Below are 66,609 nucleotides of genomic sequence, written 5' to 3'. Positions count from 1 at the left end.
CCAAGAGCGGACCTGCGAGGGAGCGGGAGCAGAGACCGGCAGATTAAAGGAGCAGAGCCCAAGAGGCCCGAGAGCGGACCTGCGAGGGAGCGGGAGCAGAGCCCGGCAGTTTAAAAGAGCGAAGCCCAAGAGGCCCAAGAGCGGAACTGCGAGGGAGCGGGAGCAGAGCCCAGCAGTTTAAAAGAGCGAAGCCCAAGAGGCCCGAGAGCGGAACTGCGAGGGAGCGGGAGCAGAGCCCGGCAGTTTAAAAGTGCGAAGCCTGAGAGGCCCAAGAGCGGAACTGCGAGGGAGCGGGAGCAGAGCCCAGCAGTTTAAAAGTGCGAAGCCTGAGAGGCCCGAGAGCGGACCTGCGAGGGAGCGGGAGCAGAGCCCAGCAGTTTAAAAGAGCGAAGCCCGAGAGCGGACCTGCGAGGGAGCGGGAGCAGAACCCGGCAGATTAAAGGAGCAGAGCCCGAGAGCGGACCTGCAAGGGAATGGGAGCAGAGCCCGAGAGCGGACCTGCGAGGGAGCAGGAGCAGAGCCTGGCAGATTAAAAGAGCAGAGCCCGAGAGGCCTGAGAGCGGACCTGTGAGGGAGCGGGAGCAGAGCACGGCAGATGAAAGGAGCAGAGCCCGAGAGGCCCGAGAGCGGACCTGCGAGGGAGCGGGAGCAGAGCCCGAGAGCGGACCTGCGAGGGAGCAGGAGCAGAGCCCGAGAGCGGACCTGCGAGGGAGCGGGAGCAGAGCCCGAGAGCGGACCTGCGAGGGAGCGGGAGCAGAGCCCGAGAGCGGACCTGCGAGGGAGCGGGAGCAGAGCCCGAGAGCGGACCTGCGAGGGAGCGGGAGCAGAGCCCGAGAGCGGACCTGCGAGGGAGCGGGAGCAGAGCCCGAGAGCGGACCTGCGAGGGAGCGGGAGCAGAGCCCGAGAGCGGACCTGCGAGGGAGCGGAAGCAGAGCCCGAGAGCGGACCTGCGAGGGAGCGGGAGCAGAGCCCGAGAGCGGACCTGCGAGGGAGCGGGAGCAGAGCCCGAGAGCGGACCTGCGAGGGAGCGGGAGCAGAGCCCGAGAGCGGACCTGCGAGGGAGCGGGAGCAGAGCCCGAGAGCGGACCTGCGAGGGAGCGGGAGCAGAGCCCGAGAGCGGACCTGCGAGGGAGCGGGAGCAGAGCCCGAGAGCGGACCTGCGAGGGAGCGGGAGCAGAGCCCGAGAGCGGACCTGCGAGGGAGCTGGGGCAGAGCCCGAGAGCGGACCTGCGAGGGAGCGGGAGCAGAGCCCGAGAGCGGACCTGCGAGGGAGCAGGAGCAGAGCCCGAGAGCGGACCTGCGAGGGAGCTGGAGCAGAGCCCGAGAGCGGACCTGCGAGGGAGCGGGAGCAGAGCCCGAGAGCGGACCTGCGAGGGAGCGGGAGCAGAGCCCGAGAGCGGACCTGCGAGGGAGCGGGAGCAGAGCCCGAGAGCGGACCTGCGAGGGAGCAGAGCCCGAGAGCGGACCTGCAAGGGAGCAGGAGCAGAGCCCGAGAGCGGACCTGCGAGGGAGCCGGAGCAGAGCCCGAGAGCGGACCTGCGAGGGAGCAGGAGCAGAGCCCGAGAGCGGACCTGCGAGGGAGCAGGAGCAGAGCCCGAGAGCGGACCTGCGAGGGAGCGGGAGAAGAGCCCGAGAGCGGACCTGCGAGGGAGCGGGAGCAGAGCCCGAGAGCGGACCTGCGAGGGAGCGGGAGCAGAGCCCGAGAGCGGACCTGCGAGGGAGCGGGAGCAGAGCCCGAGAGCGGACCTGCGAGGGAGCGGGAGCAGAGGCCGAGAGCGGACCTGCGAGGGAGCTGGGGCAGAGCCCGAGAGCGGACCTGCGAGGGAGCGGGAGCAGAGCCCGAGAGCGGACCTGCGAGGGAGCGGGAGCAGAGCCCGAGAGCGGACCTGCGAGGGAGCGGGAGCAGAGCCCGAGAGCGGACCTGCGAGGGAGCTGGGGCAGAGCCCGAGAGCGGACCTGCGAGGGAGCGGGAGCAGAGCCCGAGAGCGGGCCTGCGAGGGAGCGGGAGCAGAGCCCGAGAGCGGACCTGCGAGGGAGCGGGAGCAGAGCACGAGAGCGGACCTGCGAGGGAGCGGGAGCAGAGCCCGAGAGCGGACCTGCGAGGGAGCGGGAGCAGAGCCCGAGAGCGGACCTGCGAGGGAGCGGGAGCAGAGCCCGAGAGCGGACCTGCGAGGGAGCGGGAGCAGAGCCCGAGAGCGGACCTGCGAGGGAGCGGGAGCAGAGCCCGAGAGCGGACCTGCGAGGGAGCGGGAGCAGAGCCCGAGAGCGGACCTGCGAGGGAGCGGGAGCAGAGCCCGAGAGCGGACCTGCGAGGGAGCGGGAGCAGAGCCCGAGAGCGGACCTGCGAGGGAGCGGGAGCAGAGCCCGAGAGCGGACCTGCGAGAGAGCGGGAGCAGAGCCCGAGAGCGGACCTGCGAGGGAGCGGGAGCAGAGCCCGAGAGCGGACCTGCGAGGGAGCGGGAGCAGAGCCCGAGAGCGGACCTGCGAGGGAGCGGGAGCAGAACCCGAGAGCGGACCTGCGAGGGAGCTGGGGCAGAGCCCGAGAGCGGACCTGCGAGGGAGCGGGAGCAGAGCCCGAGAGCGGACCTGCGAGGGAGCGGGAGCAGAGCCCGAGAGCGGACCTGCGAGGGAGCGGGAGCAGAGCCCGAGAGCGGACCTGCGAGGGAGCGGGAGCAGAGCCCGAGAGCGGACCTGCGAGGGAGCGGGAGCAGAGCCCGAGAGCGGACCTGCGAGGGAGCGGGAGCAGAGCCCGAGAGCGGACCTGCGAGGGAGCGGGAGCAGAGCCCGAGAGCGGACCTGCGAGGGAGCGGGAGCAGAGCCCGAGAGCGGACCTGCGAGGGAGCGGGAGCAGAGCCCGAGAGCGGACCTGCGAGGGAGCGGGAGCAGAGCCCGAGAACGGACCTGCGAGGGAGCTGGAGCAGAGCCCGAGAGCGGACCTGCGAGGGAGCTGGAGCAGAGCCCGAGAGCGGACCTGCGAGGGAGCAGGAGCAGAGCCCGGCAGATTAACCAGTCCAAGAGCAGAGGAGAGAAGTAAAAAGTAACCGAAGTGTGATTTCACCAGAAGGCAGGTACGTGATTGGTTGGTGAGTATTTCTCTCATTCTCCTTTTTTACAAGCTTAAATTCTGTGTTTTATAGTTTCTAGGGTCTCTGTGGTGTAGCGGGGATAGTAGGTAAAAAAGCGCCATTGAGTATATCATTTAATTGATGGTTTTGATTTAATTTAAATTAATTAAAGGGTATGTCATGTCAGGACAGCCCAGCCCCATAGTTTGCTCCTCCTGCACTATGTGGGAACTCAGGGACACTTCCTGTGTCCCTGATGACCATGTGTGCGGGAAGTGTATCCAGCTGCAGCTACTGGCAGACCGCATTGTGGCATTGGAGCTGTGGATGGATAAATACTGGAGCATTCGCGAGGCTGAGGACGTCGTGGATAGCACACTTAGCCAGTTGGTCACACCGCAGGTGAAGGTTGCACAGGCAGAAAGGGAATGGGTGACCACCAGGCAGAGTAGTAGGCGCAGGCAGGTAGTGCAGGAGTCCCCTGGGGTCATCCCCCTCTCAAACAGATATACTGCTTTGGATACTTTTGGGGGGGATGGCTTATCAGAGGAAGGCAGCAGCAGCCAACTTCCTGGCACCAGGGGTCGTTCTGCTGCGCAAGACGGAAGGAAAAAGAGGGGTAGAGCTATAGTGATAGGGGATTCTATTGTAAGGGGAATAGATAGGCATTTCTGCGGCCGCAAACGAGACTCCAGGATGGTGTGTTGCCTCCCTGGTGCAAGGGTCAAGGATGTCTAGGAAAGGCTGCAGAGCATTCTGGAGGGGGAGGGTGAGCAGCCAGTTGTCGTGGTGCATATAGGTACCAACGATATAGGAAAAAACGGGATGAGGTCCTAAAAGCTGAATATAGGGAGTTAGGAGGTAAATTAAAAAATAGGACCTCAAAGGTAGTAATCTCAGGATTGCTACCAGTGTCATGTGATAGTCAGAGTAGAAATAGAAGGATATTTCATATGAATACGTGGCTAGAGGAATGGTGCAAGGGGGAGGGATTCAAATTCCTGGGACATTGGAACCAGTTCTGGGGGAGGGGTGACCAGTACAAACCGAACGGTCTGCACCTGGGCAGGACCGGGACCAATGTCCTTGGCGGAGTGTTTGCTGGTGCTGTTGGGGAGGATTTAAACTAAAATGGCAGGGGTTTGGGAACCTGAGCAGGGAGACAGAGGAAAGGGAAACAAGGATAGAAGCAAAAGACAAGAAGGAGAAAAACAAAGTGGGCAGACAGAGAAATCAAGTGTTTAAACAAAACATGGCCACAGTAAATAATTCTAAAAGGTCTAAGAGCATTAAAAAGCAAGCCTGAAGGTTTTGTGTCTTAATGCGAGGAGCATTCGAAATAAGGTGGATGAATTAGCTGCGGAAATAGAGGTAAATGAATATGATATAATTGGGATTATGGAAACATGGCTCCAGGGTGACCAGGGCTGGGAACTCAACATCCAGGGGTATTCAATATTCAGGAAAGATAGGCAAAAAGGAAAAGGAGGTGGGGTAGCATTGCTGGTTAAAGAGGGGATTAACACATTTGTAAGGAAGGATATTAGCTCTGATGACGTGCAATCTGTATGGGTAGAAATGAGAAATACCATGGGGCAGATAACGTTAGTGGGAGTGGTGTATAGACCCCCAAACAGTAATGTGGAGGTTGGGGATGGCATTAATGGGAAATTAGAGACGCGTGCAATAAGGGCACAGCAGTTATCATGGGTGACTTTAATCTACATATAGATTGGGCTAACCAAATTAGTAACAATACTGTGGAGGAGGAATTCCTGGAGTATATACGGGATGGTTTCCTGAACCAATATGTCGAGGAGCCAACTAGGGATCAGGCCATTTTAGACTGGGTATTATATAATGAGAAAGGATTAATTAGCAATCTTGCTGTGCGAGGCCCCTTGGGTCGGAGCGATCATAACATGATAGAATTCTTCATTAAGATGGAGAGTGAAGTAGTTGACTCAGAGGCTAGGGCCCTGAATTTAAATAAAGGAAACTACGATGGTATGAGGTGTGAGTTGGGTAGGATTAATTGGGGAATGTCACTCAAAGGGTTGACGGTGGATAGGCAATGGCAAACATTCAAAGATCGCATGGATGAACTACAGAATTTGTTCATCCCAGTTTGGCATAAAAATAAAACAAAAAAGGTGTCTCAACCGTGGCTAACAAGGGAAATTAGGGATAACATAAGATCCAAAGAGAAGACATATAAATTTGCCAAAAAAAGCAAGAAAACTGAGGATTGGGAGCAGTTTAAGATTCAGCAAAGGAGGACAAAGGGATTGATTAAGAGGGGGAAAATAGAGTATGAGAGTAAGCTTGCACGGAACATAAAAACTGACTGTAAAAGCTTTTATAGATATGTGAAGAGAAAAAGATTGGTGAAGTCAAGCGTAGGTCCCTTGCAGTCAGAATCAGGGGAATTTATAATGGGGAACAAAGAAATGGCAGACCAATTAAATACATATTTTGGTTCTGTCTTCACAAAGGAGGACACAAATAACCTCCCAGAGATGTCGGGGAACATAGAGTATAATGAGAGGGAGGAGCTGAAAGAAATCAGTATTTGTAGGGAAATGGTGTTGGGGAAATTGACGGGATTAAAGGCCGATTAATCCCCAGGGCCTGATAATCTACATCCGAGGGTACTTAAGGAAGTGGCCCAAGAGATAGTAGATGCATTACTGGTCATCTTCTAGAATTTGCTAGACTCTGGAACGGTATCCATGGATTGGAGGGTAGCTAATGTTACCCCACTATTCAAAAAAGGTGGTAGAGAAAAAATGGGGAATTATAGACCGGTGAGCCTGACATCGGTAGTGGGGAAAATGCGAAAGTCCATTATAAAGGATGTAATAGCAGAACACTTGGAGAACAGTGACAGGATCGGACAAAGTCAACATGGATTTACGAAAGGTAAATTGTGCTTGACTAATCTATGGGAATTTTTTTAGGATGTAACTGGTAAAATAGGTAAGGGAGAACGAGTGGATGTGGTGTATTTGGACTTTCAGAAAGCTTTCGATAAGGTCCCGCATAAGAGACTAGCATGCAAAATTAAGGCACATGGGATTAGAGGAAAGGTATTGACTTGGATAGAGAACTGGTTGGCAGACAGAAAGCAAAGAGTCAGAATTAACGGGTCGTTCTCCGAGTGGCAGGCAGTGACTAGTGGGGTACCGCAGGGATCGCTCCTAGGACCCCAGCTATTCACAATATATATTAATGATCTAGACGAGGGAATTGGATGTAATATCTCAAAATTTGCAGACAACACAAAGCTGGGTGGGAGAGTGTGCTGTGAGGAGGATGCCCTGAAAATCCAGTATGATCTGGACAGGTTGGGTGATTGGGCGGAAGCATGGCAGATGCAATATAATGTGGATAAATGCGAGGTTATCCACTTTGGTGGTAAAAACAGGAAGGCAGATTATTATCTGAATGGCAATAGATTGGGTGAAGGGGAAGTGCAACGAGACCTGGGTGTCCTTGTGCACCAGTCGCTGAAGGTAAGCATACAGGTGCAGCAGGCGGTGAAGAATGCAAATGGTATGTTGGCCTTCATAGCGAGAGGGTTCGAGTACAGGAACAAGGATGTCTTGCTGCAGTTGTAAAAGGCCTTGGTGAGACCACACCTTGAGTATTGTGTGCAGTTTTGGTCGCCCTATCTGAGGAAGGATGTTCTTGCCATGGAGGGGGTGCAGTGAAGATTCACCAGGCTGATACCTGGGATGGCAGGAATGACGTACGAGGAGAGATTGGGTCAATTGGGCGTGTACTCGCTGGAGTTTAGAAGAATGAGAGGGGATCTCATTGAAACTTATAAAATTCTGTCAGGACTGGACAGATTAGATGCAGGAAGGATGTTCCCGATGGTCGGGGAGTCCAGAACCAGGGGTCACAGCCTAAGGATAAGGGGTAAGCCATTTAGGACTGAGATGAGGAGGAATTTCTTCACCCAGAGAGTGGTGAACATGTGGAATTCTCTACCACAGAGGGCAGTGGAGGCCAGTTGGTTAAATATATTCAAGAAGGAGTTGGATATATTTCTTAAGGCTAAAGGGATCAAGGGATATGGCGAGAAGGCAGGGACAGGGTAATGAATTTGGATGACCAGCCATGATCTCGTTGAATGGCGGAGCAGTCTCGAGGGGCCGAATAGCCTAATCCTGCTCCTATCTTCTATGTTTCTATGTTCATTTCCATTCACAACTCCTCAGATAATGAACCAGTCCGAGCCCGCATGCAGCAAGGCCTGGACGACATTCGAGCTTGGACTGTTGTGAGAAGTCACACAACACCAGGTTATAGTGCAACAGCTTTATTTGAAATCACAAGCTTTCGGAGCACTGCTCCTTCATCAGGTGAAGTGAAGAGATGCATATAGGCACAGCATATATAGTCAGAGAACACTGCCAGATGATTACAGGTAATCTTTCTAACTGCCCTTTATCGCACCTCGAAAGAGTGATAATCACAGCAATCAAAGGTGTGGATGGTGTCCAAACAGGTCAGTCAGGAAAACATTACATCAAAGAACAATGAGGTGGGGTCACAAGGGGTCAAATGTTGCAGATGCTGGGGTCTGTATGAAAAACAAAAAACAAACAAAAAACAATTTAAAAAAAAAAATTTTTTGCTGGAAATTGCTGCATCTGTGTAGAGAGAACAAGCCAACGACGACTCGAGTCTGGATGACTCTACGTCAGGTGGGGTTACATGTAGCGTGACATGAACCCAAGATCCCGGTTGAGGCCGTCCTCATGAGTGCGGAACTTGGCTATCAGTTTCTGCTTGACGACTTTACTTTGTCGTGTGTCTCGAAGGCCGCCTTAGAGAATGCTTACCCAAAGTTCGGAGGCTGAATATCCTTGACTGCTGAAGTGTTCCCCGACTGGGAGGGAACACTCCTGCCTGGCGATTGTTGTGCGGTGTCCGTTCATCCGTTGTCACAGTGTCTGCATGGTCTCGCCAATGTACCATGCTCCGGGGCATCCTTTCCTGCAACGTATGAGGTAGACAACGTTGGCCGAGTCACATGAGTATGTACCATGTACCTGGTGGGTGGTGTCATCATGTGTGATGATGGTATCTGTGTTGATGATCTGGCATGTCTTGCAGAGGTTGCCGTGGCAGGGTTGTGTGGTGTCGTGGCCGCTGTTCTCCTGAAAGCTGGGTAATTTGCTGCGAATGATGGTCTGTTTGAGGTTAGGTGGCTGTTTGAAGGCGAGTAGTGGAGGCGTGGGAATGGCCTTAGCGAGGTGTTCGTCGTCGTCGATGACATGTTGAAGGCTGCGAAGAACATGGCGTAGTTTCTCTGCTCCGGGGAAGTACTGGACAACGAAGGGTATTCTGTTGGTTGTGTCCCGTGTTTGTCTTCGGAGGAGGGCTATGCGATTTTTCGCTGTGGCCCGTCGGAACTGTCGACCGACGAGTCAAGCATCATATCCCGTTCTTACGAGGGCATCTTTCAGCATCTGTAGGCGTCCATTGCATTCCTCCTCGTCTGAGCAGATCCTGTGTATTCGCAGGGCTTGTCCATAGGGGATGGCTTCTTTAACGTGGTTAGGGTGGAAGCTGGAGAAGTGGAGCATCATGAGGTTGTGCGTGGGCTTGCGGTAGAGTGAAGTGCTGAGGTGTCCATCTTTGATGGAGATTTGTGTGTCCAAGAATGAAACCGATTCTGAGGAGTAGTCCATGGTGAGTTTGATGGTTGGATGGAACTTGCTGATGTTATCGTGTAGTCTTTTCAGTGATTCTTCGCCGTGGGTCCATAGGAAGAAAATGTCATAGATGTACCTGGTGTATAGCATTGGTTGGAGGTCCTGTGCAGTGAAGAAGTCTTGCTTGAACTTGTGCATGAAGATGTTGGCATATTGGGGTGTGAATTTGGTCCCCATGGCTGTTCAATGTGTTTGGGTAAAGAACTGGTTGTCAAAGGTGAAGACATTGTGGTCCAGGATGAAGCGAATGAGTTGTAGGATGGCATCTGGAGATTGGCTGTTGTTGGTGTTGAGTACTGAGGCTGTCACAGCGATGCCGTCATCGTGGGGGATACTGGTGTAGAGTGCCGAGACGTCCATCGTGGCGAGGAGTGTTCCTGGTTCAACTGATCCGTGGGTGCTGAGTTTCTGTAAGAAGTCTGTAGTGTCTTGAGAGAAGCTGGGGGTTCCCTGTACGGTGGGTTTCAGGATGCCCTCAACGTATCCAGAGAGGTTCTCACACAGGGTTCCATTGCCTGATACGATAGGACATCCGGGTGTGTTGGATTTGTGTATCTTTGGGAGGCAGTAGAAGTCTCCCACGTGGGGAGTACATGGGATGAGAGCACGTAGGGTGCTTTGAAGGTCTGGATCGAAGGTCTTGATCAGTCTGTTGAGTTGGCGGGTGTGTTCTTTGGTCGGATCTGTGGGTAACTGTCTGTAGTGTTCCTGGTTGTCCAGTTGTTGGTATGCTTCTTTGCAATAGTCCATTCTGTTCTGTATGACGATGGCTCCTCCTTTGTCAGCTGGTTTGATGACGATGTTGCGGTTGGTCTTGAGAGCGTGGATAGCGTTGCGTTGTGCTCGGGTGACATTCTGGACTGTCTTGTGAGTGCGGCTGATGAATCTGGCGTTGATGCATCTCCTGACAGCTTGAGCATACATGTCAAGCTTAGGGCAGCGACCCTCCCGGAGGCCAACGTTGTCTACCTCATACGTTGCAGGAAAGGATGCCCCGGAGCATGGTACATCGGTGAGACCATGCAGACACTGCGACAACAGATGAACGGACACCGCGCAACAATCACCAGGCAGGAGTGTTCCCTCCCAGTCGGGGAACACTTGAGCAGTCAAGGACATTCAGCCTCCGATCTTCGGGTAAGCATTCTCCAAGGCGGCCTTCGAGACACACGACAACGCGAAATCGTCGAGCAGAAACTGATAGCCAAGTTCCGCACCATAAGGACAGCCTCAACCGGGATCTTGGGTTCATGTCACGCTACATGTAACCCCACCTGACGTAGAGTCATCCAGACTCGAGTCGTCATTGGCTTGTTCTCTCTACACAGATGTGGCCGGACCTGCTGTGATTTCCAGCAAATTTTTTTTTTAATTGTTTTTTGTTTGTTTTTTGTTTTTCATACAGACCCCAGCATCTGCAACATTTGACCCCTTGTGACCCCACCTCATTGTTCTTTGATGTAATGTTTTCCTGACTGACCTGTTTGGACAGCATCCACACCTTTGATTGCTGTGATTATCTCTCTGCCGAGGTGCGATAAAGGGCAGTTAGAAAGATTACCTGTAATCATCTGGCAGTACTCTCTGACTATATATGCTGTGCCTATATGCATCTCTTCACTTCATCTGATGAAGGAGCAGCACTCCGAAAGCTTGTGAATTCAAATAAAGCTGTTGGACTATAACCTAGTGTTGTGTGAGTTCTCAGAATTGTCCACCCCAGTCCAACACCGGCATCTCCACATCAGGGCTTGGACTGATAAGTGGCAGGTAACATTCGCCTCACACCAGTGCCAGGCAATGACCATCACCAACAAGAGAGAGTCTAACCACTGCCCCTTGACATTCAACGGCCTTACCATCATCAAATCCCTCACCATCAGTATCTTGGGGATCACCATTGACCAGAACTTTAGCTGGACCAGCCACATAAATACTGTGGCTACAAGAGCAGGCAGAGGCTGGGTACTCTGCAGTGTGTGTCTCACCTCCTGACTCCCCAAAGCCTTTCCACCATCGATGAGGCACAAGTCAGGTGTGTGATGGAATACTCTCCACTTGCCTGGATGAGTGCAGCTCTAATAACACTCAAGAAGCTCGACACCATCCAGGACAAAGAAGCTCACTTGATTGGCACCCCATCCACCACCTTAACCGTTCATTCCCTCCACCACCGGCATACCGGGTCTGCAGTGTGTAACATCTGCAAGATGCACTGCAGCAACTTGCCAAGTCTTCTTCGGCAGCACCTCCCAAACCTGAGAAATCTACCACCTAGAAGGACAATGACAGCAGGCACATGGGAACACCACCACCTCCAAGTCACACACCATCCTGACTTGGAAATATATCACTGATCCTTCATCGTCGCTGGGTCAAAATCCTGGAACTCCCTACCTAACAGCACGGACTGCAACGGTTCAAGAAGGCGGTTCACCACCACCTTCTCGAGGGCAATGAGGAATGGGCAATAAATGCTGGCCTTGCCAGCAATGCCCATATCCCAGGAATGAATAAAAAACAAACATTGTGTATTCTACAAAGTTCACATTCTGCATTTAATTGCTTATTTATTGGTTTAGATCTGAGCTAGATTAATCAATTTGTATATACAAAGCCCAGTCATAAATCAGAAGAATCCAAGGGGATGGATGGGAGGAATCATTGGAAGAACAAAGGTCCTACTAGGGTGATTTCTTAATGGACTGATCTGTTGTCCACCTATTGTCTAGTCTCTGTTCAGGTGGACAAATGTAGGAAGTTACACAACACCAGGTTATAGTCCAACAGCTTTATTTGAAATCACAAGCTTTCGGAGCGCTGCTCCTTCTTCAGGTGAAGTGGAGAAATGCATAAAGACACAGCTTATATAGTCAGAGAATCATGTCAGATGTTTACAGGTAACCTTTCCAACTGCCATTTATCACACCTCGGCAGAGAGATAATCACAGCAGTCAAAGGTGTGAATGGTGTCCAAACAGGTCAGTCAGGGAAACATTACATCAAAGAACAATGAGGTGGGGTCACAGGGGGTCAAATATTACAGATGCTGGGGTCTGTATGAAAAACAAAAAAACAGACAAGAAACATTTTTTTTGGCTGGAAATCACAGCAGGTCCGGCCGCATCTGTGTAGAGAGAACAAGCCAATGTCGACTCGAGTCTGGATGACCCTGCATCAGGTGGGGTTACATGTAGCGTGACATGAACCCAAGATCTCGGTTGAGGCCGTCCTCATGGGTGCGGAACTTGGCTATCAGTTTCTGCTCGACGATTTTGCGTTGTCGTGTGTCTCGAAGGCCACCTTGGAGAATGCTTACCCAAAGATCGGAGGCTGAATGTCCTTGACTGCTGAAGTGTTCCCCGACTGGGAGGGAACAGTCCTGCCTGGTGATTGTTGCACGGTGTCCGTTCATCCGTTGTCGCAGTGTCTGCATGGTCTCGCCGATGTACCATGCTCCGGGGCATCCTTTCCTGCAACGTATGAGGTAGACAACGTTGGCCGAGTCACATGAGTATGTACCATGTACCTGGTGGGTGGTGTCATCACGTGTGATGATGGTATCTGTGTTGATGATCTGGCATGTCTTGCAGAGGTTGCTGTGGCAGGGTTGTGTGGTGTCGTGGAAAGTTGGAAAGGTTACCTGTAAACATCTGACATGATTCTCTGACTATATAAGCTGTGTCTTTATGCATTTCTCCACTTCACCTGAAGAAGGAGAAGCGCTCCGAAAGCTTGTGATTTCAAATAAAGCTGTTGGACTATAACCTGGTGTTGTGTAACTTCCTACATTTGTCCACCCCAGTCCAACTCCGGCATCTCCACACCCTGTTCAGGCGAACACCCCCTCCCACATTAGCTACAGCCATGAGGCGATATAGGGGCAAAGGGAGTTGGGGGCCTTATTTCACAAATCATAGTAGAAAGTCTTTCTTTTTCTTGGTTAGACCACAGTAGGTGTAAGATGCGCAGTTCTGGTCATGATTACATAAAGGATATAGAGGCACTGGAGAAGGTGCAAAAGATTTACAAGGATGCCAGAACTGAGCGTTTATAACTATCCAGGAAATAGGCTGGGACTCTTTTCTCTAGAATAGAAAAGGCTGAGGCTGAATTTCTGGAGGTCTTATGAAGGGGTTCAATGGGGTAGACAGATGTTTCCACTTGTGGGGAAAGAACTGGGAGTTTGTGTAGTTTAGCTGTGACCTCTGTGATGCGCTATCAATAACTCAAAAGACTGAGATTAAGCGAGTAATTAACAGGCTTTTATTAATAAGAGAATGAAGGTGTGCCTCGAGTGGTCGACCGTTCCAGAATACAAAGGGGCTGTGGAGCAGTCACCATTATACCTGGATTCGTGGGAGGAGTCAGCCGAGGCATGTACAGGCATGTACACAGTGGAATACAAACAGTGGTTTACCACATTCACCCCTTGTTTAAAATTGAGTCCGGCGGGGTGAAGTGTATTAAAAGTTAGTGTATTGGAGTCTCTCCAGAGGTCTTGTCTGCCGCTGTGATCGACGTGGCGACGGCAGGGGTAGTGAAGCTTCCGGCGTCGAGTCCCGCGTAGGCTGGGGCACTGGTATTCGTCGCTAATAAACGATGAGCCCCGGTCGCTATGGATATAGCTGGGGAAGCCGAACAGGGTGAAGAGGTCGTTCAGACATTTAATGACCGTGGCACTGGTCATGTCCGGGCAGGGGATGGCGAACGGGAAATGGGAGTACTCATCAATAATATTGAGGAAGTACACATTGCGGTCGGAGGAGGGGAGCGTCCCTTTAAAATCAACGCTCAGGCGCTCGAAGGGGCGAGTGGCTTTTATCAGGTGAGCCCTGTCTGGTCTATAAAAGTGCGGTTTGCACTCAGCGCAGACTTGGCAGTTCCTGGTCATGGTCCTGACCTCCTCAATGGAGTAAGGCAGGTTGCGGGCCTTGATGAAGTGGAAGAACCTGGTGACCCCCGGGTGGCAGAGGTCATTGTGGAGGGCCCGCAGTCTATCGATCTGTGCGCTGGCGCAGGTGCCACGCGATAGAGCATCCGGGGGTTCATTGAGCTTCCCGGGCCGGTACAAGATCTCGTAATTGTAGGTGGAAAGTTCGATTCTCCACCTCAAGATCTTGTCATTTTTGATTTTGCCCCTCTGCTTGTTGTTAAACATGAAAGCATCTGAACGCTGGTCAGTGAGCAGGGTAAATCGTTTTCCGGCCAGGTAGTGCCTCCAATGACGCACAGCCTCCACAATAGCCTGGGCCTCCTTCTCAACAGCGGAGTGTCTGGTCTCCGGGCCCTGGAGGGTCCGTGAAAAGAAGGCCACGGGTCTCCCCGCCTGATTGAGGGTAGCGGCCAGGGCAAAGTCAGACTCATCGCTTTCCACCTGGAAGGGGATGGATTCATCCACTGCGTGCATGGTGGCTTTGGCAATGTCTTCCTTGATACGGTGGAAGGCTAAGCGGGCCTCTGCCGTCACGGGAAAAGAGGTGGACTTGATCAGTGGACGGGCCTTGTCCGCATAGTAGGGGACCCACTGGGCGTAATAAGAGAAAAACCCTAGGCACCTCTTCAGGGCCTTGAGGCAGTGGGGCAGTGGGAGTTCCATAAGGGGACGCATCCGGTCGGGGTCGGGGCCGATGACTCCGTGTTCCACAACACAGCCAAGGATGGCGAGGCGGGTTGTGCGGAATATGCACTTCTCCTTGTTATACGTCAGGTTGAGGAGTTTGGCGGTGCAGAGGAATTTTTCAAGGTTTGCGTCATGGTCCTGCAAGTCATGGCCGCAGATGGTCACATTGTCCAGATATGAGAAAGTGGCCTGCAACGCATTTTGATCGACCATCCGGTCCATCTCCCTTTGGAAGACGGAGACCCCGTTGGTGAAGCCAAAGGGAACCCTAAGGAAGTGATAGAGGCGGCCGTTTGCCTCAAAGGCAGTATACTGGCAGTCCACAAGGCGGATAGGGAGCTGGTGGTACGCTGATTTCAGGTCAATGGTCGAGAAGACGCGGTACTGCACGATCTGGTTGACCATATCAGCTATGCGGGGGAGTGGGTAAGCGTCCAGCAGGGTGTAGCGATTTATTGTCTGGCTGTAGTCGATGACCAGGCGCTGCTTCTCGCCGGTCTTAACGACCACAACCTGGGCTCGCCAGGGGCTGGTGCTGCCCTCAATAATCCCTTCCTTCAGGAGCCGCTCCACTTCGGTTTTAATGAAAACCCTGTCCCCGGCACTGTATCGTATCGCCTGCTCTTTGTGGTGATGGGCTTACAGTCGGGGGTGAGGTTAGCAAACAGTGGGGGGGGGGTGACTCTGAGTGTGGAGAGGTTGCACCTGGTGTGCAGCGGGCAATTTGGAAGCTGCTGGCTGCGGACTGTGAGTGGGGGGAGGGGTCCACCATACGCCATCGTAACACTTTTAAGGTGGCACTGAAAATCTAACCCCAGTAGAACGGCAGCGCAGAGGTCGGGCAGGACCAGAAGTTTAAAATTATCGTACACAGCCCCGTTTACTATGAGTGTCACCACGCAGTAGCCACCAATGTCCGCCGACTGGGACTCGGAGGCCATAGAAATCCGCTGGTGCGCAGGCAGGACTGGGAGAGAGCAATGCCGCACCGTGTCGGGGTGGATGAAGCTCTCCGTGCTCCCAGAGTCAAAAAGGCAGATTGTTTCGTGCCCATTTACCTTAATGTCCATTGTGGAACTGGCCAGCTGGTGCGGTCTTGCTTGGTCCAGTGTAATGGAGGCCAGCGTAGGGGTCGGTGTGTCGCTGCGGGTATCAGATGAGGCGGTGTTGGGGGCCTGCTGTGTCCCGGCTGTCGTCCAAGATGGCGGCATCCATGATCCCCATGTGGCTGGAGGTGTCCAAAATGGCTGCTGTTCCGGTGGTTCACACATGGCTGGGGAGGCCCAAAAGATGGTGGCCCGCACGGCCCACACGCTGCGCTGCTGGGGTTTGGGGTGGCTTTGGCCCTGCAGACGCTGGCGTAGTGTCCCCTCTTCCCACAGCCCGAGCAGATCGCATTTTTCGCCGGGCAGCGCGCTCTGGGGTGTTTGGCCTGGCCACAGAAGTAGCATTTCTGGCCTTGGGGCACTGCTGTCTGGCCTTGGGACACTGTTGCGGTAGTTGGGCCGTTGCTGGGATGTGGCTGGGGTGGCACGGCGCTATGAGACGGTCCTACCGTGTCCCAGGCTGTCGTTCCCCACGGCGTCCACGGTGCAGAGGAGTAGGCATCCATGCCCCGGTAGGCTGCATCCAATGAAAGTGCGAGTTCAGAGGCCTTGTTGAGGTCGAGGTCACTCTGCTCCAACAGTCGCTGTCGGGTGTAGTTGGACCTGTGGCCCACTACAAAAGCGTCCCGGATAAGTTCCTCTGTGTACACGGCGGCCTTTACATCCTTACAACCGCAGGCCCGGCCAAGCACAGACAGTGCCTGAAGGTATTCCTCGGTCGATTCCCCAGGTTGTTGTTTACGACTCCCCAGGAGGTGCCTGGTGTACACTTCGTTCACTGGGTGCGTGTACTGGCCCTTGAGGAGCTTGATAGCATCCGGGTACGAGGTCGCGTCTTGGATGACCGAGTACACTCGGTGGTTCACTTTGGAGGTCAGGACATCCAGTTTGTCCTCGTCCGATTTGACCGTTTCAGCGGAGGCGATCAGGAATTTTTCAAAGCACCTCAGCCAGTGAGTAAACTTGGTGGATGCGTCCGCCTCCCGATGGTCTAAGTCTAGGCATGCTGGTGTGAGGATCTTCTCCATTATAAAATCTTGTTAATAAAATTGATGCGCTATCAATAACTCAAAAGATTGAGATTAAGCGAGTAATTAACAGGCTTTTATTAACAAGAGAATGAAGGTGTGCCTCGAGTGGTCGACCGGTCCAGAATACAAAGGGGCTGTGGAGCAGTCACCTTTATACCTGGATTTGTGGGAGGAGTCAGCCGAGGCATGTACAGGCATGTACACAGTGGAATACAAACAGTGGTTTACCATACTCTGCAAATAATTGCTGTTTATAAAAGGCAATTTTGGTGTCAAGAATGGTTCAAGGTAAGTTTAGGGATTTTTTTGGAGGGGAGGTTAAGGAAGAGTTCAAGAAGTAGAAATATGATTAATTACTATCTATTTCATGTCTTTCATTCCATTTTAATGAACCAGTAACTTCTGATGTATCCCAAATATCTATCAATCCAAGTTATATAGCAAAGTTAAAGGACACATTGATCACCGTCAATAACCTGCATTTATATAGCAGCTTTAACAGAGGAAAATGGCCCAAGGTGCTTCACAGGTGCATTTACAGAATTTGACACCGAACCCCAAAAGGAGATATTAGGACAGGTGAACAAATTCTTGAGAGGTTGGTTTTAAGGAATAGAGAGGGATCAAGATCAAGCATGAAAGATCGAGAAAGAGAGAAAGAGAGAGAAGAGTGAGAGAGACATAACATGGACTGAAATGAAGTGACTGGAGTCTGATATCGATGATGATAGGGACCTCGGGAGGAGGCCAAGTAGGATCATCCATTTGCCACTTTTGACTGAAGACATTTGCAAACATCTCAGCCTTGTCTCCATCATTCACTGCTGGGCTCCACCATGGCTGAGGATGGCAATGTTTTGAGAGGCTTCTCCTCTTGTTGCTTGGTTGTCCACATAGCTGTGTCCACACCTTGCTGCTTTAGGTGTTCAGCAGGCAGGTATTTTTATATATATGTAATATATGCATAGATTTTACATATCTGGATGAGTTAGGACATTCAATATTCCTACATTACAACAGCGACTACACTTCAAAACTACTTCATTGGCTGTAAAGTGCTTTGGGACATCCTGAGATCATGAAAGGCACCGTAGAATGATAGCTTCACTAGGCTGGTACCTCATTCTCCGGTATTCCCGTTGCTGCTCCTGGCTCACTCTTCTACACTTGCATTGAAGCAGGGTTATTCTCCTGGCTTGTTGGTGATCAAGCAGTGAGGGCCACCAGGTTACATATTGTGTTGGGATACAATTCTGCTGCTGCTGATGGTCTGCAGCACCTCATGATGTTTGGACTACTAGACCTGCCCTTAGTCTGTCTCCCTTAGCCTGGTGGTAGTGCCACGCTACACGATGGAGAGTGGTGCAGCCATTATATATCAGCCTACATTAGACGATCAAATCCTGCAGGGAGATTCCAGGCCACAACTTCTGACACTAGAGCAGAGAAAGTGAGTGCAATGGGCCCGAAGGTCAGTTGCTAAGATGTTATTTGGAGCAGGAATGGAAGACTGACCCTTGGGAACCAGCGGAGACAGGCTGACAAATAACCCAATTGCCTGCCTCTCTTGCTATGTTCGCGCCCGGGTGGCGCTGCAGATGGAGCACGCGATGTCCGCCGGCACACTTGAGGCCTTCCGCGACTGCTGGGCACCGCTGGGACTGGAGTGCATCATCACCCCAGCCAACGCAATTTTAATTTAATTTGTTAAGTTTTATTTAAAGTTTTATTAATTTACCATCAACTTGTTTAATCAAAAAGTGTGACAGGCTGACAGATACAGCTTATCAAAAATGCAAACTACCTCCCCGAGTAACCCGTGGGACCAGGAACCCGCCACACTGGGATTGGCTCCAATTCCTGCCGCACTCGGAGCCCGGCCATAAAGTGGCTTTGTGTGGGAGGAGATTATTATTCTACTTGCAATAACCGAGATGTGGTATTGGGCGGTTGCTCTCTCTGCCGGGCTCTCCTGACTCCGAGCCCAGCCACTGCTTCTCGGAGATGATGTTTGTCCAACAGACCCAGGCTAGAGATTTGAGTGCGGCCACCCAGAGATTAACAGCACCGACTGCATCAGCCAGGGTTGTTGCTTTGACCCGTGGGGCTCGAATGTCCATCCCTGCTTCTACAGTCTGAGAATAGCCCAGGTAACAAAGCGCTCCTCGACCCGATTCTAGAGGGAATACTTGTGGGGATGGGGGAGGAATCCAACTTGTAGACCAGGACATGATCGACGGACTTGTTGCTGTCTCATTCTGTGTAATGGGGCAGGGTGGACATGTCTGTTGACCGAACTCATCCCGTGGAGTCCTGAGCAAAGCTGCTTCCGCTTGGTGTATAGTATTGTAATTAACTAAATAGAACATCAAGGTGTATTGCTGTTCCTCCATCATATTGAAGCCAGGTGTCAATAGCTGAGGTTCGGTGTATTGGAAGGAATTAGATCGGTTTGTGAATACTTGCTGGAATGAGGAAATGGTGTCCAGTTTGATTCAGTTGAGGTAAAGTAACCTGCTGCTGAAATTCCACAATGAGTGACCCTATTGCTATGCGAAGGTGTTGATCCCATTGATCAGGTGGTTATTGGGCATTACTAATGGTACATTTATGATCTACAATGTCAGTAAATCTCAAACCTGAGCTTCACCATCTAATGTTGGTAGGGTGGAGCAAGTTTGGTCTTGAAGGTTGATGCACCAGGTGAAGGAATATTAGCGGTAAAGTGAGCCTTTCAGTAGAATTGGGAATGTGCTGTGTTGAGTCTGCAGTACTTCAGGGCAATGTAGTTTGACTGGTCAGCTGTGTTCCTGGATCAGGATGAGTAGTTATTGAGAACATGGCGCCTACTCTATCAGTTACAAAATATTTACTTTTTATTTTTTAATGAGTTGAATAATGAGCCAAAAGTTAATGTTGCTCTTGCAGGGGGAAGTTGTGTTAATGGTTTTTTTGATAGTAAAACTCTGCCCCCCCCCCCACACTCCCCAGTGTTAGGGGTGAGGGAGGGAGTTTCAAATCATTGGTGGCCTATACTACAGTTCTTTGGATTCCACTGTTTGCGGTTCTTGTGGTTTTGTTGTGGGGGTGGTGTGGCAGTGGGCAGAAATGGTGCCTATCCATTTGGAGAGAATGGAAGATCTGCTAGAATAAGTAAACTTGAGACCCTCTGAGCAGTTGGGGGGTAATGTCCAACTTACAGCTTTGGAATGACAGTTTCTTTAATTATACTTCTTGCCTAAATTCTCATGTTGCCTTAAGAGAGGGCAATTGTAGCACTGTCTTTCTGGGGGAAGGCAATATCACTTTTATTGCCTAATTCTAAATAGGCATCACTTAGATTTTGATTTGCATACAGTAGATTTCAATTTGCATACAGTAGATTTCAATTGCAAGATCAAAACTGCTTTCAAGGTCCTCGAGAGCTCCTTGGAAGAGCAAATGTATCAAACCCTCATGAGGAGGCCCATACCCATTGGACCCTGGCATCCTGGAATATACCTAGTTAAGGGGAGATTTTTAGATTTTTGAAGGGAATTGACGTGGTTGATTGGGAATTTTTTTTTGCTACTGAGCGAGTCTAGAACAAGCACATAAATCAGAGCCAGGCCATTCAGGAGAAAGGTTAGGAAACAGTTCTTCACGCAAAGGGTGCTGGAAGTGTGGAACTCTGCTGTAAAAAGCCTTAGATGCTAGCTTAATTTTATTTTAAATCTGAGGTCTGTAAGATTCGTAAAATTTCTACATTTCCCCAAAGGTTATTAATAAGAAAAGGGACCCTGCATGGACATTTTAATGAAAAAGGGTACGCAAAATGGCATCCGTGCCTCATGGCAGAAAGCCTGTGAGATTTTTTAAAACTTGGACTCTGCGGAACAGGCGGCTCGTGGAGAAATCGAAACCAAAGCGGCAGCTTCTGTGAAGAGAGACTTTGCATTTTTAAAACCAAACAGGACTTTGAATTATGTGTTAGACCAAATCGGAGACAGATCAAACCCAGTTAGGCCTATAGTTAGGGCCATCAAGCAGTTTGCATAAATAATCAGGAACAGCTTAAGGAAGCCATCGAGGCTGGACAGGCCCATTAAGAGGTATTAATAACAAAACAAGTCAATTATCAGGCCAGTAGATATGATTACCGGCCATCTAAAAACAGTTAGAGTGGATTGCTACCGTTATTTAAAATAACCCGCCAAGATTGGGACAAAGAACTAACCTGATTTGGCGCACAGATAAGGGTTTTCGAAAGGAGTATAATTGAAGGCCCCGGGTAGCAATCTCTGCTCTCTTCTCTTCTCCCTGGCCTCTCCTTGCTCCTCGCCCTCGTGGCTGTTGCTCTTTCCCCGTCCCGCGCTTACCCCCTGGCCTTTGCCCGTGCCTTTCCCCACTCCATCTGGAATTCGCCCAGGCACTGCATCGGGCGGACACGGACAATTCAGGCCAGGTGAGGCGGGATGCGACGAGGCGAGGAGGCAAGACGAACTGAGGAAGACAACTGAGGAGACGAACGGAGGAGATGAACTGAGGAAACCGAATGAAGACAGGCTTCGAATCATGGGGCCTTCAGTCTCAGCTGACCTGCGACTATCTTCATATAAACTCAAACTGTCGGCCGAGGAAGAGGAATCGTCATCCCTGCAAGGTAACGTACCCAAGCAGAGACTTTAACTTTGGGGTACTTGTACCTGGACAATGCCCTTGCAGCACCCGGAGACCACATGATGACGGCAGGCTCCAGAGAGCACCAAGAGTGAACCCCGAACCCCAAACCCCAGGGCTGTTTTGAGTTCAGCAGACCCCTTTTGATTGGTGAGCATAAATTCTGGCCCCTCATAGCTTAATCTAGTTAGGTATAGGGGGTGGGATAAGGATAAGGGGATTGTTAAGATAGTTGTTTTCCCTCGATGTGCCGTGTGTTCCCCATTCCCTGTATAAGTATAGTTATTTTTATTTTCCCTGTAAAAGTGTATACTAGTAACTTTTTCATAAGATTGTGTTAATTTCCTCTTCAATAAAAATCTTGGTTTTTGCTTACATCCAATCACCTGTCTACTCGAGTCTTTTCTGTATCGCCGCCTTGTACCTAAGTCCGGTGTCTAGAACCCAGGGGCGTGGGAGCGATTCGAACTGCTCATAAACAGTCAGAGGCATAACTGACTGGGCGCACGTGCCACCCCACACCACCCCCTACAGGTCGTTAGACTTTTGCTAGCCGTGGAGTAAAGGCGATCGAGTTTATATACAGACCAGCCATGATCTCATTGAATGGTGGAACCAGCCCGAGGGGCTGTCTAGCCTAGCCTTGTTCCCAGATATTATATAAATGCATCCTTGCTAATCAGACTAAATGGTTGTGCTTCCACTTGGATTCTAGACATGTTCCTTCAGTAAGCTGGTCGCTGGCTTTTGCGACTCAGTCCCTCAAGTCTCTGGTCTGAGACCTCTGATTTCTCCACTAATGAGAAGCCCCTGACCATCAATTGGAGCAATGGAATTGAATTGTAATTCTCTTGCAGTGTGCTCAGCGGATGGTCAGTTCATCATAGTGATCTCCAAGACCCTGACCCTTCCTGCCCTCAACCTGTTGTCTCTGTATGTGAAAGATGGATAGGAAGAGGAGTGCAGGCCTAAACTAACCACTGCCCAGCTTGTGACCTTCCGCTTCCCAATTACATCTTATGGCTCGTCCAAGTGGGTGAGTATTGATGGGCCTGCATTGTCCACATGAATGAACCAGCTCCCTATTAACCAGTGTTCTCACTGCAGGAGGAGAATGGAAGCTTGGTGTATGAAACGGATGTGTTGGGTAAGAGGATGATTCTGACTGGGAAACTGTGCTCAGTAACCCGGGACAGCATCTTCAGGTAGGAGGATGGTGGGGAGATGTTGGGGTTGGAGGGATGTGTTGCTGGATGAAGCTCCACCTGCTATTGTCTCTCTGCAGCCTGCATGTCCAGTGCAAGTAAAAGGGGAGGAAAGAGACTGGCTTACAAATCAATGTCACGGTTTACACGGCTCCTCCACCACCTCCAGCTTCTGATGATGGGATTCTGAAACTGGAACTGAGAATTGCAAAAGGTACAACGGCCCTGGGTAATGGTGACAGAAGCACTGGGAATGTATCAATGCAGGGAGTTACTGATTCTTCTGTCTGCCTTTCAGGTGGTAACTACAGATCCTGGTATGTGGATAGTGACTACCCCATTCAGAGTATCCTTCAGGACCCAGTGTTTGTGGAGGTTCGTGTCCCGGACCGCATGGACCCAATGATTGTCCTGAGGTTGCATGACTGCTGGGCGACTCCTGTCCCAGCCCCAAACTTCGAGGTGCAATGGAGTCCACTGGTGGATGGGTAAGGAAAGGCTGAATGGAAGGGCTAATGGTTTTAAAAATTCATAGAAAATGATGGGCAGGGAAAGACCAGCTGTTCCATCAAACCTGCCCCACACTCGGACTGTAGCATTGTGACTAGACAGTTCCTACTCCTCTCGTCCCAAAACCATGTAATCTCCTTGGAGAGACAGAAAACCCAGGGCCAATAAGGAGGGGGGTGGGGAATACTCTGATTCCTCTGATTGCATCCAGTCCTGGAGATCACATAGGCCACACTCTGTCAAATGTTAATTGTGAAGACATTTGCCTTCTATATGTGATCTGATCTCTGCTTCTGGCCAAGGACCAGTCCAGCTCTCCCCTGGAAGGTGTGCAGTGAATTGGCACCCACCCCATGTCAATGTATTCTAGTCACTCGCTACTCTCTAGTTTGTGGCGGGGGGGGGGGGGTGCGGTAGGAAGGAGTACCACCCAACATCAGTCTATTCCTAATCTTGCCCGGTTTAAACTCTCCATGTCCTCGTGTCAAACTGTAATAATCTCAGCAAGGATGCTACACAGCCCTTTATAGATCTCTATCAGGCCACCTCTAATTCTACACTGGTCAGGAATAAATACACAGCTTAATGTGCCTGAGTAGCTAAGCTTCTTATAGCTAGGAATCATTCTCGTAGTTCCTCAGTCCCTTCTCCCGTGTAGACAGGAAGCAGAGGGTAATGGTTGATGGGTGTTTTTGTGACTGGAAGGCTGCCCCCGGAAGACCAGGTGCTCACTCTGTCGACCTCCGACGTAAGGGGTGTTCTACGCGGAGTGAACACACGAAAGGCTGCTGGACCGGATAGCATCCCTGGACGGGTACTCAAGGAATGTGCTGATCAGCTGGCTGATGTCTCCACCGCCACCTTCAATCTGTCATTGGCCCAGGCAGTAGTCCCTACATGCTTCAAGACCGCTACCATTATTCCTGTGCCAAAACAAACGACTGTGACATGCCTGAATGACTATCAACCTGTCGCACTCACACCCATCTTAATGAAGTGTTTCGAGAGACTGGTCCTGACTCACATCAAAGCCAGTGTTCCCGCCTCTCTTGACCAATAACAGTTTGCCTATCGTGCAAACAGATCAACGGAGGATGCAATCACAACTACTCTACACTCGGCACTGAATCACTTAGATGGTAAAGAGACCTACATCAGACTGCTGTTCATAGACTACAGCTCAGCATTCAACACTATCGTTCCCAACAAGCTGGCCACCAAACTCCAAACTCTTGGCCTGAACACCTCCCTCTGTAACTGGACCCTGGACTTCCTAACAAACAGACCCCAGTCTGTCAAATTAGGTAACCACACCTCCCCCCCCCGACCCTGAACATGGGGGCCCCACAAGGAAGTGTGCTGAGCCCCCTCCTCTACTCCCTCTTCACCCACGACTGTGTGGCTGTTCATGGTTCCAACACCATCATCAAGTTTGCGGATGATACCACGGTAGTAGGCCAGATCACCAACAACGATGAGTCATAGAGTCATAGAGTAATACAGCACGGATAGAGGCCCTTCGGCCCATCGTGTCCATGCCGGCCATCAAGCCCTGTCTAATCTAATCCCATATTCCAGCATTTGGCCCGTAGCCTTGTATGCTATGGCATTTCAAATGCTCATCCAAATGCTTCTTAAATGTTGTGAGGGTTTCTGCCTCCACAACCCTTTCAGGCAGTGAGTTCCAGACTCCAACCACCCTCTGGGTGAAAAAGTTCTTTCTCAAATCCCCTCTAAACCTCCCGCCCTTTACCTTGAATCTATGCCCCCTAGTTATTGACCCCTCTACTAAGGGGAAAAGCTCCTCAGCATCCATCCTATCTATGCCCCTCACAATTTTGTACACCTCAATCATGTCCCCCCTCAGCCTCCTCTGCTCCAAGGAAAACAAACCCAATCTGCCCAGTCTCTCTTCATAGCTGAAGCGCTCCAGCCCTGGTAACATCCTGGTGAACCTCCTCTGCACCCTCTCTAACGCGATCACATCTTTCCTGTAGTGTGGCGACCAGAACTGCACACAGTATTCCAGCTGTGGCCTAACCAGTGTTTTATACAGCTCCATCATAACCTCCTTGCTCTTATATTCAATGCCTCGGCTAATGAAGGCAAGTATCCCATATGCCTTTTTTACCACCTTATCCACCTGTTCCGCCGCCTTCAGGGATCTGTGTACCTGCACACCCAGATCCCTCTGACCCTCCGTCTTGCCTAGGGTCTTTCCCTTCATTGTGTATTCCCTTGCCTTGTTAGACCCCCCAAAGTGCATCACCTCGCACTTTTCCGGGTTAAATTCCATTTGCCACTGTTCCGCCCATCTGACCAACCCATCTATATCGTTCTGCAGACTGAGGCTACCCTCCTCGCTATTTACCACCCTACCAATTTTAGTATCATCCGCGAATTTACTGATCATACCCTTTACATTCATATCCAAGTCATTAATGTAGACCACAAACAGCAAGGGACCCAGCACCGATCCCTGTGGTACCCCACTGGCCACAGGTTTCCAGTCACAAAAACAACCTTCGACCATCACCCTCTGCCTTCTGCCACTAAGCCAGTTTTGTATCCAATGTGCCAAGGCACCCTGGATTCCATGGGCTCTTACCTTCTTGACCAGTCTCCTGTGCGGGACTTTATCGAAGGCCTTACTGAAATCCATGTATACCACATCCACTGCGTTACCCTCATCCACACACCTAGTCACCCCCTCAAAAAATTCAATCAAATTAGTCAGACATGATCTTCCCTTGACAAAGCCATGTTGACTATCCCTGATTAATCCTTGCCTCTCCAAGTGGAGACAAATTTTGTCCCTCAGGATTTTTTCCAGTAATTTTCCTACCACTGATGTTAGGCTCACTGGCCTGTAGTTCCCCGGTTTTTCCCTACTACCCTTCTTGAATAATGGTACTACATTAGCGGTTCTCCAGTCCTCTGGCACATCCCCTGTGGCCAGAGAGGTCCTGAATATATGTGTTAGAGCCCCCGCAATCTCCTCCTTTGCCTCACACAGCAGCCTGGGGTACATTTCATCCGGGCCTGGGGATTTATCCATTTTTAGGCCAGCTAAAACCGCCAATACCTCCTCCCTCTCGATGTTAATATGTTCGAGCATATCACAGTCCCCCCGCTCTATTTCTATGTCTACATCGTCCTTCTCCATAGTGAAAACAGATGCAAAAAATTCATTTAGAACCCCTCCTACATCTTCCGGCTCCACACACAGATTGCCACTTTTGTCCCTAATGGGCCCTATTTTTTCCCTAGTTATCCTTTTACCCTTAATATACTTATAAAACATCTTCGGATTTTCCTTTATTTTGCTCGCCAGTGTTATTTCATGGCCCCTCCTTGATCTCCTAATTTCTTTTTTAAGTATCCCCCTGCACTTTTTGTACTCCTCTAGGGCTTCCTCCGTCTTTAGCCTTTTGTATCTACCAAAAGCCCTCCTTTTTTTCCTAATCCATTCCCGTATATCCCCTGACATCCACGGTTCCCTGTGGTTTTTGGAACCACTCTTGACATTTATGGGAACATGTTGCCCTTGTATGATCTCAATCTCCCTTCTGAAAGCCTCCCATTGCTCCGATGCGGATTTTCCTACAAGTAGCTGATCCCAGTCCATTTTGGCCAGATCCTGCCTTATCCTATTAAAATCGGCCTTCCCCCAATTTAGAACCTTTATTTCCGGCCCATCCCTGTCCTTTTCCATGACCACCTTAAATCTTACCATATTATGGTCACTATCACCAAAGTGCTCACCTACTAGCACTTTTTCCACTTGGCCGGCCACATTCCCTAGAATTAGGTCCAGTACCGCCCCCTCTCTTGTAGGACTTTCTACATGCTGGCTCAAAAAGCTCTCCTGGATGCACTTTAAGAATTCTACACCCTCTGAGCCTTTCACACTTTGACTATCCCAGTTAATATTGGGGAAGTTGAAATCCCCCATTATTATTACCCTATTATTTGCACATTTCTCTGAGATTTGCCTACATATCTGTTCCTCTATTTCCCCCTGACTGTTTGGAGGCCTATAGTACACTCCCAGCAAAGTGCTTGCCCCCTTTTTGTTTTTAAGCTCCACCCATATGGCCTCATTAGAGGACCCTGCTAATATATCATCCCTCCTTACTGCAGTAATTGACTCCTTAATTAATATTGCGACACCCCCTCCTCTTATACCTCCCCCTCTGTCTCGCCTGAAGATTCTGTACCCCGGAATATTGAGCTGCCAGTCTTGCCCCTCCCTCAACCATGTCTCCGTGATAGCAACAATATCATACTCCCATGTGTTTATCAACACCTTCAGTTCATCCACCTTATTTGCAAGACTCCTTGCATTAAAATAGATGCCATCCAGCCTTGCCCTTATATATTTGCCCTGTCTACCAAGCTGACTTGTTTTTTCCTCCATAATTGGCAGCACATCCCCCCCTATTTCAGCTTCCCTCTGTATCCCATCCCCCTGCCAAGTTAGTTTAAACCCCCCCCGACAGTGCTAGCAAACCTCCCCGCAAGGATATTTGTCCCGCTCTGGTTCAGGTGCAACCCGTCCTACAGGGAGGAGGTCCAGCATCTCGTGAAGTGGTGCGCCGATAACAACCTGGCCCTTAACATCAAGAAAACCAAAGAAATCATTGTGGACTTCAGGAAATCTAAAGGCGGAAGTCACACCCCCATCCACATCAATGGGGCTGTGGTGGAAAGGGTGGACAGCTTTAAGTTCCTCGGAGTCCACATCACGGAAGACCTCTCCTGGTCCCTCAATACCTCCTCTCTGGTGAAGAAGGCCCAGCAGCGCTTATATTTCCTAAGGAGGCTGAAGGGATGTAACCTGTCACCCCTGATCCTATCTAACTTTTACCGCTGCACAATAGAGAGCATCCTGATGAACTGTATCACAGTATGGTATGGCAGCTGTAGCTACTATGGCCGGAAAGCCCTGCAGCGGGTAGTCAAAACTGCCCAACGCATTACCGGCACCCGGCTACCGACCATAGAGCACATATACCAGAAACGCTGTTTACGGAGGTCACGGTCCATCATCAAAGACCCTACCCACCCCAGCCACAGTCTGTTCACCCTCCTGCCATCTGGGAGACACTAAAGATGCATTCGCACCCGTACGACCAGATTTAGGAACAGCTTCTTTCCCAGGGCTGTCATCCTACTGAACTCCACAAATAAACTCTAAAGCCTGCACATCTGCCAATGCACTTTATTATGGTTATGTTTATGTTAATGTATTACAAGCCAAATGTATGTTGAATGTTTAAATGTCTTAATCTAAATGTACACTCTCGGGAGCCGCAAGCCTACATTTCGTTGTAGTGCACTTGTGCACTAACAATGACAATAAAAGTTGATTTGATTTGATTTGATTTGATGTTGATAGTGGTGGATTCAGTGATGGTAATGCCATTGAATGTCAAGGGGAGATGGTTAGAGCCTCGCTTGTTGGAGGTGGTCATTGCCTGGCACTTGTGTGGTGCGAATATTACTTGCCACTTGTCAGCCCAAGTCTGAATGTTGTCCAGGTCTTGCTACATATGGACACGGACTGCGTCAGTATCTGACGAGTCTCGAATGGTGCTGAACAGTGTGCAATCATCAGTGAACATCCCCACTTCTGGCCTTATGATGGAGGGAAGGTCATTGATGAAACAGCTGAAGATGGTTAGGCCTAGGACACTGCCCTGAGGAACTCCTGCATCCTACGAAGGGCCCATCAAGGCACTCATCATTGCCGCCTTATGAGCAGCAACCCCAACTATCCCATCCTACTCTCTCGCCGACATTCCAACCCAGCGCACCCACTGGGAACAAATCTTGTCCATCTCCTCCCCATCCAACTCATCCCCCCCAGCACTGATCCTGTGGATGCTGGCAATGGGGCAGCCATCACCGACCCTCTCCGCATCTCCCTCCAGAATATCCGTTCACTTGCAAACAAGACCCTTACCATCCATGAGCTTATTGTGGATGATTGCAGTGATATCATGGCCCTGATGGAAACTTGGTTGAGGGGTGATGACACCTTACCCTGAAATTAAGTCTTGCTATACCTTCCACCACTTGCCCCTCTCTGATCCCCGTGGTCGTGGTGTGACTCTCATCACCAAACACACCTTGGTCTGTCCCCCTACTACTCTGGCACTTTCTCCTCCTTTGAGCATCTCACCTTACTCCACCCTGAAGGGATAATTACAGTGCTAGCCCTTTTGGGCTATCCCAGATCAGGTGTATTCCCCAGACATTCGCCTTCAACTTAAGTTAAAGCTAGCCGAATTCCATAAGACACTTTAATGGGTCTAAAGGTTCAGGCTATCTCCCCCTAAAGGAAAGGAATGACTAAAGATGTTACCATCCTCTGGATAGTACTTTTAATAAGTTGAACTAGACTGTAACCTTCCGGATATTATGAGGGTCTGGAATACCCCCCAGAATTCTGCAACTCCTTACAAAAGAGTGTACAGAATTTGTGGGTTCGCGAGCTTAAACAGAATTACTCTTTGAGACAATTCTAAAAATATATAGTTTTATTTAAGAGCCAACTTTCAGTTAACATCTGTTGAATCAGTCATAATGTTAACAATTCAAAATACAATTAGCTTACATTTCTTATTTCTCAGAGATCCTTATTTTCAAATCTTTACTTCGTTACAGTTCTTATTTCTTACTTATTTCTAAATGCAGAACATCCGCCAAAATCAATACCTTGATTTACCCGAGACTCAAAGTTAAAAACTTACAGCTGGTGCCTGTAAAGTTGAGAAACGCTTGGCCTGTTCAGCGAATTCTGACTTTCTGTTCAAAAAGGTTTTATTTTTATAGCCTTTTGGCAGTGGTCTCTTCTTTGATATTCTCTGCTGATGTCAGCTAATTGTCTTTATTGATACCTCTTTCGAATGCTTTCTATTCTTTCTATCAATTCAACTATTGCATGCATAATTATTTCTCTATCTTTAAGTGTTCCAAAAACCAAAATAAAACCAATGACAGCAATGGTTTCTGTTTGATATCATTCTTACCGAAGATTCTTCATTCAATTCTTAATATTGGCTTTACTGGCTTTTAGCAGACATTTTGACTCGATGGTGATTCAAGTTTAATACAAACACAATGCAATTGCTTGGTGTCTCTATTGAAGTTATATCTTCAAAGTCTTTTTGTTGATATGGTTTTTACTATGTATATATTAAAGACACTTTGACCAGGGTGGTTCATGCATTTCTAGCTATCTCAATTGGTTGCATATTTAATCTTATGGCTCCTGTTTTCCAAGTTTAACAGAAAACTGTTTGACCAGCAGTTGTTTCTTTTACTTGATGTCATGTTTTCAAAGGCACATGCCTCTTTTAATGTTTGTGTTTCTGTTCCAACGTGTTAGCACTTAGCACTTCACTTCGGTCTTCCATTGTGTTACATCCAAACTCTAGACCTTTCGGAAGCAAGTCTTTGCTTTTCAATAGGGTCTTAGTTTTTTGGTCAATATCCCTTTCTCATTTCAAAGCCTGTTTACAACTTTGTTATCAACTGATCTTTATCTCAGAAGCCTGTATTTCTGTTTACAGCCTTGACTGCTGAGACTTGTGTCTTTTAAACACAGTATGTCTTTTATTAATAATATTAGAAATCTGTTCATGGTATCGTGTATTTCTCTGAATCATGACTATTCCTTCACAACCCCTCTCACCTCTCATTTAAAATCCTTGTTCTCTACCGCCCACCCAAGTACTATAAAAATGTTATTACTGAGATATCTTCACTGTTCTGCTCCCTCAGCCTCTGCACCGAACGACTTCTCATCCTCGGTGATTTCAACCTCCACATCAATTCATCTCTCTCCTCTGAGTTCACTAACCTCCCATCCTCCCTTAATCTCTCCCTCCACGTAAACTCCCCAACCCATATTCACGGCCACCCCCTCGACTTTGCCATCTCTTGTGGCCTCGCTACTCCCATCATGTCAATTGCAGATAAGGCCATCTCTGAGCATTTCCTCGTATCGTTCTCCATCCACATCCCACTTCCACCCACTTCCACCCACACCCCCAGGCCCACCCACCCAACCCTACTTCCTTCTGTGTCCGCCCCTGGAATAAACTCTCTCCCAACTCTCTTACTGTTGTGTATGTACCTTTAAGAGAATAACTGGTCTCAGACTGCAGTACCGGCAGTGACCACCCCTGTATAAAAGGCGCTAGAAAGCCTCGGTTGTTTAGTTTCGTTATGGACTTCCACCAGTAAACATCTGTTTGTTTTCACTCCTGCTAGTCCGTGTCTAAATCATTCACGGACTTAACACTGGCGACGAGTAAAGAAACGAACTTACCTGCAACTCAGCAGCAGCTCCGACGACGTTGTTGAAGGTCGGAGCCAGAAGAAAGAAAAAAAAATAGAGGCCATTGAAACTCAAGAAACGGGCGTCGACCATCAATCATCGGGTTCAAGGCTTTGCAGGAGTGACTTTCCAGAGCCAGGCTGGGTTCCTCGGTCCGTGGTTTCCCAGCTAATCGGGCTGGTGGCAGGTAGTGCTCTGATCCTTCCTGGGCTGCAGCAGGCTGAGGCTTGATCGGGTGGCCTTTCAACGGGGCCGGGCAGCGAGTCGGGAAGCAAAGAGAGAGAGAGAGGGTGGAGCACACAGGGCGCGGCCAGTGTTTCGAAGCCGGGCAGCGTTCGGACCGCAGAAGAGGGAGGGAAGTGTCCCAGAGGGTCTGCTCCACAACGGGAAAATAATAAAAGAAAAAGAATACGCGCAAGAAACCGTGGAAAGCAGCGCTAACAACAGCGGGGAAGAAGACAAAGCGCGGGAGGCGCCATTTTGTTAAATCGGAGAAGAAGGCAAAGCGCGGGAGGTGCCATTTTAGATTTGCAAGATGCCGAAGACTGGCTGTATCACTGCTTTTGATAATACATTAGAGGACTGGACCACGTATGTGGAAAGAGTAGAGGTATATTTCGAGGCAAACGATATAGCGGAGGGGAAAAAGGCATTGATATTGTTAAACTTAATGGGCGCTAGAACGTACGGCCTATTGCGGGATCTGATTACTCCAGCCAAACCGAAGGCGAAGAGTTTTAACGAAATTGTTGCCGTTCTACAGGAGCACTTAAACCCTGCACCGCTGTTGATAGCAGAAAGATTTAAATTCCACAGGAGAACTCAGCACAAAGATGAGAGCAATGCTGAGTATCTTACGGAACTACGCAAGCTATCAAAGCGCTGCCAGTTTGGAGCAGGACTGGCAGATACCCTACGGGACAAATTTGTCTGTGGACTCCTGAGTGAAGGAACACAGAAGAAGTTACTCACAGAAAAAGAGCTGACGCTAGATAAGGCTTTCAGCGTGGCAGTATCGTATGAAGCAGCAGCCGGGGGAGCTGCAGAAATTCAACAAAAACCACAGGAATACGGCACCCACGAAATGACACGGGGATTTGCAAAATGTTATCGCTGCGGCAGAACTAACCATGACCAGAAGGACTGCTGCTCCAAAGACAAAATATGCAGACAATGCGGGAAGATTGGACACATTGCACGAGTTTGTAGGTCTGGGAAGAAGACCAGCGACAACAAAAAGGCTACTAAGGAACCGTACAAGAAAGTACAAAAGATGACGGACAGTAGTTCCAAAGGCCAGATGAGCGATAGTGAATCCGGAAACAGGAGACTAAGCTGTCTCAAACTTCCAATGTAATCACAAAAGAGGATCACCGAACCATTTGGGTCACTCTCACGATAGCAGGGTCCCAAGTTAAAATGGAATTGGATACAGGATCAGCGCTAACCGTCATGAATCGACGAGACTACGAGCAGCTATTTTCACACATACCCTTGAGAGAGACATTCATCGTCTTGACGACGTATACGGGGCAAAAAGAATACCCCAGAGGAAAAATAAGGGTGCCTGTCGAGTACAATGGCAAGAAAATACGGAAATTGTATCTCTACATACAGCCAAATGTTGGACCACCATTATTGGGATGGGAATGGATCAGGAAGATAAACTTAGATTGGCATTCCATTCATGCAATGACGGTGGACGGTAAAAAAGATGAAGACGTCACTCCTGGACGATTGTCAACAATCTTAGCTAACGCCAGAGAGGTATTTCAACAAGAACTGGGCACGCTTAAAGGCGTAACCACCTCGTTAAAAATAGAAGAGAATGCAGTTCCCAAGTTTTTCAAAGCGAGACCGGTACCATATGCAATTCGCCCAGCCGTCGAGGCAGAGCTGGAGAATCTGGAGAAGGAGAAGTGTTGTCTAAGGTCGACTGGAGCGAATGGGCGACACCCATCGTTCCTGTCATGAAGAAAACGTTAAGCAATAAGTCCGGAGAGCCAAGGAAGATTCGCATCTGTGGGGATTTCAAGGTGACGGTGAACCCTGTCCTTCACACAGTACAATATCCTCTTCCAAGGATAGAAGACATCTTCGCCTCACTGTCTGGAGGGAAGCGTTTTACAAAAATTGACCTAGCACAAGCATATTTGCAGATGGAGGTTGAAGAGTCCTCTAGGAAGTATCTCACGATAAACACTCACAAAGGTCTTTACCAGTATCATCGATTGGTATTCGGAGTAGCATCGGCTCCGGCGATATGCCAAAGAGCGATGGAACAAGTCCTGCAAGGGATTCCGGGGACTCAGTGTTACTTGGACGACATCCTTGTAACAGGTGAAGATGACAGTGAACACCTTAACAACCTAGAACAGGTGCTCACTAGACTACGGGATCATGGGCTGCGAGCCAACCGCCCCAAGTGTGAATTTTTTAAGAAACAGATATCGTATTGTGGCCACGTGATTGATGAAGAGGGGTTACATAAGTCCCCTGACAAAATTGAAGCGGTTGTTAAGGCCCCAGCGCCTGAAAATGTGTCGCAACTGAGGTCATTCCTCGGGTTGGTGAATTACTATCATAAGTTTTTGCCGAATTTGTCGACAATTCTGCACCCACTGAACGCTCTGCTACGAACGGGGGTAGCATGGAAATGGAGCGATGATTGTAAACGTGCTTTTCAGAAGAGTAAGGACTTAATCACTTCGAAGGAAGTATTGGCTCACTACAACCCAGCACTGCCAATCAGGCTGGCGTGTGATGCGTCTCCCTACGGCATTGGGGCGGTACTGTCACATAAATTCCTTGATGGTTTGGAGAGGCCGATAGCTTTTGCGTCACGCTCGTTAATTCTGCAGAGCGTAACTACGCCCAGATTGACAGAGAGGCCCTCAGCCTAGTGTGGGGGGTGAAGAAGTTCAATCACTATCTGCACGGTCAAAAATTTACTCTACTAACCGATCATTAACCTCTTGTCTCCATTTTCAACCCTCAGAAGGGCGTACCGATAATGACAGCACAACGGCTGCAGAGATGGTCCCTTTTCCTAGGGGCACACCAATATGACATCGAGTACAAAGGAACTAAACAGCATGGAAATGCTGATGGATTGTCACGTCTACCATTGCCGACGGTGGAAGAAGAAGACCTTGCAGTGGATCCAATGGAGTTATTCCACTCGACCATAGTCGAATGTCTCCCTGTGACGAATGCAAACATAGAAAAGGAAACACGGAATGACCCGACACTATCATGGGTCTATGATTTAACGGTGAAGGGATGGCCAGCACATGGCGAACCACTGCTGCCAGCATTCTCGCCGAGAAGAGAACAGCTGTCAGTGTGCAGAGGGACCTTGATGTGTGGATCCAGAGTAGTAATTCCACCTAAGTTGACGGATAGAGTGCTCAATGAGCTTCATGAGGGTCATCTGGGTGGGGTAAAAATGAAGAGCTTAGCCAGAGCGTATGTGTGGTGGCCGGGAATCGATAGAGAAATCGAAGAGATGACCAAGAGCTGTGCAGGATGCCAGAAGGTCCAAAACGCCCCACCACAAGCTCCTCTGCATCCATGGGAGTGGCCCTCATCTCCATGGCAAAGGTTGCACATTGATTTTGCTGGTCCCTTCATGGACTCGATGTTTTTAATTGCGGTGGATGCACATTCAAAGCAGAGGTATTAAAAATGTCCTCAACCACCACGGAAAAAACTAACACAGTTTTATGGACCATATTCGCCAGGAATGGGCTGCCTGAACAGATTTGCTCTGACAATGGACCACAGTTTGTGTCTGAAGAGTTCCGGAGGTTCTTAAAGAACAATGGTGTTAAGCATTACACATCTGCCCCATATCATCCAGCCACTAATGGATTGGCCGAGAGGTTTGTCCAAACATTCAAGAAGGCTATCAAGGCAATGTGTAATGAAGATATACCCCTACAACATAAGGTGGACAACTTCTTGTTTGCCTACCGGAATGCGACACATGCGGTTACCAACCAAACTCCAGCCATGATGTTCTTCAATCGAAGACTACGATGCCACTTGGATTTGGTTAAGCCAAACGTCAGAAGAGATGTGGAGAACAGGCAGTTTCAGAATATGAATGAAAGGCCGACCAGGAGTTTTAAGATAGGTCAACCAGTTTTGGCCCGGGACTACCGCACTGAGAAATGGCAGCCAGGAACGATTTGTACATGACAAGGACCTCTCATGTATACCGTGGATGTTGGGGAGAGCATTGTAAGATGTCATGCTGACCAGATTCTAGAGTCACTGGAAAACGTCAACTCCACACCACTATCTGATACACCTGGTACTGAAATCGACGTTCCAATTGCAGCTACCGCAGAACCGATAATATTGGAAGCAGATGAACCAAACAATGACATTGATTCCGACTCAACATTGCCAGAAGAACCTGTTACCCCAAAGAGGCGTTATCCAGACAGAATCAGGAAGCCTCCTCAAAGACTGAACTTATAATTGCTTAAACTTAACCACTGTATCTAATAACAGTAATTGTAATTGTAATTCGTTATCATTTAGTTGTTAAATGAATTTTATGTACTGTTTATCTAAAAGGGGAGGAATTGTTGTGTATGTACCTTTAAGAGAATAACTGGTCTCAGACTGCAGTACCGGCAGTGACCACCCCTGTATAAAAGGCGCTAGAGAACCTTGGTTGTTTAGTTTCGTTATGGACTTCCACCAGTAAACATCTGTTTGTTTTCACTCCTGCTAGTCCGTGTCTAAATCATTCACGGACTTAACACTTACAACTGCACTTATGAAATCCCAACTGTCCAGCCTCTGGCCCTCCATTCACCATAAGTTTTCTGCAGCTACTGATCTGCTCAACCACATCCTCACCACTATCTTTCATGCCCTAGTCCCTACTAAAACAATTACCCTCTCTCACCCTGGCTGTTCCCCCTGGTACGGCTCTCATCTTCGCTCCCTTAAGTCCAAGGGATGCAGACTTGAATGAATATGGCAGACAACTGGTTTAGCCATTCACCGCCAGATCTGGCTGGACCATATAAAGCATTATTGGGTCCTGCTCTCGTCTGCCAAAATTGCTCACTATTCCAGAATCATTCTGGAATGCAAAGGTAAACCCCGGCTCCTATTCTCTACTGCTAATCGTCTTCTTAAACCCCTCTCCCTGTCTCCTCCACCCTCACCTTCGATAACAAATGTGAGGAGCTCATGGACTTCTTTGTCTCTAAGATTGAGACCATCCATTCAGCTGCCTGTGCCACTTCCCTTCTTTCCCCTAGCCCACTGGGCCAAACTTCCTCTAAGGTTCCCCCTGCCCTAGCCCTGAACTCACATCTTTCTCCAGTTTCTCTCCGATCTCCCCTCATGACCTCTCTGTGCTCATCTTGTCTATGAGACCCACCTCCTGCTCCCTCGACCCTACCCCCACCAAACTGCTGGCCACCCAACTTCCTTTTCTGGCTCCCATGTTAGCTGATATTGTTAACGGTTCTCCCTCCTCAGGCACTGTCCCCCTCTCCCTCAAATCTGCCATCATCACCCCCTCCTCAAAAAAACAAACCTTGATCCCTCCAACCTTGCAAACTACCGCCCCATCTCCAACCTCCCTTTCCTCTCCAAAATCCTTAAACATGTTGTTGCCTCCCAAATCCATGCCCATCTTTCCCGCAATTCCATGTTGGAAACCCTCCAATCAGGTTTCCAGCCCTGCCACAGTACTGAAACGGCTCTCATCAAAGTCACAAATGACATCCTTTGTGACAGTGACAAAGGTAAACTATCCCTCCTAGTCCTTCTTGACTTGTCCACAGCCTTTGACATGGTTGACCACTCCATCCTTCTCCAACGCCTCTCCACCGTTGTCCAACTGGGTGGGACTGCACTCGCCTGGTTCCATTATTATCTCTCTAATCGTAACCAGAGAATCACCTGCAACGGCTTCTCTTCCCACTCCAGCATCGTTACCTCTGGTGTCACACAAGGATCGATACTTGGCCCCCTCCTATTTCTCATCTACATGTTGCCCCTTTGGTGACATCATCCAAAAACACAGCGTCAGTTTCCACATGTACGCTGACAACACCCAACTCTACCTCACTTCTTCTTCTCTCGACCCCTCCATGGTGTTTAAATTGTCAGACCGCTTGTCTGACATACAGTTCTGGATGAGCAGAAATTTTCACCAATTAAATATTGGGAAAACCAAAGCCATTGTTTTTGGTCCCAGCCACAAACTCTGTTCCCTAGCCACTGACTCAATCCCTCTCCCTAACATCTGTCTGAGGCTGAACCACACTTTTCACAACCTTAGTGTCATATTTGACCCTGAAATGAGCTTCCAACCACATATCCGCAGCATAACAAAGACCACCTACTTCCAACTCCGTAACATCGCCCGTCTCCGCCCTTGCCTCAGCTCATCCGCTGCCTAAACCCTCATCCATGCCTTTGTCACCTCTAGACTTGACTATTCCAATGCACTCCTGGCTGGCTTCCGATATTCCAGCCTACATAAACTTGAGGTCATCCAAACCTCGGCTGCCCGTGTCCTAACTCGCACCAAGTCCCGTTCACCCATAACCCCTGTGCTTGCTGACCTACATTGGCTCACGGTTAAGCAGCGCCTCGATTTCAAAATTCTCATCCTTGTTTTCAAATCCCTCCATGGCCTCGCCCCTTCCAATCTCTGTAACCTCCTTCAGCCCCACAACCCCCCGAGATATCTGTGCTCCTCTAATTCTGCCCTTGTGAGGATCCCTGATTTTAATCACTCAATCTTCGGTGGCCGTGCCTTCTGTTGCCTAGGCCCTAAGCTCTGGAATTCCCTGCCTAAACCTCTCCGCCTCGCTACCTCTTGTTCCTCCTTTAAGAAGCTCCTTAAAACCTACCTCTTTGATCAAGCTTTTGATCACCTGCCCTAATTTATCCTTATGTAGATCGAAGTCAAATTTCTTTTGTCTTAAAATACTACTGTGCGGCGCCTTGGGAAGTTTTACTACGTTAAAGGTGCTATATAAATACAAGTTGCTGTTGTTGCAACAGTGTTGTAGGAAAAATGATTCCTTGGAAACTAGACTTTGAGTAAGAGAGACAACTTTATTAAATGACAGAGCTCTGGGAGAAGAGTCTGCAACCACGCAGTCTGCGAGAGCACCTTCTCCCCAATTGTAATACGTGCCGAGCTTATATACAATTCCAAGAAGTTGGTTTTAGATCATTTACATTCATCCAATCAATTCGTTTATTAGCGCATATCGTTATTTTCCTCCAGTCAGGAGTTTACACACTTGTGTTGCCAATTCTGCCTCTTCAGGTCTTCGTTCCATCTTGTTCCCTGGCGGAATGTGATTAGTTCGATAATAGGATACAAGTGATTAGTTCGATGATAGGATACCAGTGAACCTTGTTAGTCCTCAGTGATTCAATTAGTCCCAGTCAGGACACGAGATGAACTTTGTTCCAGCCATGCGTAAGCGTGGCATGTCTCACTGTGCAGTGATTCAATTAGTCCCAGTCAGCGAATTTGTTGTTTGTGTCTTTTCCAGCAAAATCTTGTCCAGCAATCTTGTCCAGCAAAGTTTTATTCCAGCAATCCCTCCTCTTGGTCCTGGAGCACGATTCATTTGCTCCCAGATGACCATCCTCGGTCCCCCTTTCGTCGGTGCTTACAGCCACTGGCTTATGTCCGAGGGTTCGGTTGTTCCTTCGACAGTGTCGTATTGGTGTTCTTCGTCCCTTGGTAGCAGGTTGGTGTGTTCCTCCTCGATAGAGGCGATCGGCATCACGGTTTTCATAGCAGTTTGGCAACACAACTTTATAAGGCTCAGCGCACAACACATCAACATACAAATTACAACTATTATTATTATCCCTTGCATCATCCACGCTCCCCACCCGGTTTTCCCTAGCAACCAATCAAGCCACCCTGTGCTTGTGGGTTGATGGAGCTTCTTTATTTCTTCTTGGATACGATTTGCTAGGCTCGTGATATTCTCGGAGCTATCTGGGACATATGTACAGCAGTCTGTCCCGATCAGGGCACAGGTGCCCCCTTGCGCCGCCAACAGATAATCTAGGGCTATCCTATTCTGTAAGGCGGTGGTCCGGATCGCCACCATTTCGGCACTCATTTCTCTCAGGGACTCAGCCGTATCGTTGGCTATTTGTTCGAGCACTGCTGCCATGTTTATGGATTCCCTTGCTATTTTTCCTGTTCCGTACCAGGGGAATGCTATAGCCCAGAATCTTTCGGTTTCCGTAATAGCTCTCTTAACACGCTTGGCTGGTTGCCATAATGACTGGTACCCGTAGTGGTGGGTTAGGGAGGATAAATAATGGATGTATGGTACTACGTATCCTATATAGCATGACCCAGTCCAGGTTCGTGGAAGCCATGGATACGCCTTATAGCCGCAAATGAAATAGGTATTATTATAGGCCTCAAATTTGTTCCAAAGTTGGTACATGATCCCAGGTATTCCCCTCCAGGGTAGATTGCTAGTCTGGTTTAGCACTTCGGATAAATTAAACGTTCCCACGTAGGGCCATTCTAGGTCACCTGGTGGTTTAGTACTGGTTTTGGTTAAAGTGTAATTATACTTGCACTTACTCCATCCAACCACTAACCCTGTCTCGTCATAGTTTACCAAGCAGACTTCCCCCTCTGCATTGTTTAGTTTTCCCCCTGTGCTGATTAATAGCTCTTCTGGATACCTTCGATTATCGTACTGGGGATGAAACCATCCTTTAAAGTTCGTGGGGTTATACCCTGCCTGTTTCCACTCATGTTCCAGCTGATCTGGATTCAAGCTATTTTGGGTTTGTATGGTATCCTCCTTATTCCAGGTGGTATTAGAGTATAATAACCACCCTACCATCTCCTCTACCTTAAAGGGGATAGGCCTTAATGGGATTCCTCCCCCCGTATGGGTGGGCACATGGGCGCACACCCAGCAGGAGCTTTGGCCCATTTTTTTCGCATAGACATATGACATATACAGAAAGGTATTTACATGCAATCCTCTCTCTTTACGTAAATGGGGTACCGCGCTTCCTGTGACAATATGAAATAATGCCATTACCCATAATACTCTAAACATGATTAATATATCACTACAGTCCAGTCTTTACAGGAATTTTATGACAAAGGGTATGCAGATCACCTGTAAAACAGATTCAGAAAGTAGCCAGTCAGTTGTCTTTATATACTTTCAATTGTGTCCAATGCTTCCATACTCCTTTGCCCCATATGTCTAGACAGGCACAGGTATCCCCACTGATTATGATTTCATATGGCCCACTCCATTTTGGGGCGAACCCTGGTTTGCTGGGCAGAGTTTTCACCATGACTTTACTACCCGCTGAGGGAACATAAGCCGTCATTGTGAGCTCTTGTGCCCGATCCTTGTCCTCCTGATCATCGCGGACATTCTTTCGCATCTCCTTGAATTGAGTGCTAAGTTCCAGAATGTATCGTTTTAGTCTATCTTTTAAAGGGCCTACATCGGCCCCACCTGTTATGATGCCTTCTGGCAATTGCATCGCCCTTCCTGTCATCAATTCATAAGGGGTCAAGCCTGTCGTTCGGTTTTCAGTGGCTCGCAGCTTCATTAGGATAATGGGCAATACTTCAGTCCAGGTTTTCCCCGACGTCTGCATTGCCTTTGCCAATGCATTTTTCAGGGTTCGGTTCATTCGTTCCACCATGCCCGAACTTTGAGGGTGGTATGGGATGTGGAATTTTTTGTTTAATTCCCATTAATTGGCATACCGTTTTTATGACACTCCCGGTAAAGTGGGTACCTTGATCAGAGTCCATTTGAATTGATATTCCCCACCTGGGGATTACTTCTTCAGCTAAGACTCTGGCAACTGTCAAAGCAGTGCAATTTCGCGTGGGGAAAGCCTCTACCCAGCGGGTGAATTGGTCTATGACCACGAGGCAGTATGTTTTGCCGTGTGACGGTGGAAGGGGACCTGTGAAGTCTATTTGTATGTGCTCCCAGGGCCCTCGTGGCCTTGGTTGATGTCCCATTTTGACCTTTATGGGTCGCCCGGGGTTATACTGTGCACAGGTGATACATCGATCCCATCATCGCTTCTCTCCCTGAGTGTACAAGCCCATGGTAGAGTTCTAATAGCGTATTTTAAATGCACTTGGGGGCCATTACCCTGTTATCCTTTCGCCAGACATTATCGCTTCCCCGCTCTGCACCTTGTTCTTCCCACGTACCTTTTTCGACATCGGGGGTGTCCTCATGGAGTTCGTCAATACTTATCTCGTCCTCAGAGCTGCTCACAGCGGCTATTGGTACTTCTTCGATCCTTTCTTGCTCTAGCGCCCTTTGTGCTGCTTGGTCCGCAGCCTGGTTCCCCTGGTGATTTAACCAGTCCAGGCTAGTCCGGTCCGGTTCCCTCTGATGTGCCTTAATCTTAATTACTGCTACCTGTTGGGGTTTGTCGCTAGCTTCTAGGAGGGCTTCTATCCTCAGCTGGTGTTTTATGGGATTGCCTCCCGTAGTAATGAATCCCCTCCTACCCCATGCAGTCATATAATCGTGGACCACCCCAAAGGCATACCTACTATCTGTGTAAATGTTCACGATTTTATTCTCTGACAACTCTAGTGCCCTGGTGAGAGCCACTAGCTCTGCTACTTGGGCCGATAGGCCTCCATCAATCCGTCCTGACTCTACGGTTTTTAATTTGCCATTAACCACCGCCCACCCCGTTCGGGGCAGCCCATCTATATACTTGTGTGAACCATCTACGTACAACGTCTCTTCCGCTGTCGCTAAAGGGGTGTCTTTTATCCTATCTTCTTCCAGGTTCATATCTACGTCCCCACAGTTGTGGGGCTCCCCAGTTCCCAGTATTCCTTCTGCCGGGTTCTCCCCTGTGTCTCTAACAATGGTTACTGCTTTACTCGGAGGGAGGAGGACGGCCTCCCACTTGGCACGTCTCATGTTCGAGACGGATCTTAATTTCCCGGTATTCAGCATCTCTACCAGAGTGTGTTTAGTGTGCAATATAATGTTTCCTGTCATTACTATCGGCTCACTAACCTTTACTGCCCAAGCCGCACAATCCAATGCAGCTATGCACCGGGAGAGCCCTGTGACTACCGGTCCCTCCGCTGTGCAATAGTAGGTGACGGGCCTTCTTTTATCCCCATGATCCTGTGTAACTACTGCTGTGTAAAACCCTTCTTCATTGTTGCAATGTATGTGGAAGTCCTTACTCATATCTGGCAGTCCTAGCCCTGGGGCTGATACTAGCTCAGACTTTAGTTGAGTATAAGCTTCCTCTTGTTCCGGTCCCCAATCTATCGGTTCCAACACGGGTTTACCCCCTTTCACTAATCTTTGTATAGGTTCTGCTAATTTAGCCAACCCCGGGATAAAATTTCGACTGTAATTAAAGAGCCCCAGTACCTTCCTGACTCCGCGTACTGTTACGGGTCTCGGCATGCCCTGGACAGCGTGTTTCCTGTCCTGTGGCATTTCTTTAAGTCCTTGGGAGATTAGATGTCCCAGGTATAGGACCTGAGTTTTTCCTATCTGTGCTTTTTTAGGGCTTGCCTTGAGGCCAGCCGTCTCTAGGGCCCTTAGTACTAAATATAGGGTTGCCAGATGGTCTGCCTTCATTTCCGAGGCTATTAGTATGTCGTCGACGTACTGCAAAATAGTGCTTCCTTTAGGTACTTCTATCTGTTTTAGGATATCACTCATGACGCGGTGAAAAATAGCTGGGCTATTATGGAATCCCTGTGGCAATCGGGTCCATGTATATTGTTTATCCCCTACTGTGAATGCAAATTTCTCTTGTGATTCCGGATCTAATGGGAGTGCCCAGAATCCGTTAGCTATGTCTAAAACGGTGAATATCTTCTGTTCAGGGGATAGCCCATTCAAAATTGTTGAGGGGCTGGCAACGACGGGGTGTAATTTAGGAGTGACCCTGTTGAGGGCCGTATAGTCTATAGTCAACCTATAGCTCCCATCAGGTTTCTCTACTGGCCATGTGGGGGAATTAGTAGTGCTCGTGGTTTCCCTCAGGATACCCCTTTCTACTAGCCCCTTCACTATGTCCACGACTGCCTTCCTGGCCTCCGCCTTTATTGGGTACTGGCGGTGGGATTAGCCAATGTCCCGCCCCGACTCACAGGAGCCATCTCGACTATTTCAAAGTCCCCCTCGCCTGCAGGGGCTGTTGGTTCTGCACTGTAATATGGGGGAAGGGAGGTGGTGTCTGGACAAGTCCCCATTCGCCCCCCCTCGTATACCTTACACTCTAATTCCTTTATAATCTTTGAGACATTTCGCCTTTGTCTCTAGTTCCGTAACCATCTGTACTTTGTCTTGTGCAACTTTCTTTATTACGTTTACTTGTTCAATGAGTCCTGCTAGTGGTGTACTAATAACACTCCTGCCTTCTTGGTTTTATCCTTTGTCTGTTTAGTCAACCAGCTTCTCTGGAGTTCTAAAGTCTGTGACATATCCCAACCGTCTTTCTGCATCTTCTTAATTAACGACTGTCGGTTTGTCATATAAGAATATGTGAGGGAGCCCGAAGGTCCCCTCTTAACTTCCTCACCTGACATCGCCGCTGCTTCACCGATCGTTCCTTCATGTCTGGAGATCTGTTCCTTAGAGAGCCCCCTATTCTTTCCTTCCGAGAATACCCGAGCTTCTTGTCGCACTCTATGCCAGCGTTCTCAGAGGTCCAGGTTTGTCTTTCTCTCAAAACTGCCCGGACGTGTAACACTTGCTTGTTGGACGGGGTTTCTACCCCTCCCCGGTGTCTGTTTACCTGATCAGGGTCCTACAACACCGACACTAATAATCTCCTAGTTCACTTAGCAACATGATATAATGCAGAAAAATGTTAACCGTACTCGACTAGTATCACGACTTTAGAACACCTTGGAGTCTTGGCACCTACTTCATGGTCCTGGCCTTCATGGGGGGCATTTGCCCTCTTAACAACCGGCCTGAGGTTAGGTGTCTGAGACAAGTGTCCTCCTGATCCGAGGTTTTTCTTAGTTACTTAGTTACTATTACACAAATACACACACATACAAATCAAGTAGTGTCTCTTACCCACTCAGTCTGTGTCCCAGATTAGTTTTGGTGCCGCTTCGCCGTTCAGTCGCCTTGTCGAGTGTCTCTGATTTATGGGTGGTCAAAAATCTGACTACTCACCCTGGTCACTGACTCGAGCGACTGTTCAGCTCCGTGGCACCCTGCTCGCAGTGCCAATTTGTTGTAGGAAAAATGATTCCTCGGAAACTAGACTTTGAGTAAGAGAGACAACTTTATTAAATGACAGAGCTCTGGGAGAAGAGTCTGCAACCACGCAGTCTGCGAGAGCACCTTCTCCCCAATTGTAATACGTGCCGAGCTTATATACAATTCCAAGAAGTTGGTTTTAGATCATTTACATTCATCCAATCAATTCGTTTATTAGCGCATATCGTTATTTTCCTCCAGTCAGGAGTTTACACACTTGTGTTGCCAATTCTGCCTCGTCAGGTCTTCGTTCCGTCTTGTTCCCCAGCGGAATGTGATTAGTTCGATAATAGGATACAAATGATTAGTTCGATGATAGGGTACCAGTGAACCTTGTTAGTCCTCAGTGATTCAATTAGTCCCAGTCAGGACACAAGATGAACTTTGTTCCAGCCATGCGTAAGCGTGGCATGTCTCACTGTGCAGTGATTCAATTAGTCCCAGTCAGCGAATTTGTTGTTTGTGTCTTTTCCAGCAAAATCTTGTTCAGCAATCTTGTCCAGCAAAATTTTATTCTAACAGACAGAAAGCAGGAAACTATAGGCCAGTTTGCCTAACATCTGTCATTGGGAAAATGCTGGAATCCATTATTAAGGAAGTAATAGCAGGACATTTAGAAAATCATAATAGAGTCAAGCAGAGTCAACATGGCTTTATGAAAGGGAAATCATGTTTGACAAATTTACCAGAGTTCTTTGAGGATGTAATGAGCAGGGTGGATAAAGGGGAACCAGTAGATGTCGAGTATTTGGATTTCCAGAAAGCATTCGATAAGGTGCCGCACAAAAGGTTACTGCACAAGATAAGAGCTCATGGTGTTGGGCATAATATATTAGCATGGATGGAAGATTGCATAACTAACAGTAAACAGAGAGTCGGGATAAATGTGTCATTTTCAGGTTGGCAAACTGTAACTAGCGGGGTGCCACAGGGTCCAGCCTCAACTATTTACAATCTATATTAATGGCTTGGATGAAGGGATTGAGTGTAATGTAGCCAAATGTGCTGACAATACAAAGACAGGTGGGAAAGCAACTTGTGAGGAGTACACAAAATGTCTGCAAAGGGATGAGACCTCAAACTTGCGCCCTTGCCTAAGTGAAAGGCTTTTGCTCAGAGCACTTGTTCTGAGAATTTAAATAGAAACATAGAAGATAGGAGCAGGAGTAGGCCATTCGGCCCCTCGAGCCTGTTCCGCCATTTAATGAGATGATGGCTGATCATCCAAATTCAGTACCCTGTCGCTGCTTTCTCCTCATATCCCTTGATCCCTTTAGCTTTAAGAAATATATCTAACTCCTTCTTGAATATATTTAATGAATTGGCCTCAACTGCCTTGTGTGGTAGAGAATTCCACAGGTTCAACACTCTCTGGGTGAAGAAATTCCTCCTCACCTCAGGCCTAAATGGCTTGCCCCTTATCCTTACACTGTGACCCCTGGTTCTGGACTCCCCCGCCATCGGGAACATCCTTCCTGCATCTAGTCTGTCTAGTCCTGTTGGAATTTTATACGTTTCAATGAGATCCCCTCTCATTCTTCTACACTCTAGCGAATATAAGCTTAATTGACCCAATCTCTTCAAATTAGTAACAATACTGTGGAGGAGGAATTCCGGGAGTGTATGTGGGATGCTTTCCTGGACCAATATGTCGAGGAACCAACTAGAGATCAGGCCATCTTAGACTGGGTATTATGTAATGAGAAAGGATTCATTAGCAATCTTGTTGCGCGAGGCGCCTTGGGGCGGAGCGATCATAATATGATAGAATTCTTCATTAAAATGGAGAGTGAAGTCTTTGACTCAGAGACTAGGGTCCTGAATTTAAATAAAGGAAACTATGATGGTGTGAGGCGTGAGTTGGCTAGAATGGATTGGGGAATGTTACTTAAAGGGTTGACGGTGGATAGGCAATGGCAAACCTTTAAAGATCACATGGATGAACTACAGAATTTGTTCATCCCTGTTTGGCATAAAAATAAAACAAAGAAGGTGACTCAACCGTGGCTAACAAGGGAAATTAGGGATAGCATAAGATCTGAGGAGAGGACATGTAAATTGGCCAGAAAAAGCAGAAAACCTGGGGATTGGGAGCAGTTTAGGATTCAGCAAAGGAGGACAAAGGGATTAATTAAGAGGGGGGAAATAGAGTATGAGAGTAAGCTTGCATGGAACATAAAAACTGACTGTAAAAGCTTCTATAGATATGTGAAGAGAAAAAGATTAGTGAAGGTAGGTCCCCTGCAGTCAGAATCAGGGGAATTTATAATGGGAAACAAAGAAATGGCAGACCAATTAAATACATACTTTGGTTCTGTCTTCACAAAGGAGGACACAAATAATCTCCCAGAGATGTTGGGGAACATAGGGTCTAATGAGAGTGAGGAACTAAATGAAATCAGTATTTGTAGGGAAATGGTGGTAGGGAAATTGATGGGATTGAAGACTGATAAATCCCCAGAGCCTAATAATTTACATCCTAGGATACTTAAGGAAGTGGCCCTAGAAATAGTAGATGCATTGCTGGTCATCTTCCAAAATTCTATAGACTCTGGAACATTTCCCATGGATTGGAGGGTAGCTAATGTAACCCCACTATTCAAAAAAGGTGGTAGAGAGAAAACGGGGAATTATAGACCGGTAAGCCTGACATCGGTAGTGGGGAAAATGCTAGAGTCCATTCTAAAAGATGTACAGGAAACTCTCGTTTAAACAGCACCTAAATATCCGGAATTCTCTATTAACCAGCAAAATTCTCACTCCGAAAACAACACCTCAATAACCGGCAATATTTTCGAGTCCGAGTCTGAGTCTCCCGCGGTGGCCGAGTTAGTCAGTGGGGGTAGTTCTCCAAACTGCCACTACTCGGCTTCTTGGCGCTGTCGGAAGTCGGAACACCTCAATACCCGTGTAACAGGAGTCTGACTCTCCCGCGCTGCCGGTAATCTCTTCTGATCCACCATTTTACAGGGGTACTGTGTGTCTCCCATGCTGCTGGTAGTCATTGCATTGCATTACCCTCAACTGGCAGTAATGTACTTAATCAAGCATCTTCCACCATCCATTTAACACAACATTCTGTAGGTGGGTACCCAATTACTGTATACTGCACATTTCTTGATTTTTTAAATTTTTCTTCGTTAAAAATAGCCTCGGTAGATAACCCTCTCCTTCATCCGGAATTTTTGATCAGCCGGCAACACGCCGGTCCCATCGGTGCCGGATACCAAAGAGTTTCCTGTAATAGCAGAGCACTTGGAAAACAGTGACAGGATCGGAAAAAGTCAACATGGATTTACAAAAGGTAAATCGTGCTTGACTAATCTACTGGAATTTTTTGAGGATGTAACTGGTAGAATAGATAAGGGTGAACCAGTGGATGTGGTGTATTTGGACTTTCAGAAGGCTTTCGATAACGTCCGGCATAAGAGATTAGCGTGTAAAGTTAAAGCACATGGGCCTAGAAATTGGCTATAGCCACGCTTGAGACGTTAGAACTGGTGCTGCGCAAAGTTTATAGCCAGGCGAAACTTATCGCTGCCTGGCGAGATATTGGGTTGCATCGCCCCCAAAGGGGATAGAGGCGCGAACTCAAACGTTGCACGGGGCTCCTAAGGCGCAAAAGTTCAGGCGCTACCCAATATCGGCGTGGACGGGCGCAGCACAGGTGATCTCAATTACCGGAAACCACGAGGCTTCCAGGCGCCGGCCGACTCTTAAAGGGGTGGGTCAGTCAGCCTGAGCTGCCACACTCAACGCCCTGTAGGCCTCAGAATCGGCGCTCGCCCTTCTCTGGCGCAAGAAACTTGGTCAGGATGGAGAAGGTGAGACAGAGAGCAGAGCGCTTCAGCACTGAGGCTCTGGACCAGTTGGTGTCTGCAGTTGAGCGCCGTCGAGATGTTCTGTATCCTGACAATGGCAAGAGGCCGAATCAAAAGGCTTACCGGCGATCTTGGAGGGAGGTTTCTCTGAGGGTCAACTCCAGCAGCATGGCGACCAGGAGCCCTGTTCAGTGCAGGAAGAAATTCAACGACCTCAGTCGGGTCGTTAGGGTGAGTGCTGGTTATGCAAACTTCTGATTCCCTCCATCTGCACCTGACTTTGAGCACCCTGTTGCCATGATGCCCCAATGGTCATCTGTCAGCAAGCACCCATGGCCCTTTCTGGGCACACACATGGACATTTCACTCAAGGCCACATGTAAGGGCTCTTGCACCATGGGGGGCATGCAATGACCTCTCAAGGCCTCATGTAAGGGCTCTTGCACCATGGGGGGCATGCGATGATCTCTCAAGGCCTCATGTAAGGGCTCTTGCACCATGGGGGGCATGCGATGATCTCTCAAGGCCTCATGTAAGGGCTCTTGCACCATGGGGGGCATGAGGTGATCTCTCAAGGCATCATGTTACAGAACTTCCCCTTCTTTCCCCTGCAGTCCAAGCTAGCGGTGAGGTGAAAGGACCAGACTCGAACCGGTGGCGGGCCTCCAAAAGTCGTCACTCTGATGGATCTCGAGGAGAGAGTGCACCAGATTCTTGGAGGACATCTGTCTGGTCCTGTTACCACTGCAGCTGCCAACCCCATTTCCGACAGCGAGGGTAAGGCTCTCTCATTTTTCAGCTGTTTCCTTCCACTTGGTCCCCCCGCCAGCATGCTTCCTCAGTGTGCAGCCATGTCAGAGCCTTGCCGCAATCTGGCATGCCTTTCCGCCAACCTGTCCTTTTGCTAAAGCCACTCTTCCACCTCCCTGCTTTCAGATGATGCATCACCAACTCGGGCTCAACGCCCTGAAGCTGCCAGTGCCAGTGCCTCCAGAGGCGAGGATCAGGAGGAAGCCGGACCATCCATTCCAATCTCAGGGGAGCATACACATCTACAGACTGGGGATAGTAGATCCCTGGAGGGGATGGGGGGTGGCTCTGAGGATCAGCCAGTTGCCGGAACAAGCGGCATTCAACAACGCAAGGTGGGTAGGCAAGTTCGGCCACTGTCTCCCCAGAGGGCAAGGCAGGTAGTGATGACTACTGCATGGAGTGCAGATGAGCTGCGTCGCCTGGCTGAAATGAGCACCCAGGCCCGGCTCAGGCACACTGAGCTGATGGCTGCAGTGGGGAGGATGCCTCAGTCAATAGATACACTGGCAAAGAGTGTGTTGGACTTTGGGGCAACAGTGGAGAGGACTCTCCAGGGCTTCAGGGCAACAATGGACAGGACTCTCCAGGGCTTCGGGGCAACAATGGACAGGACTCTCAAGGGCTTCGGGGCAACAATGGAGAGGACTGTCCAGGGCTTCGGGCCAACAACGGAGAGGACTCTCGAGGGCTTCGGGGCAACAATGGAGAGGACTGTCCAGGGCTTCGGGCCAACAATGGAGAGGACTGTCCAGGGCTTCGAGGCCGCTATGGAAAGGACTGTTCAGGGCTTCGGACAATCCCTGGAAAGGTCTGTCCAGGGCTTGTCCGAGGCAGTGGAGCGGTCGGCACCGGCCTTGTCCGAAGCAATGGAAAGAACTGTCCAGGGCTTCTCCAAAGCACTGGCACCTGGCTAACAGGTCCTCACTGCTGCCACGCAGCCACTTGCCAGCTTCGTCCAGACCCTGATTGAGGCAACGCGAACTCTCACTGCAGCCACCCTGTCTGCATCAGCTAGGATCACCCCGGGCCCTTCCAGTCCCATACAAGGCCAGGAATCAGAGGAGCATGCGATTGTGGCGGATGAGCCGAGCCAGTCCCCTCAGAGAGCCAGTGTGCTGTCCGACCATGGTGCAGGTGTCCTCTCTCGGCAGGTGACCATTGCACATGCCAGCGCTGGTACGTCTGCAGTGCAGCTGCCACCACCTGCAGGGCACACTGCTTCCAGCCATGCTCAGATCAAGCATCCTGCGTCCGCACCCTCCAAGCCCAGAGGTCGGCCAGGCCATCCCTCAGGGGCTTCTGCGCTTCCACACAGTCAGCAGGCGTCCCCCAGCCTTCACCCCGCCACTGGGGTTCAATTACGTAGGAGCAGCAGGGAGGGAAGGGGCCGTCCGCGAAAGAGAAGTCATTCTCCATCAAGGGGCCAGCAGTAGAGGGAGGTGCTGAGAAGTTTCCTTGGCCAAATTCAAGGACACCCTCACCTGTTGTAATTGTTGGAAATGGTTTGTTTAGTTTTGCGGCTTTGCCGAAGAGTTAACTGTTATTTTGTTAGTTATGGTTTCTGTTGACATGATGTTGTTTTGCTGTAATGAAAGACTTTTGTGACAATAAAGAGAAGTTTTAATGTGCTATGGTGCACGTGACTAATTACAGTGATGCTGGTCTTCAGAGGCTTTCAAACATCCAAAGTGCACAGGAGTAAAGACACTCATCATTCCGCCAGAGGGGCCTCGAAACGAGTCCTCATGAGCCTCTGATGGATGGCCCTTCCACTTTCAGGAGCCCTTCCATCTTCCTCCTCCTCCTCCTCCTCCTCCTCCGCCTGCTCTTCCTCCTCCTCCTCCTCCTCAACTGCCTGCTCTGCTGGTCATTGAGGGACAGCTGGAATTGCCTGGGTGCATCGAATCGCCAAGTTGTGGAGCATGCAGCAGACGATGACGATGTGACCCACTTGCTCCGGCGAGTACTGCAGGGCTCCCTCCGAATGGTCAAGACATCGGAAACGCTTTTTGAGCACACCAGTAGTGTGCTCTACAATGCTCCTGGTCGCCTGATGGCTGCTGTTGAACAGCTCTTCTGCTAGGGTGGCGGACACACGGAGTGGTGTCATCAGCCATGGGCAGAGAGGATAGCACTTGTCCCCAATAAGCCAGCCTCGTGGTCGAGCCGGCCCCTCAAAAAGGTCACAAACTGAGGTCTACCGCAGGATAAAGGCATCATCGTGGCTGCTCCCTGGGAATTGGGCGTTGACTGCCATGATGATTTGGTGGCGGTCACAGACCAGCTGCATGTTGAGGGAGTGGAACCCCTTGCGGCTGCGGAAGTCCTCAGGATTCTGGAATGGCGCCCTCAAAGCCACGTGTGTACAGTCAATCGGCCCCTGCACCATGGGAAGTCCGCAATAGCAGCGAAGCCCTGCGCACGCTCCGTCTGCTTCTCCAGGGTCAGAGGGAAGGTGATGAATTGACGCCTTCGCCTATAAAGGGCAGCTGTAACTTGCCGGATGCAACAGTGGACTGCAACCTGAGAAATATTCGCAATGTCCCCAATGGCTGACTGAAAGGATCCATTGCCATAAAAATTGAAGGCAACAGTCAGTTAAACGGCCACCGACAGAGAGGTCCTGCACCGTAGACGCGGCTGCAGATCCTCAGCAAGCAAGTGGCACAGCTCAGTAACAACATCCCTCCCGATTCGGAGCCTTCACACACACTGCTCCTCCGACATGTCAAGGTATGACACCTGCTGCCTAAAGACCCTCGCAGCATACCCTCGGATTGGCCGACCTCCATTTCCCCTCCTCCTTCTGGCCAATCCCGGCCCTCTCTCCCGCCGTCTCTCTGCCCCTTCATAGTGCTCGGCCATGAGGCGGTCGCCCTCCAAAGCATCTCCCATTCTGATGCCAGTTGGTCAAAAGGCTGTTAGGTCTAGTGCTCCAACTGCTCCGGACAGGTTTGAAGGTCCCAAGTACTCTAATGCTAAATTCCAAAAACTCTGCTCCACAGTAGCTCACCAACTCTCTCCACTAACGATCGCAATGAACAGGCCAAGTGGCTGAAGCTTCTATACTAGAGCTGTCCCCTTTAAATAGCACCCCCCGACTCTGAGAAGGGCCTGCTAACGCTCCTTCGAACTGTCACTAATAGCGCTAGGCATAAAGGCTCCGGGCGCCACCCAATATCCGCTCAGGTGCCCCTAAAAGGCGTTGCACACTGAAATGACGTCATGATCTGCTTGCGCTCACGGGCACGCGCAAACACTTAGCGCAGGCATTAAATGTATAGTCAATATGGGAGTTGTCACTATCTTCATTGCGCCCGCCCCAACATTGGGTAACGCCCCAATTCTTGGTCTCTTTAGGCGCTAACCGCTGGCGCAAACAACCGAATTTCTAGGCCATGGGATTGGGGGTAAGGTACTGACTTGGATAGAGAACTGGTTGGCAGACATGAAGCAAAGAGTTGGAATAAACGGGTCTTTTTCTGAGTGGCAGGCAGTGACTAGTGGGGTACCGCAGGGATCGGTGCTAGGACCCCAGCTGTTCACAATATTGTAAATATTAATGATCTAGACAAGGGGATTAGATGTAATATCTCCAAGTTTGCAAATGACACAAAGCTGGGTGGGCGTGTGTGCTGTGAGGAGGATGCCGAGAAACTCCAGTACGATTTGGACAGGTTGGGTGATTGGGCAGATGCATGGCAGATGCAGTATAATGTGGATAAATGCGAGGTTATCCACTTTGGTGGCAAAAACAGGAAGGCAGATTATTATCTGAATGGCAATAGATTGGGAGAAGGGTGATGCGCCTCAATAACTTCAAGACTCAAAATTAACTGAATAAAACAAGGCTTTTATTAGCAAAGAAAGATGCCTGTGTCTTCACCTAGCTTCACCTAGCGTTCTGCTGTTCTGCTGCAAGACAAGCCTGGGCTTGTCTTAAGTAGGGCCAGGTATGGGCGGAGCCGACACATCCAATGGGGAGAAAGGGGGCGGTGCACTATATACAATACAAGGTAAAACACCGGAGCAGGCAATACAATATATGTAGTTAAATACAGAGTCTGATGAATGACATATTTCATCACATTCACCCCTTCTACAGATTTAGTCTGTCCGGGGGTGTGATAGTCCTCTGTGACCGACGTAATGGTTGCGGTGCCGCGGGTGCCGGCTGGGTGTCCCGGGTGACCTCCTGGGTCTCTGCCGGGGGCGCCACCGGGGTTGTTGAAGGAGTAGGTGGTGGGGGTACCGTTGGCTGGTGTTCTTCCGGGGGTGATGAAAGAATAGTGGGTGGAGTGGGTGGGTAGTAGTTGTTGTGGTTGTCGTTGTTGCTGTTGTTGTTGTAGTCGTTGTCGTTGTTGCTGTTGTTACTGGCTGGGGCGAGGTCTTTTATGGACACAGTGTCTTCCCGTCCGTCGGCGTGCCGGACATACGCATATTGTGGGTTGGCGTGGAGCAGGTGCACTGGCTCCACGAGAGGGTCCGTCTTGTGGCCCCTCACATGCTTCCGCAAAAGTACCGGACCTGGGGTGCAGAGCCATGACGGTATGGATACGCCTGAGGTGGATTTCCGGGGAAACACAAACATTAGCTCATGAGGCGTGGCATTAGTGGCGGTACACAATAGTGACCGTATTGAGTGGAGCACATCTGGCAGGACTTCCTGCCAGCGGGAGATAGGGAGGCCCTTGGTCCTTAGAGTTAGGGTGACTGCCCTCCATACTGTCCCGTTCTCTCGCTCCACCTGACCGTTACCCCGGGGGTTGTAGCTGGTGGTACGGCTCGTGGCAATCCCCTTGGACAGCATGTACTGGCATAGCTCTTCACTCATGAAGGACGCCCCCCTATCCGTGTGGATATAGCTTGGCATACCAAACAGGCAGAACAGGCTGTTGAGGCATTTAATGACCGTGGCGCTGGTCATGTCTGGGCAGGGGAAGGCGAATGGGAAACGGGAGTATTCGTCCACAATGTTCAGGAAGTAGACATTGCGGTCGACGGATGGGAGGGGGCCCTTGAAATCTAAGCTAAGCCGCTCAAAGGGCCGTGTAGCTTTGATTAGGTGGGCTCTATCAGGGCGGTAGAACTGAGGCTTGCACTCAGCGCAAGTGCGGCAGTTCCTGGTCAGGGACCGAACTTCCTCAATCGAGTAGGGTAATTTGCGGGACTTTATGAAGTGGAACAGCCATGCGACCCCTGGGTGGCAGAGGTCGTTGTGGAGGGTCTGTAACCGATCCCCGGTGGCGTTGGCACACATCCCTCGTGAGAGGGCGTCGGGGGATTCATTAAAGGCCCCCGGCCGGTATATGATGTCGTACTCGAAGGTGGAGAGCTCGATCCACCACCTAAGAATCTTATTATTTTTAATCTTCCCCCTCTGTTTATTATTGAACATAAACGCTACCGACCGCTGGTCGGTAAGTAGGGTGAAGCGTTTGCCGGCTCGGTAGTGCCGCCAGTGGCGCACTGCCTCCACGATGGCTTGGGCCTCCTTTTCCATGGAGGAGTGTCTGATCTCGGGCCCCTGGAGGGTCCTCAAGAAGAAAGCTATGGGCCGCCCCGCCTGGTTGAGGGTGGCCGCCAAGGCAAAGTCAGACGCATCACTTTCCACTTGAAAGGGAGTGTTCTCGTCCACTGCCTGTAGCGTGGCCCGCTCAACATCCTTTTGAAGGCAGCATAGGCCTCAGCAGAGAGTGGGAAAGAGGATGCTTTCAAGAGGGGGCGGGCTTTATCGGAGTAGTTGGGGACCCATTGGGCATAATACGAGAATAACCCCAGGCACCTTTTCAGGGCTTTGGGAGTGTTGGGCAGGGGCAGCTCCCGTAGGGGGCGCAATCGGTCGGGGTCTGGTCCGATTTCCCCATTCTCCACCACGCTGCCTAGTATGCAGAGGCGCGTGGTGTTGAAAACGCACTTGTCCTCGTTGTAGGTGAGGTTGAGTTTTTGTGCGGTTTTCAGAAACCTCGCGAGGTTTGAGTCGTGGTCCTGTTGGTTGTGGCCGCAGATGGTGACGTTGTCGAGATAGGGGAAGGTTGCCTGCAAGTGGTGGTCATCGACCATGCGGTCCATCTCCCTCTGAAAGACCGAGACCCCATTCGTCACCCCAAAGGGAACTCTGAGGAACTGGTAGAGGCGTCCGTTTGCCTCGAAGGCGGTGTACGAACGGTCCTCTGGTCTGATAGGGAGCTGGTGGTACGCTGACTTGAGGTCGATGGTGGAGAACACCCGGTATTGGGCGATTTGGTTCATCATCTCGGATATGCGGGGTAGCGGGTAGGCGGCTAGTTGGGTATAGATGTTGACTGTTTGACTATAGTCAATCACCATCTGCTTCTTCTCGCTACCCCTCACCACCACCACTTGGGCGCGCCACGGGCTGTTGCTGCGTTCAATAATGCGCTCCTTCAGGAGCCTGTCTACCTCGGTCGCGATAAACCACCTGTCCTCCCAGCTGTACCTCCTGCTTTTTGTCGCTATTGGCCGGCAGTTAGGGGTAAGGTTCGTGAATAGCGAAGGCGGCTCTACCTTCAGGGTAGCCAGACCGCACACTGAGAGGGGCGGCTGGGTCCCACCGAAATTGAGCGTGATGCTTTGGTGGTGGCACTGAAAATCCAGGCCCAAGATCACGCTCACACATAAATCCTTCATAATTAACAGTTTAAAATTATTATATACAGTGCCTTTAACGGACAATCGTACCGCGCAGTAACCCGCAATAGTCGATATCTGGGTTTTGTCGGCCATAGAGATCGTGCCCTGAGTAGGGACTATAGTTAGAGAGAGTCGTTGTACCAGATCAGGGTGAATGAAGCTCTCCGTGCTCCCGCTGTCAATTAAACATTTAACCTTGCACCCGTTTACCTCGATGTCCACCATCGATTTGGATAATGGGTGCGGTCTGGACTGGTCCACTGTGATCGATGCCACTGTAGGGCCCTGATCGGGACAAGATGGTGGGCCCCACAAGGCCGGGTAAGATGGCGTCCACGATGTCTGCTCGCGAGATGGCGGACCTCACGAGGTCGGACAAGATGGCGTCCAAGATGGCCGCTCCCACGGCGCGCACGCGGCGGTGGCGGTTTTGCCTGCGGGGTTCCCTCTGCACACCTTCCCAAAGTGCCCCTTCTTACCGCACTTACAGCAGGTGGTGCCTTTCGCCGGGCACAGGTTCCTGGTGTGCTTCCGCTGCCCGCAGAAGTAGCATTTGGGGCCCCGATGCGTCGCGGCGGTCGTAGGGCTTCTGGGGGGAGAGCAGGGCCCCGACGGTGTTGGGCTACCGGGCGGGGAAGCAGAGGCGGCGTGGGCAACGCGGCCTGACGAGTAGGAGTCAGAGTTCTTCTGAGCCACATCCAACGATCGCACTGTGTCCACAGCCTGTGTCAGGTCTAGGCCCGTTTTCTCTAGCAGTCTCTGCCGGACGTAATTAGAGCTAAGGCCTGCGATAACGGCATCCCGAATAAGCTCGTCTGTGTATACCGTGGCTTTCACGTCTTTGCATTTGCAGTCTTTGCCAAGCACTTTTAGGGTGACTAGAAAGTCCTCTAGCGACTCTCCGGGTCGCTGTGTGCAGGTAGCAAGCAGGTGCCTGGCGTACACCTCGTTGGTAGGCCGCTGATAGTGGGCCTTTAGAATGTTGCAGGCATCCAGGTAGGTGGTGGCGTCTTGGATGAGTGGAAAAACCCGGTGGCTTACCCGATTCTGCAGGATCCCGAGTTTCACATCTCCGGTGGCTTTAGAGGCTGTGACGGCTTCGGAGTTGGCCATAAAAAATTCCAAGCACTGGAACCAGTGTCCAAACCGTGCCGATGCATCCAAAGTACGCGGGTCCAAATCCAAGCGTTCCGGTTTCAAAAGTTGATCCATCGTTAAAAGTTTGCTAATAAAATTGATGTGCCTCAATAACTTCAAGACTCAAAGTTAACTGAATAAAACAAGGCTTTTATTAGCAAAGAAAGATGCCTGTGTCTTCACCTAGCGTTCTGCTGTTCTGCTGCAAGACAAGCCTGGGCTTGTCTTAAGTAGGGCCAGGTGTGGGCGGAGCCGACACATCCAATGGGGAGAAAGGGGGCGGTGCACTATATACAATACAAGGTAAAACACCGGAGCAGGCAATACAATATATGTAGTTAAATACAGAGTCTGATGAATGACATATTTCATCACAAAGGGGAAGTGCAACAAGACCTGGGTGTCCTTGTGCACCAGTCACAGAAGGTAAGCATGCAGGTGCAGCAGGCGGTTAAGAAGGCAAATGGTATGTTGGCCTTCATAGCGAGAGGATTTGAGTACAGGAGCAAGGATGTCTTGCTGCAGTTGTACAGGGCCTTGGTGAGACCACACCTTGAGTATTGTGTGCAGTTTTGGTCGCCTTATCTGAGGAAGGATGTTCTTGACATGGAGGGATTGCAGCGAAGATTCACCAGACTGATACCTGGTGCAAAGAAATATTTTTTATGTGGCTCAAAATGTAACGGAACAGTGTAACATTGTGTCCCACACCCATGTGCACACCCTTGTGCTACTAATCTTTCATCTTCCTTTTCCTACTACTCCTACGTAGTTCAACCCCTGTGGCTTCAGCAGAGGTAGAGGCAGCTGCTCACAACCCTGCTCTGACTGCTGAGGTACTCTTGGCCAATGTCCTCTAGATTTTGGAGTCCGTGAGGGCCCTGCCAAAGACTGCTCTACCTGCACCTGTGCAGGGGCAGACTCGGCCATCGGGATACGAGGCAGCATGTGGGGCACTGACTGAGGGTGGTGGGGGGGAGGTGCAATGGGTGAGGAGTGGACGTGCTTTGAGCAGAGTCCTCATTTCCTTGTCCCTTTTCTCCATCTTCCCTCTCATGGCCCACCTGTACTTCCCTGCTAGCAATGAGCCGGAGAGCACTTTACTGCTCATCAGTGAGGCGCTAAACAATGTATCCTCTAAGCTGCATGGCCATGCAGCTGTGTGCTGGTCCCACGCAGCCCAGGACCGGCTTTTCCAATGTGAAATTTAAGCGCATGCGTGAACCTTTGAATGGGCCGCGCAGCCCCTTAAAGGGGCCACACACCCAAAAAATTTAGAGGGAACTTTGATGCTGAACGGCCAAGGCTAAGTTTGATTAATCCTAGTTAAGGTGCCATTCAGAGAGTGTAAGCCATTGGTGAGATCCAGCATGCACGCGTTTGACTGCCACGTTTGATGCTCCATGTATGAGGCCACTCTTTCCATAGATGAAGCCACCATAGCTTAGGCTTGCGACACCAGGCAACTCATGCTTGAGACGGACACCTCCATTCTCTCGGCAAGTGTGTACAGTGTGGATGGAAATCCTCCAGAACCTCACAGGTTTTTTTGTTGCTGCTCCAGAATCATCCTCCTCATCGACGGCACCTGAGGTTCAGTATCTGCATCCAGCTGAGCAGAGCTAGCAGCGTCCTGCGCCCTCCGACGCGGACTTTCCACTGCTGTCCCTTTCTCCACCATCTGCTCTTGCTCATATGTAATGTGTGAGAGACCAGGTGACAACTCAACTACCTGTCTTACTGGTCCCACCAACATGTGTGTATCTGAGCTGGTGCATGGTGTGCATGAGTCCTGTGACGGTGCACCCTCAGAGTGAGTGACCTCCTCTGAGGAATCGTCCTCCTCCTCCTGGACCACCTCCTGCAGGACACTTGATGGGCCTGTGGGAGATTGAAGACATAAATTAGAACGGTCACGGTAAGAATAGTTTAAGTGATCATTATGCAAATGATCATATTTCACCAGGTGCTGACATCCAGTCAACAGGAGTGAGTTTTGTATGCCATGTGGCTGTGTGATATTTAATTCTGTTACCAGGTCTCTCCATCTCCGACTGCCAGGCATGCTGATGCTCGGCCTATCTCCAGAACATCCTCCTCTGCAGCTGTCAGTGTGGTGATGACTGGAGGGCCACCTCCGGGTCTCTGCCTCTCCCTGGTGTTCTCTGCTCTCTTCTCCTGCAAGAAGGGAAACAAGAGACTTTTGAGTGAGAGTCGTGGAATGTGTGGAACGGATGGATGGACATTTGTTGAGGGTGACTGTGAGAGTGAATGTTAGTAGTGGATGGTCAGATGGGGATGCGAGTATGTACATAGGCAGAGAGGGATGGATGCACCTGCAAGGTACATTGGAGTGAGGAGTGATGTGCAGGGGTAGGATTGGGAAGACAGAGTGCGGGGGTTGGGGTGACAGGCACATCAGGATGTCGTTGAATGTGCCAGAGTACTCACCTTTCATTAAAGTACATCTGGCAGTGTGTCTAGGAGCGTGGCACCACACTCCTGCTGCTGACCTCCTCTGCAATCTCCAGCCACACCTTCTTGGTCACTGAGGCTGGCTTCTTCCTCCCATCAGCAGGGAATAGTATCACCCTGCAGGCCCTTACACCTCACAGCATTAGGTCTAGCGATGCATCATTGAAGCGAGGCGCAGCCTTTGCACGTTGAGACTCCATTCTTTATTCCTTCCTCTGTTTCTCTCACCTCCACAATCCTTCAACTGTCATCTTTGCAGTGTTTCTTTAAATACCTCCACTGAAATAGTCCTATGTGTGTCATCATCATGCCCACTCGCGCTAATTAGTTGGGAAACCTGGAATCAGATGCAAATGCGGTGGCTGGGTTAAAATGCCACTGACAGACGTGCTGCAGTTACTTTTGGGTTTCCCATGTGCTACCGGCGATTGTTAGTGACTGACTAGCTGGTCTGGGTCATTGATGGGGCGTGGGGTCGGCTGTGATTCATTCCACTGGGCTTAGATAAAACTGTGCAGCCAGTGCCCTAGTGAGTAGGGAAATCATAGCGAGAAAAGCAGCAGAAAGCTTTGCAGTGTTACGTGGTCTAAGTGGATTAAACTCCAGCTGCCTCCTGTGCACACTTGGGTGGTCCCTAAAGCATGGATCTTTTCAAACTGCACCTAAGGATGTTACCAGAACTGAGAGAATGCAACCATCAGGAAAGATTGAGCAGGCTGGGGCTCTTTGGAAAAGAGATTAGGAGGAAACCTGATAGAGGTCTTCAAAATGATGAAGGGGATCGATAGGGTGGATGAGGAGAAACTGTTTCCACATGTGGGTGAGTCCAGAACAAGGGGGAGTAATATACAATGGCCAATAACAGATCAAATAAAGAATTTAGAAGGAATTTCTTTATACAGAGAGTGGTGAAAATGTGGAACTGGCTGCCACGTGGACTGGTTGAAGCAGAGAGCATTTAAGGGTGAGGTGAGAGTGACTGCCCTTGACATCAAGGCAGCATTTGACTGAGTGTGGCATCAAGGAGCCCTAGTAAAACTGAAGTCAATGGGAATCGGGGGGGAAAACTCTCCACTGGCTCCAGTCATACCTAGCACAAAGGAAGATGGTTGTGGTGGTTGGAGGTCAATCATCACAGCCCCAGGACATCGCTGCAGGAGTTCCTCAGGGCAGTGTCCTAGGCCCAACCATCTTCAGCTGCTTCATCAATGACCTTCCATCCATCATAAGGTCAAAAGTGGGGATGTTCGCTGATGATTGCAGTGTTCAGTTCCATTCGCAACTCCTTAATGAAGCAGTCCTTGCCTGCATGCAGCAAGACCTGGGCAACATTCAGGCTTGGCCTGATAAGTGGCAGGTAACATTCATACCACACAAGTGCCAGGCAATGACCATATCCAACAAGAGAGAGTCTAACCACTGCCCCTTGACATTCAACAGTGCAGTTCTGGTCACCACATTACAGGAAAGATGTGAGTGCACTAGAGAGGGTACACAGGAGATTTACAAGGATGTTGCTGGGAGTAGAGAATCTTAACTATGAGGAAAGATTGGATAGGCTGGGTCTGTGTTCTTTGGAACAGAGGAGGCTGAGGGGAGACCTAATTCAGGGGCGTGGATAGAAAGGACCTATTTTCCTTGGCAGAGGGGTCAAAAACTAGGGGGCACAGATTTAAAGTAAATGGTGGAAAGTTTTGAGGGGAAATGTCTTCACCCAGATGGTTGTGGGGGTCTGGAACTCACTGCCTGAAAGGGTGGTAGAGGCAGGAACCCTAACCACATTTAAAAAGTACTTGGATGTGCACTTGGGATTTTCTAACCTGCAGGTCTACGGACAAAGAGCTGGGAAGTGGGATTAGGCTGGATAGCTTTGTTGGCTGGCGTGGACATGATGGGCTGAAATGGACTCCTTCTGTGTTGTAACTTTCTATGATTCTGTGAGGGGACCAAAACTAGGTGTAGTACAGTCGATGCAGTCTAAACAATGACCTGCATAGTGACTGAACGTTGTCCTTTGACTTGTACTGAGTAGTTCTACGAATATAATCCAATACCGTGTTGCCTTTAGCTAAGTTTCTCTACATTGGTCCTGAAACTTTTCTCTCTCGACCTTTCAGTATTGTTACATGTAACCGTTACTATTGCACTACGAAAGCTGAATGTGACCCCAGCTTTAGAGTAATGGGGTGAACTAAATGGTACATTGTAGCCCAGGGGTGGGTGTAGATGGCTATTTTCTCATCGAAGGAATGGCTTGAACTCTAACCCTTGTCACCAATGCCAAACTAAGACCTTTTTTTAAATTAGATCAAATACTGACTGACCCTCCTGTTGCAGGTGCTCCCACTGACTGACCCTCCTGTTGCAGGTGCCCCTATGAGGGTGATGACTACCAGACCCTTCCACACCCGGTGGATGTGTTTGCCGGCCTGCAGTTCCCAACCCATCACAAGCGGTTTGAAGTGAAGACTTTTGTTTTCCTGGATGGAGATCCTGCTCAGCCCCTCACTGGACAGGTAACCAAACAGGTGTCTGAGCCAATGAAACCCTTTACTGGCTCCTTGTATCACAGCCTGGTTCATCTGTCTACATGAAGCTCACTCTAAACTTATTTCCCTTCTAGGTTTACTTGCACTGCAGTGCTGAGATTTGCTCCCCCTCTGCTCAGGATGACTGTACATCCAAACCTGGCCTAAGTGAGTCCCTGATTTAATGTCTTGCTGAACCAGGGATTTTGTTCTGATCCAGAATTTGTTTGTCAAAGCAAACTAATTTACTTGTGTTACAGTAATATCTGGCTGGTTCCCTGCAACTGGGGGTTTATCACTCTCCCTCCCAATATGAACAAACCTGCTCTCAATGGGAAGGACCCTTGTCTATAAATGGGAGCCACAACTCATGATGAGTATCTCCAGGGGTGACTATCTAGATAGTGTCTAGTTTTGTGCCCATCATTGGAAACATTGAACTGGAGGAGCAGATAGTGTAACGTGGGTTGGTCTCTGGCTATATAGCAGGTAACGTGTGATCTCCAGTGTCTAGTCAGGATTTTTCTTTCTCCTTGGAGATGATGCATGGGTGACCAGGTTGGAAAGTGGGTCAGGACAAAACTGTCTGCAAACAATGTCTCATTTCCCAATAGAGAGATGCAGGAGTACAGATGACCATGAGGGAACATTGGTGAGTGCTCCTGGTCCCATCATTTTCCTGGAATGTGAGATTCTTCTGTCTAAGAAGCTGCTTGAAGTGAATGATAAGTAGAGGCTCTTCAATAGGCCACTGTGAACACTTCTGAATATAATATCTTGTGTCTCTCAATAGACGCCGCTGGGTCTCCTTCTCGGTTTCTGCGTGGAGCAGCCATTGGCTTTATGGTGGTGGGTCTGTCCCTGTTGGTGGTGATGGCTGCAGTGTACAGGATGAATAAACCAAGAGCTGTCTCTTCCCAATGTAGTGAGATTGAACTGTAGACCTGAATCAGATGTACAGAAATGTGCCTTTTGGGTGTTGATGTGAATCATGAAATGGCTAGTAGTAAGCCCTAGTTACACTGGTAGTTAAAATTAAATCCCACTGCTGATGGGAGGGACAAGGTAGAAACTGAGGGAAGCTTTACTGTCAGACATGGTAACTATCTAACCCAGCACTCCTTGTGTCTAGTTAATGTTGATTGAGATTCTGCCACCCACCCACCCTGCCAACACCCGGGAAAAAAAACCTGCGCTTTGTTAGCTGATAAGGTGGGGGGGTTTTGGAAATCCTTTTGCTCAAGAATTTCCTGATTACAACGTGAATTAGTACCCCACACTGTTTTGGGCTGCCCTGCACTCTAAACTTCTAACCAATGTTTCTGTTTTTTGATTATTAGACCTTAGATTGACCTTTATATCCCGGGAAAGAATGTGTAGGAAACTTGGTTTGTTCTGTGCAAAAGTAGGAGTGTGGCACAGGATCAAGATGCCTTAAATTAAGACACCACCAAGGCTGCTGCAGTGGTGCCTCTGAGAAGCTTCACCTATCTTGTCTACAAGGGTAGTACTTACTTTCTCCTTTCTTATTTCTCCCCTTCTCCCTCCTTCCCTGCAGCTGCCTGTTTGCCATGTGCCTATGATGGACTGCAGGCTGAGTGCTTTTATGTCTAGTGTGCTAATTGTTTGGCATGGCACCTCAAGCGAACAGTTGAGGACTTTTTCTACAGATGCTCAGGTTCCTGCCTATAGGTCTAGCAGGCCTTTAATGGAACAGTATTTCTCTTTGGACTGGGTTGGGGATTGGCTAGCAAGAACTGAGCCATAGCTTCACTGATCTCATTAGACCCAACACCAATGTCAGGCTAGTCAGTGAATCAGTGCCCTGCATTGGGGGCCATGGCTGGCATGGACATGGATGATGGTGGCAATGTCTCCCCCACTGCCTACATGGCAGAACTGTCTAGGGCATCAATTGCAACCACACAACAGCCAGCCACCTTACCAGTTGAGTGTATGAAGGATATATGTCTCTCTTTGCCTTAAGGGCAAGTGTGATCGTAAAAATTAACAGGCATGTGGAGCTCACTGATGCCCATTTTTTATTCTGCCCTCTGGCTCCTGTTCTACTTGGGGAGGAGGGTGAGAACCATAGCCTGGAAGCTGAATCTAGAAGTTTAATGACTGATCTCCTCTCTGGCCCTGACAGTGAACAGAATGTAGAGTCTCATTCCTTCACTTTGTGAATTGTTCCACATTTTACAAATTCTTGCTTTGCCTCTCTCTTTTTCTTGATCCTTGTTCTGATTTCACAGTGAATTCACCCTCCTTCTCAGTTAATTTTTCAATCCATTAATCAAGGAGATACACCTCTGGTTCACCCCAGGGTCCTCTTGCCCTCACCACCCTGTGATCACCTCACATTTCAAACTTGATTAGCAACATTTTTAAAAACCTAAATGTGCACTAAAAAGTCTGCCCATGCTAGTACTGGTAAGAATGAACACCGCACATTCCTTGGGAGACGAAGTCCTGTCTTCACACTGAGGACACCCTCCATTATATTGTGTGGCATTACTACTGTGCTACATGGGATAGATTCCGAACAGATCTAGCAGCTCAAAACTGGGCAAACATGAAGCGCTGCGGGTCATCAGCAGAATTGTTTTCTACTACAATCTATATCCTCATGGCCTGGCATATCCCTCACTCTAACATTAACATCAAGCCAGGTGATGAGCCATGGTTCAATGAAGTGTAGAAGAGCATGCCAGGAGCAGCACCCAGGTGTACCTAAAAATGAGGTGCCAATCTGGGGAAGCTGCAACACAAGGCTACATGCATGCTAAAAAGTGGAAGCAGCATGCTATAGACAGAGCTAAGCGATCCCACGATCAACGGATCAGAGCAAAGTACTGCAGTCCTGACACATCCAGTCATGAATGGAGGTGGACAATTAAACAACTAATGGGAGGAGGAGGCTCCGTGAATATCCCCATCCTCAATAATGGCACAGACCAGCACGTGAGTGCAAAAGACAAGGCTAAAGCATTTGCAACCATCTTCAGCCAGAAATAGCGAGTGGATGATCCATCTCGGCTTCCTCCTACGGTCCCCACCATCACGGAAGCCAGTCTTCAGCCAATTTGATTCACTCCACGTGGTATCGAGAAACAGCTGAACGCTATGGGCCCCAGCTGTTGTGCTGAAGACTTGTGCTCCAGAACGAGACATGACTCTAACCAAGCTCTTCCAATAAAGCTACAACACCGGCATCTACTCGACACTGTGAAATATTGCCCAGGTAGGTCCTGTTCACAAAAAGCATGACAAATCCAATCTGGCCAATTACTGCCCCATCAGTCTACTCTCAATCATTAGTAAAGTGTCGTCAACAGTGCTATCAAGCGGCACTTACCAAAAATTTGCTCACCAATGCTCAGGTTGGGTTTCGCCTGGACCACTCGGCTCCAGACCTCATTACAGCACTGGTCCAAACATGGACAAAAGAGCTGAATTCCAGAGGTGCGGTGAGAGTAACTGCTCTTGACATCTAGGCAGCATTTGACTGAGTGTGACATCAAGAAGCCCTAGTAAAATTGAAGTCAAGTGGAGTCATAGGGAGAACTCTCAACTGGCTGGAGTCATACCTAATACATAGGAAGGTGGTTGTTGGAGGTCAATCATCTCTGCCCCAGGACATCGCTGCAGGAACTGCTCAGGGCAGTGACCTATTCCCAACCATCTTCAGCTGCTTCATCAATGACCTTCCCTCCATCATAATGTCAGAAGTGGGGATGTTGGCTGATGATTGCACAGTGTTCAGTTCCATTCGCAACTCGTCGGATAATGAACCAGTCCATGCCTGCATGCATCAAGACCTGGACGACATTCAGGCTTGGACTGATAAGTGGCAGGTAACATTCGCACCGCACAAGTGCCAGGCAATGACCATCGCCAACAAGACAGAGTCTAACCACTGCCCCTTGCCATTCAACAGCATTACCATCATCGAATCCCCCACCATCAGCATCTTGGGGATCACCATTGACCAGAAACTTAGCTGGACCAGCCACATAAATACTGTGGCTATAAGAGCAGGTCAGAGGCTGGGTATTCTGTGGCGAGTGTCTCGCCTCCTGACTTCCCAAAGTCTTTCCACCATCTACAAGGCACAAGTCAGGAGTTTGGTGGAATACACTCCACTTGCCTGGATGAGTGTAGTTCCATCAACACTCGAGAAGCTCAACACTATCCAGGACAAAGCAGCTCACTTAATTGGCGCCCCATCCACCATCTTAATTGTTCACTCCCTCCATCATTGGTGCACTGTGGCTGCAGTCTGTACCATCTATAAGATGCACTATAGCATCACGCCAAGGCTTCTTCGACAGCACCTCCCAAACCCACGACCTCTACCATCTCGAAGGACAAGAGCAGCAGGCACATGGGAACACCACCACGTCCAAGTTCCCCTTCAAGTCAAACACCATCCTGACTTGGAAATACATCGCATTTCCTTCATCATCGCTGGGTCAAAATCCTGGAACTCCCTCCCTAACAGCACTTTGGGAGTACCTTCACCACATGGACTGCAGCGGTTCAAGAAGGCGGTTCATCATCATCACCACCTTCTCAAGGGCAGTTAGGGATGGGCAATAAATTCTG

At 49.5% G+C, this 66,609-nt stretch overlaps 1 pseudogene; it reads left to right on the top strand.

The window, feature by feature from the left end:
• Positions 1-18,488: 18,488 nt before the first annotated feature.
• Positions 18,489-62,970, top strand: LOC147108383 (zona pellucida sperm-binding protein 4-like; annotated as a pseudogene).
• The last annotated feature ends 3,639 nt before the right edge of the window (positions 62,971-66,609 follow it).

The sequence above is a fragment of the Somniosus microcephalus genome, chromosome 13, assembly GCF_052327205.1.
Source record: "Somniosus microcephalus isolate GS21.2 chromosome 13, FLI_Smic_1.0, whole genome shotgun sequence".
NCBI lineage: Eukaryota > Metazoa > Chordata > Chondrichthyes > Squaliformes > Somniosidae > Somniosus > Somniosus microcephalus.
The sequence above is the reverse complement of the archived record's forward strand: the minus strand, read 5'-3'. Positions and strand labels throughout refer to the sequence as shown.